At 38.0% G+C, this 65,574-nt stretch overlaps 1 protein-coding gene across 10 annotated transcripts; it reads right to left on the reverse strand.

Moving 5' to 3' along the window:
* Positions 1-11,669: 11,669 nt before the first annotated feature.
* On the reverse strand, positions 11,670-59,215 carry LOC109062036. Of its 10 annotated transcripts, none has more exons than XM_042721145.1 (15): positions 58,848-59,215; positions 57,348-57,699; positions 55,658-57,275; positions 54,923-55,300; positions 50,196-50,594; positions 48,874-49,299; positions 42,843-43,271; positions 40,045-40,488; positions 22,051-22,479; positions 17,248-17,676; positions 15,181-15,423; positions 14,825-15,082; positions 13,880-14,188; positions 13,541-13,789; positions 11,670-11,820 (listed from the first exon to the last, which is right to left on the reverse strand). In XM_042721145.1, the coding sequence occupies exons 2-15, from the start codon at positions 57,679-57,681 to the stop codon at positions 11,685-11,687; spliced, it is 6,081 nt and encodes a 2,026-aa protein (XP_042577079.1). In that variant the 5' UTR covers positions 57,682-57,699; positions 58,848-59,215; the 3' UTR covers positions 11,670-11,684. The 10 variants fall into 10 exon arrangements, with proteins under 10 accessions (XP_042577079.1, XP_042577078.1, XP_042577080.1 ...); XM_042721144.1 differs by having other exon boundaries at positions 58,823-59,215; XM_042721146.1 differs by lacking the exon at positions 50,196-50,594 and having other exon boundaries at positions 58,823-59,215.
* Positions 59,216-65,574: the final 6,359 nt, after the last annotated feature.

Genomic DNA, 65,574 nt, shown 5'->3' on the forward strand with positions numbered 1-65,574 from the left:
TTGCATTCCGGTAGGCCTATTTGTTTTAAAAAATCCTGCATTTACAGTGCATTAGATCGTGACAGTGGGTGGTGCGTGCAGACGAGGACGAGCGAGCGCGGGTTTGGCTAGATGTATTTGGAGGTTATTGCTCATGTCTCGTTCTGCACATATCCACATGTTTCCATATTCGCAATGTATCTGAATGTTAAACTACAAGGTTTTTTTTTATTTTTTTTTTATGTAAACTAGACGGAAAAGATCATCCTCTTCACATGAGCAAAAACATCCTTGGCATAACAGCAGAGTTGACCGGTATACTACGATCTATTTAAACTGACCAGTGTAACCTTTTATATGTTTGGTTGACTGTACTTAATCTTAATAATGAACAGACTGCGATGTGAGTTTGAAGTTAGAATGCACTTTAGATGTTCTGTGTCATTTATACCAAACACCAATGTTGCTGCTTCCTAGTGTGTTTGCAGCACTACTACTATTTATTATTTATATATTTTATTTTTTATATTTTTCAGTTTAATTGATTTTTATTTATAAAATTGTATTTATTTTAATGTATATTTAAGTTTACATTTATGTTCCAACAAACTTGAAAAATACTGCTTGATAAATGCTCTAAAACTTTTATGTAAATGATTGACTATATATATATTACCTGTTTTATATATTTAATACTTGGTCAGTTTATTGATTTGTTTGGTTAACTTTGGATATTTTTTTTTATTTTTAATACTGTGCAGTGCACAAAATTAAGATTCGAGAGATGGTTCAAGTCAGTGCTCAATAAATGATAAGTTTAGAAATGTTGTGCATCCACTTATTATTAGTGTGACATTTTAGCATGCAAATGAAGGGGAAAACTTCAAGATATCAGTCCCTAAAAATCGGCAGCACATATCGGCCATCGGCTGACCCTGACCTCTAAAAACATCGGCATCGGCTATAGAAAAACCCATATCGGTCGATCTCTACTTCTCATACTCGCTCCTCTTCTCCACGCGGCGAGAATCCTGCGCCACGCACGAGCCGTTCACACTTGCCGCACTCACGCAGCCGGTTTCATAATGCTCGGTTATATTCGTGCGCGACCCTGCACCGCAAATCTCCACGAGCGCATCTGGCAGTCTGGATGAGGCTCGACACACGCGCGCAACCTGCTTCAACTCGCGCCTGGCTCCGCTTTTTAAAACGAATGTAAATGTGCTAATTTCACTTGACTAAAGGAAACATCAAACTTCAGTCTAAAGTGCAAACATGCAGCACATTTTCCATAAAGTGAAACATTCAGCACATTTTCCACTTGTTCTTAAAACCCAAATACAGTGTAACATGTAATACTTTAATAATTGACTAAAGAAATAGTTCTTTATATAAAAAATTAATATTTCCAGTGAAATTCAGTAACTAAGTTAATTCTATCAAATTTGTTATACTATTATAGTCTTGTCTGTTATATATATATATATATAAAACCCCTCCCAAACACATTTGAAAATTGAAGGGCTTTCAGGGTTATAATGGGAATTGTATTGGACAGAACAACAGTAATTCCTATTGGAATAATGCAAAAAGCAAAAAGGAATTTTGTAATGGTTTCATGGAAACTGTAAGAATTTCTGTTTTTTTTTTTTCAGTCTTATTTTTTTTCAGCAGGGTAATGATACTCATACTGTGCTGCACATTACTGATAATATTGAGCTGAAGCTTGACTTTGAACATTTAAAAATCGCAAATCAAATCGCAATATCTGTCAAAAAAATAAATTCACAATTAGATATTTTCCCCATATCGCACAGCCCTAGTAGAGACACACAGGAGTAAAGTAAGTTCAAGTAAAGTGTCGGCCAGTTATTTTTTGCATTAACTGCAGGGAATATTTACTGAAGAGACCGGATCAACAGCAAGCTTTGGATCTACTGAATGTGTATTTTTCAAGCATTTTATTGCAGGGTTCACTGTTATTTATTGGCATAGCCAATGACTGGTGAAAAAGTGTTTATTAATTTACTTCGATGTATAGTAAACCAGATTTTTACCAAACCTCTGACTTTTGTTTTTCTGCAGAACTCAAAAGAAGATACTTTGAAGAATGCTGGTAATCAAAACCACAAGTATGTCAGGTATGGACACTATAAAGGGGACTAAATTATTTCCTATCACGATTTTTTGATCAATTTTGCGATTTCGGTTTTAATCACGATTTTGACACACACAGACATGCTTTACAGTCATAAATGCATTCAGTATAAATTTGAAACATATTTCCAAAAGAAAACCAATGAGAGCTTTATCAAAAAGTTGTACATGCCTCTAGAACAGACATAAGTCAAAATAATCACGAAGTAAAGATGTCAAACAAAATGTCTAGACATATGGCCAAAAAAAAATTAATAAAATACAAATAAAATAAAACCTGTGTCCAGGGCTTTTTTTTTTTTTTGCCATGCATTGTTCATAGAGCTCATTGTAGCGGTGCCTCAGGTGCTGAAATATATTTATTGCCCAAGGTTCACATGCACTCCGTTTGCAGTGCGTATACAGTATGTGTATGCTGTGCAGAAGCAGCAGCGAGAGCGCGTGATTGTAACGCGAAAGCACATTAAAATAATGCGCGAGCGCGAATCTATCCGCTCGCAAGCAGATTTCCTTTGCTCTGTCAGAAAATCAGACGCGCGTGCTCAGATACATGCTGCTCTCGTCCGGAGAGAGTGCGCACACTTAAAACGTGTCTCCTCTCACTCACTCACAACTCTCTCTCTATGCTCATGCTAGATATTCATTCTTTTCGCACCTTTCGATTTCTAAACTTTTCTGTTCACATATTTTACCGTGTGCAGTGTGAAGGTCTGATCCATTAACATGGGCTCGGAGAAAATATGCATCACAGACAGAGTTTGAACCTGGAGTTAGGCATATGCCCAGTCTGTTCTGTTCTCGCACTCCACTTAGGTGCGCTACATTCTGATTGGATCGGATAGCATACTGCAGAAGGTCGGGACCGCGGAAAATCGTGCTATAAAGCGATTTAGAAATCGTGCACGCTCAAATCGTGATTTTATTACGATTTCGATTAATCGCACAGCCCTACTACACTACAGGTCAAAAGTTTTTTTTTGTGGGTGGGGGGGGACTTAATAGCAAGGATGCATAAAATTGATTACCAGTGGTAGACAAGACTTGTAATTTTACAAAAAATTAACTTTATGTTTGCTTTTTTTGGGTGGGCCAAATAATACAGAAGAGATGCTAGAAATCTCCTTTACTCTTTATCATTTTTTTTTTTTTATCTTCTGAGAAGCTCAAGAATTATGGTTCTTTGGTAATTGCAATATTGTTTAGGTTTATCTTCTGATAGTGAAGCAGTATTAAATAGGCCTGTCACAATAACAAATTTTGCTGGACGATAAATTGTCGAAGACGTGCGCGTGCGTGTGTTAACTCACTGGGCGCGTACACACATGCAACCACACACCTACAGACATATTTAGCTGAGCAAGCCAAATGAAGTGTGCGAAAAGTAGGCCCATTTCAACAGACAACGAAGTTACTTGCAAAATATTCTACGCGGTATTAAAATAAAGCAGTAGTGCAAGTACAATGCTGTATCACTTGCGATGCAAACATCCACAAGCGAATGTAAGGTTCTTCCCAAAGCTGGCCGCTCTAGCGAGACGTTATCTCTTTATTCCCGGGTATTAAATACAGAGCCCCGCACATGACATGCAAGAAAAAAACTAATTATGTGCACGTTTTACTAATTTGTTCCCTCGATGTACTAAAACGTGCACACGATTACTATTACATTTCCTCCATTTGCTAGATCGTCCGCACAATTTACTAATTTGTTTTCTCGATTTATAAATTTAGCCTACTTTTTTCCTGCATGCCATGTAATTAAAGCACATCACCACCAGACATTTATACCAGGTGCCTCATATATGACGCAATCTCCTGAACTGTTTCATATCTTTTTATCATGACTTTATTTTTTGCACCAAATTATGTAGAGTTTTATCAATAAGTGTACTGATAATTATTTTCACTGATAACTTCATTAACTATCCCATCTTTAATAAGACAAACATATTTCTATTGTTTATATTGTGTAATCTATGAACTGATGTGTTCAGTTTTCTGTGCTCTTGACTTGGTAACACTCTGCATGGTTGAAGAACAGGTGCAATGTTCAAAATGTTTTGGCTAAGTATTTGTAGAATGTAGCGCTGAATAAATGTTGATTTGTGAATGAATGCAGTGTGTTTTTGTCTATTTTTTATTAGAATTTATTGTTTTTGTGTTGGTTCGCATTATGAATGTATTTACTATGAATCCCCCCTAATTCGATTACAATTAGAGTTCACAAGCTTTATTTTTTGCACCAGAGAAGGTTTGAGTTTATTAGTTATTTGTGTATTTCAAGGTAATGGTCGGAGCACATCAGGCCCGGACTAAAGGTGAGGCGTAAATATTGTGGTATTTTGGTCGTTAGGACGTACTTGGTACGTTCCAGCGACGTTCCACTATAATGCTGCCACGACGAATATGGGAATCACAAAGTCACGATGTAACTGTGTTAGCTGGGTTTGGATTTATAGAAATCTAATACATTTACATATTCAGAAAATGTAATGTTAAAATAAATATTAGAAATTAATATGGACATAGTCTGATATCTAAATGTATTTACATATAAGGTAAATATATGTAAATATTTCCGATAAAAATATATTTACATATATTTAATAAATGTGAAAAATATTAAAAAAGCAGCCAAAATCGAATATTTAAATATATATTTCAAAATATATTTACATATTTTGTATAAAATATATATGTTATTCTATTTGAATTTAAGATATTTAAATATCAAAATATATTTATTAATAATATATTTCAATCTGTTTGTGTCACATAGATTGAGGTTTGTTGTTAATTGATATTTTTTGGTATGACTTAATACAGGTGACATTTTGCCAATACTTCTTAAGAACACAGTTAAGTGCCACGCTCAACTATTTACCTCAATCACTGTCTTTAAACAATTTCACTAACTTTCCAATTGTTGCAGCTCAGTTTGCATTTACTTCAAAAAATAAAATAAAATAAAAAAAATATTATATATATATTTACTTTGTAAAATCATTCATGTCAAAGAACGGTTGGGCATTGTTTACGGTTTTTGTGCTGCAATTTGCAGACGGTCCCTTAAACAATGCGATTATCCATGGATATATAGAACTTAAAACTAACTTTACTGCGCAAACAGATTTGATCTGCCAAAGAAAAATCTCAAACAAGAATTATGATATTAATAAAGTCACAGCAGCAATAATTGATATTGGTTCGCATACACTCTCCTCACAGATCACGAGACTAACAGCATCAACATCACTGCAAACATCGAAACCATCATTTACACGAACATACAAAAACATAAAATCGCTCAGTTCTGAATGAACTCCGTGTGTTTTCCTCACATAGAGCCTGCTGCTGCTCTAAATGTCGAAGTCAGAAAACACACGAACAGCTTCCTCGATGAAAACAAGACAGAAACGAGCTCGTGTACTGTTCAAACATAATGTGTAAAGTGTGTTTTACAGTTGTTTAAAGATGAGAAACATCGTGAACTGCTCACCTCTCCTCAGAAGATCGCCGCAGCTGCGCCCGAAAGCTTTGATGACTCTTAGTTCACGGTTTCTGCTGAAAGTGATTTGTTCCTCAGCTCTCACTGAATCCAGGACTGCAGCCGTTCAGCTCAAGTAGAACAAAAAAAGAGAAGTTCGTCTTCTTCTTCTTCTTCTGATGTCTTTTATGGCGGTTGGCAAACCAACTTAACGGTGCATTACCGCCACCGACTGGGCTGGAGTGTGAATCAGGAGATATTGGATCTTTAAAAAAAAAAATAATAATTTTAATCCTACTGGCTAAGTCTGTGTCTCTAAGAAACTTAATAACAAATTGATGAATGTTACTGGATGCTTTCCCTAATAAACCTTGCATTGTAAAATTATTCTGATTGACACCTCTGAGAGACTGAAAAAGCTGGTTTCTTTCTTGGCTGTACTTTGTGCACTGAAATAAAATATGCTCTACAGTTTCTAAATGACTGCAATATTGGCAGTTCCCTGTTGGATGTTTCCCTATTATCTTCAATGAAGAATTGAGCCCAGTGTGTCCTATTCTTAACCGTGTAATTATAACTTTCTTCTTCTCTTCTACTCCTACACTCTGTCCTTCCTATAGCCACTTCTGGTTGTATATTATATAAATGCCTCCCTTTATCTTGATCCACCCAATACTCCTGCCATTTTGATCTTGCATATGCTTTAGAAGTGCTTCTTCTTCTTCTTCTTTGAATTTAATGGCGGGTTGCGAACTAACTTCCGATTAAGGTGCATACCGCCACCTACTGTGATGGAGTGTGAAAAGAATGAATAACCCTCCTATATCCTATTATATAGACCACTATTCTTAATGAATCTCATGACTGCATGCATTTGTTTTCTTGAATTTGGACCATCATTTAATAAGCTAGTTATATTAAATTCCTGGGATCCTACTGCTTGTAATTCTTCCTTAAGGATCCTCCTTTGTATTTCATATGTCTTGCATATCTGCATAACATGCTCTACAGTTTCCTCTACTAAACACACATCACATAGACCTGTGTCACGTTTCCCTATAATGTGTAAAGTGTGATTTAGATTCGAACGTCCTGTTCGTAAATGTGTGAAAATAACTTGTTCTTTTCTACTTAAGTTGTGAATTATTTTGCTCTTCTTTATGGTTTTCTGAACCTTGTAATAGTGTCGACCTGTATGACACGAGTCCCATACTGTCTGCCATTTCCTATTGCATGCTTCTGAAATTAAATGTTTTCCTTCTGATCTACTGAGTGCAATGTTTATGTTTGGTTCTTTCATTTTAATTGATTCTTTGGCAATCCTGTCTGCTTCCTCGTTACCTTGCATTCGCACGTGTGCTGGTCCCCACACAAATGTAATTATTATTCTCATCTGTCGTAAACTGTATAACCTAATCATGATTTCACTTAAAATGTCAGTTCTATTTGTTTCCAATGAGTGTAAGCTCAAAAGGACTGCCATTGAATCAGAACATATTACTACTTTATCAGGTCTAACTTCATCCACCCACTCTAGTGACGCTGAAATAGCTACGATCTCAGCTGTATATACTGATGCACCATCTGTTATCCTTCACCCTTCCTCACCTCAAACTCTGGAACACAGAATGCAGCCCCTGTCCTTACAGTCTCTGTTCTCTTTGACCCATCTGTATATATTTGAAGAAACAAGTAGTATGATTTTTTATATATATATATACTCATATACATATGTAATTAAACTAACTGCTTCATTCATTTCCCTTCTGTTTTTATGTAATTTTATGTCTATTTCCGGTTGATCTATTATCCAGGGTGGAATTGGGGATACTACCACTATTGGAGCAAATGATATTGACTCTAGACCAGCTTCATTAACCCACTCCTTTATTTTCCATGCAAAGCCTTTACCATTTGCATTTACAATTTCCCACCAATCATTCAGAACTTCCCTTACAGGATGATTATCTTTTTGTCCTTGTAGGTTTTACCCAGTATGCCATTGCTAGTTTCTGTCTTCTTATACTTAATGACATTTCTGATGTCTCTACTTGTAACGCTGCAATGGGTGTGGTTTTAACTGCTCCTAAAATTAATTTAATTATTATAACTATAATCCATATAACTTAATGCCTTAGCTTGCATGACATCTAATTTCTTTAACAACGTTGATGATGCCGACCCATAAACAATGCATCCATAGTCTGGGGTTGATCGCATAAGACCAACATAAATGCCCTTTAATGACTGTTTATCAGCACCCCAATCTTGACCTGCTACTGCTCTCATTACATTAAATTTTTTCCACATTTCTTTAATATAAAATCGACATGGTCCTTCCATGATAATTTGTCATCAAACCATACTCCTAGATACTTAAATTTTGACACTTTCTCTAAAGAAGACCCATATAATTTAAGTAGTTTATTCTCTTTAATTTTCTTCCTTGTAAATATCTGGTAACAAAAAGAGGAGTTTCCCAATCACTGGGCGTTTTCACACCGGGATACACGTTTAAACTGTCCAATCAGGAAACCCCTAAGAAGAAGACAAGCGTTATTATTCTCTTTTTACTTTCTGAAGTTACCAGCTATTTTGTTATGTCTAGATCACGAGAAAACAACTTATGTCAAGTTTATGATAAATGCCTTTAGGACATTCATAAACCAGGGAACAAATGCATTTCTCCTGTTACACAGCACACGTTTAACAAAGTCACCTTGAAGTTGTGGATCTTCAGAAGTGAGCCAATTAAAATTAGAAAACTGCTTAAAAACTGCAGCCTCCTCTCTCCAGACCTTAAAGTCTCAACTTAAACTCATCTTCACTTTGTTCTCTAAATAACTCATTTACCTTTCTGCTTCTCAATTTCCCAGTTTCTGTCTGTATGAGCATCTTCTTGACATAACTGATGTTCATCTTATGATTGCATGACCTCTTGTTGTTAATTATCTGTAGTTCTTTGTCAACACTTGTTTGTCTGATTGTCTGCTGTGTTTTTTTGCCAATTCCTATTATTTTGTAAAGCATCCTTGGGGTCTTGAAAGGCGCTATACAAAAAAAGGATTAAAATGAAAATGGATTAAACCTGGAATTCATTTTTATTTATCACTATTTGCTTAAAGCTGTTTTGTGTTTGATGAGAAATAAAAGCAAAAGCTCAAGATAGTTTTCTGGTCATTCATCAGTGTCTTTGCAAAGATACACAATCAAACTGACGTGAAGACAGTGATTAACCTCATTCTATTGTCTCTATACATACAGTCACATTTACATAGATGGCTGAACATAATCACCTGATTTTGTAAATGTGGACAATTACATTTACATTAAGCACCCAGTTTGCGCTTGACTATAGCTTACATACAAAATGAGTCTACAATAGCAGAAATATGTATTTTTAATGAAAGGGTCCATGCTTTACAGTTTCTGTGTATGTGCTCAATAGCAATGTGTTCATTCCTGTCTTGTGTTTTTTTCACTAACAGTGACACATTCAGCATTTAATGTTTGAGATCTCAGTGAAGAAGCAGAACTGGTGTTTGTGTTCACTGTTTGATCCTCATGATTCATTCAGAGCTAAACACTAGAAACCAGTTCAGAAAGCTCAGTGTGGACATCAGACAGACGTGCTCCTCGTGTCTTTGCTTCACTTTCTGAAGTCACATTCACTTTGAACTGAAATCAGATTTCTGCTGACTCTATATCAGGGGGTCACACTCATTTTCACTGAGGGACACTTCAACATTATGACTGCCCTCAAAGGACCGATTGTAACTGTAAGACTGTACAAAAGTCACCACTCCTTAACATATTGTTAAATTACTGTCTTTTATTACAAAGATAGAATATGCATTAGCATAGATGTAAAATATGTTATTGCTCTGTTTTATTTTGACATAAGTACTTATAATTCATCAGGATAAGAAATCCACTTTACTCCATAAATCAAAGTAAATAACAAATATCAACAAGTCATTACATTAACTTTGTTAAAAACGTTTTTTATTACTTTTGAGAGGGGCAGAACTATTGTGCAACAAATAATTGTGAGCAGCTAAGAATGTGAGACAAATTTGCCATTTAAGAAAAAGAATATGTTTATCAATAGCACAATTTTCTGTTTCTGTCTGATGTGATTTATACTCAGAAATTGATTTTGGTGTGAATATGATACGCAATCAGTGCTTAAAGTAGAAAAATGGTGTGGTGGTATTCAACTATAATAACTATAATTTCACATTTAATCTTCAAATTAATGTAGAAACAACATAAAGACAGTATATTTGTAATATTTGTTTAATGAGTGAAGGCCAGTATCACTGATAACAATACTGATGCCTTTATAAAATTGTTCTTTTTCCTTAAAATTTAATCCAGCATTAAATGTGAATTAAATGTGGTTTAATATGAACTGGCCATTTGGGCCGTCACTTTTCAGATACATAGAGAGTTATTTTGCATCTCAAGAAGCTACAATGATAATGTGTATAAAGAATGTATTTGAGAAGTTTCTGCCACACAGGAAAAAAGACACCATAAAAACAACTGAAACTGCAAATTTTCTTATCTTACAGATGTGTTCAGTTTAGTGGTAGACAGTAAAATGTGTCTAATGCAGAAAATGTTATGGCTTTTAAACAACAAATACTACTGAAGGTGTCTGTCTTGTGTTTTTTAAGGTTATTCTGCCACAACCCTTTCTGAAGTGATAAACACTGTGTCCCTTCTGCATCTGTTGTACTACGTGACAGAAACCTCTTCCAAATGTCTGGCTGAATGACAATCCAATACAGTGACAGTTTTACAGTTTGTGACCATATTCATACATTATTTATTTATTTATTTATTTTAAAGTTCTTAAAAAGGAATCTGAAAAACAGTCAAGTAATGGTATCAAAAAGATCAAAAGGTCCAGTAAACTTATTTCCTGCTTTAGTACCATAACATTTTATACTGTAAGAATAAAATCAAAAGTGGCTTTGACCCTCCTGCCTAAACATTTCAGTCACAGGAATGAGGCAAGTGTGATTTCCTGAGTATAATGTCTCTCTTGTGTTGTGTTTGAAGTAAACACCAGAGCTCAGACACTCAAACACTGCCTGCTTGCAAATGAGGATGAAGAGGAGAAGATCACCTATTCTTTTGGTTGTTTTCAAGTTTATCTCCTCCTTTCCATCTTTGCTGTGGATCCTCTGGGCTCTTGTTATTAATAAATCATCACTGTCCTCTACTGGAACGATGTTCATTTGGAAACAGCAAGTTGTCAACGCTGCAGTATTTTTCTTGAAATATATGCTATCAGAAGCTTTTTTTGGGGGGGATTTATAAGGATTAGTAGTAGTTGTACATGCAAATTGTTTAACAAAAAAAAAACTCTGCATGACACAAATAATATAACGGGTGGAGAAGTGGAAAGACAGTTAACAAAGGACACTGATTTTGTCATTTTCTAAAACACAGTTGATGCAGCAGAAACCCACTGTTTATTATGATTGAAAGTGATGATAAAAATGAATGTGATTTATAATCTGGTGGCTTGATTCATCTCTGGGACTCTGATGGGCAGATTCCTCAAAGCTTTTTACCAGTCACTTCATTATTTCCCACTAGTTATTACATCTGCTTGTTGATTCCAGAGAGAGTTTACTGAAATTACTAGATCTCAAATCGTGGGTCTGTCCTGAAGAGATTTGTTGTTTGTTTTATGTTTTTGTATGTGTTGGAGATATATATGGGTTCTGATATTAGCTACACAACACACTGCCTGTATTCCTCATCTGCATGTTGCTTTAGATAAAAATGTCTGCTAAATGAATACATGTACATGAGACAAACACACTTAACATCATTTCCTGATTTTTACTCTGTTAAACATGACAATATGAACTACCAGACAAAAGTTTGGAAACAAATGACTTAAAAACTTTTAATTAAAATGCTAGAAATCAGTTTTGTAGATAAATATAAAATTTCATCAAGGGATGATTATTATTTTTTTAATGGATGACAGTTTGATCAACAAAGTGCTCTTTCCTCAAACCTAAATCATTTTAACATTTCAATAACAGTTTAAATAACTTTGGGCATCACTGTGACACTCAGACACACACCTTACTGTCTTTATGTTCCTGTTGTGATTGACGATCATGTGGAGATTCTGAGCCCCAGCGTCAGTGATGCTATTGCCACTGAAACTGAGATCAAACAAACAAATCAGGAATGTAACAATTATTACATTATACAAACCCGATTCCAAAAAAGTTGGGACACTGTACAAATTGTGAATAAAAACAGAATGCAATGATGTGGAAGTTTCAAATTTTAACATTTTATTCAGAATACAACATAGATGACATATCAAATGTTTAAACTGAGAAAATGTATAATTTTAAGGGAAAAATAAGTTGATTTTAAATTTCATGACATCAACAAAAAAGTTGGGACAAGGCCATGTTTGTCATGGGAAAGTCGTGGCCTAACGGTCAGAGTGTTGGACTTGCAATCCAAGGGTTGCAAGTTCGAGTCCTGGGTCGGCGGGAATTGTAGGTGGGGGAAGTGAATGTACAGCGCTCGCTCCACCTTTAATACCACGACTGAGGTGCCCTTGAGCAACTGCTCCCTGAGGGCTGCAGCATAAATGGCTGCCCACTGCTTCGGGTGTGTGTGCACTTTGGATGGGTTAAATGCAGTTAGGTCTTTTTTGTCGCATCTTCCTCTTTATGATGCACCAAATGTTTTCTATGGGTGAAAGATCTGGACTGCAGGCTGGCCATTTCAGTACCCAGATCCTTCTTCTACGCAGTCATGATGTTGTAATTGATGCAGTATGTGGTCTGGCATTGTCATGTTGGAAAATGCAAGGTCTTCCCTGAAAGAGACGACGTCTGGATGGGAGCATATGTTGTTGTACTAGAACTTGGATATACCTTTCAGCATTGATGGTGCCTTTCCAGATGTGTAAGCTGCCCATGCCACACGCACTCATGCAACCCCATACCATCAGAGATGCAGGCTTCTGAACTGAGCGCTGATAACAACTTGGGTTGTCCTTGTCCTCTTTAGTCCGGATGACATGGTGTCCCAGTTTTCCAAAAAGAACTTCAAATTTTGATTCATCTGACCACAGAACAGTTTTCCACTTTGCCACAGTCCATTTTAAATGAGCCTTGGCCCAGAGAAAACGCTTGCGCTTCTGGATCATGTTTAGAGTTTTAGCCGGCAACGGCGGATGGCACGGTGGATTGTGTTCACCGACAATGTTTTCTGGAAGTATTCCTGAGCCCATGTTGTGATTTCCATTACAGTAGCATTCCTGTATGTGATGCAGTGCCGTCTAAGGGCCTGAAGATCACGGGCATCCAGTATGGTTTTCCGGCCTTGACCCTTACGCACATTGTTCCAGATTCTCTGAATCTTTGGATGATATTATGCACTGTAGATGATGATAACTTCAAACTCTTTGCAATTTTTCTCTGAGAAACTCCTTTCTGATATTGCTCCACTATTTTTTCACCGAGCATTGGGGGAATTGGTGATCCTCTGCCCATCTTGACTTCTGAGAGACACTGCCACTCTGAGAGGCCCTTTTTATACCTAATCATGTTGCCAATTGGTCCTCCAGCTGTTCCTTATTTGTACATTTAACTTTTCCGGCCTCTTATTGCTACCTGTCCCAACTTTTTTGGAATGTGTAGCTCTCATGAAATCCAAAATGACCCAATATTTGGCATGACATTTCAAAAAGTCTAACTTTCAACATTTGATATGTTATCTATATTCTATTGTGAATAAAATATACGTTTATGAGATTTGTAAATTATTCCATTCCTTTTTTACTCACAATTTGTACAGTGTCCCAACCTTTTTGGAATCGGGTTTGTACTTCAGAAATGTACACTTTCTTCAGTCACTCACTCAATGATTTGAGCTTTGTGGAGGTTTGGGAGCAGCAGATCCAGGCTGTGATCGGTGAGACCGCACTGACTCAGATCCAGTTCTGTCAGTCCTTCAGAATATTCCAGAATCAGCTCCAGACCTCTCCAGACCTGCGGATCCAGCTGAGTCTGACTGAGATCCAGCTCTTCACCCAGAGCTCCAGAGAGAGACTGGGCTTCCTCAGGCCTCACGTGAGCCAGAAACTGAAGAAGCAGAGGTTTATCACAACTGAAAGACAGACAGCAAGAGATGTGTTATGTATCCTGAATGCTTTTATATTGGATCTGTGTGTGAATGTGATCTGTTGGTGTTTCTCACCAGAGCTGAACAGAACGTAACACTGGGAACAGCTGATCCATTCCAGCTGTATGAATCTCACAGTCCTGCAGAATCAGCCGTGTCTTTGTGTCTGAGTGAGCTCTCTGAATAAATCTGGACGTCACACGGCAGTCGTCAGCGGTCAGATGTAGAGGCTCTGAGTCTGTGTTTGTTGTCAGATCCAAAGCAGACCGGCAGGAGAAGTCCAGCTTGTGCTGCAGGATCGAGAGCAGAACTGATGCTGCCTCCTGCTGGACATCAGAGACACTGCAGCAGTGAAGCATCTTCAGCAACAGCAGTCTGTCAACACTGGACACAGATGAACAATAGATCAGGACAGATTCTGTAACATCAGTAACAGCGGCCCGTCAACACCCGACACAGACGAACACTACATAGACATTTAAATGGGGGAAGTCGTGGCCTAGTGGTTAGAGAGTTTGACTCCTAGCCCTAAAGTTGTGGGTTTGAGTCTCGGGCCGGCAACACCACGACTGAGGTCCCCTTGAGCAAGGCACCGAAACCCTAACTGCTCCCCGGGCGCCGCAACATAAATGATACCCACTGCTCCGGGTGTGTGTTCATGGTGTGTGTGTGCACTTTGGATGGGTTAAACGCAGAGCACGAATTCTGAGTATGGGTCACAATACTTGGCTATTGTCACATCACTTCACTTAAATTATTATTATTTTTTTTAATAGAAGTGTTTTCAGAGCTACCATAAATGCAAACCAACAACTGACCTTACATACATATTAAATAACAATATTACAATTATTATTAAAATACTACTAACAAAACAATATTTATTTTACTAGTTAAAATATATTTCAATGCTACTTCAAGGCTTGTAGGAGACATCCACCAGAAAGCTACTGAATGTAACACACAGACAGCCCTGAGACAGAGAAACAGAAGAAGACATAGAGAGAAAAGCAGTGAGACCTGAGGTGGGAGAGATGCGTGAAGAGAGGCAGAATGCTCTGCAGCTCTTCCTCTGGTATGGAGGTCCAGAGCAGGTTGAGTGAAGCTGCAGTGCAGTGCTGCAGTGTGAAGCGCAGGGCTTCACAGTGAACAGAGTCCAGCTCTCTGCTCTGCAGGTTAATGTAGTTCTCCACTGAACTCAACAGACCGGACACAAACCCAGCAGAGCCGGACTCGTAGATCTCTCTGATTGCACACAGCATGAAACTAGAGCTCATCCTGTACAGACACACATCACACTTATCATTATTAAATCACTGTATATTTTCTATCATTTACCACTAGATACACATTTTGTAAAATAAATATTTGTTTACCGTTTAAACTGAATCCTGTTCAGGAATGGCAGAATTTCACTGATTCGGCATTGAATGTTGCTCTTTCTGAAGTCCACAGTGATTTGTTGAATTCTTTGCTGCAGGAAATAATGAAGCTGTTCCCAGCTCAAGGAACAGGAAGTCAGATCCCCGCTCACTTTCTGCAGGAAGCATCGAGTCAGTTCCTCTTCCTGAGCTTCACAGACACATTCAGCAAGTTTCTGGACAGTCTCTTTGGGCAGTCTACACACAGACACACAAAGTTTATAAGGCTTCGTGTAATGTTGTTTAACCCCCTTATCAGGGAGGGTTATATAAACATAAAACAGTTTGATGCAAAGTGTGCATGTATAATGTCCAATTTATAATAGCCATATAGGTTATTAGTGAAAGACGAGAGGAGAGACGATAATAGAGTAGGTGTGCAAAAAGGTGGGTTCTAATCGAATTCTTCCATTAATAACCCACAACTTGAGTTAAACCTTCATATTTTTCCAGAAGCATCTTTTGTTTAGTTAAGTTTCAGATTGGACACAGGAAATGTGCTTGCCAGTTTTATTTTGATTCGTTTACGGGTGAAAGACATTGAGGCCTGTGTGAGGATACAGCGATTCCAGTTAGAAAGATTGTAGATTTATGTTATACTATTCGTCGCGCTGTTTTCAAGTGAAACAGTTGGTCGATGTGGGAAGTGTAAGAGGAGATCAGATAGCCCTGTTGAGCCACCGGAAGCGCTCACAGGTTCTCTGACAACGAGGGACTGTACGAGCCGCACCCGGATAGCACGCCCAGCCACCGGGAGTGTTGGGTGTTCCACCGGCAGCGAGGGACTGACGGCTAAGTGTATTAAGTAATAAGTGCATTAAGTGGATTTATTAGTTCACTGATAATTCTCAGTTTGTGCTGCAGGGAGTGTACATATAGTGCTTAAAAAGGGAAACGCAAAGGTGTTGAAACTTGTAAACTTGGGTATTTTTCCCTAAGGGATTTTCTGAGTATTCTAATCAATGTATTACTGGTTTACCAGTAAGGGATATTAATACCTGTACTTATTCATATTGAAATTACCTATTGGTTATTACTAATATATATCAGCTGAATATTCATATTTGATATTTATACCATCCTATTAATATATATCTATATCTATCTATCTATCTATATATATATATATATATATATATATATATATATATATATATATATATATATATATATATATATATATATATAATTATATATTGTATTTTCCTTTTTTTATTATTAATATTTTTATCTGTTTGGTAAATAAATCACTTTGTTTGGATACGTGTTTCAGATTAGTTATTTAGGAAACTAATATCTCTCAAAAAAAGTGGTATCAGAGATGGGGGCTTAAATTATAGTCGAGAGACACCAGTTAAAGGAACCCGGTGCTCCACCCATTAGAACTTAGGTCAGGACATACCTAGGAGGGCAGGGGGCGCTACAGTTGTATAACAGGTCAAACACTTCTGAAATGTGTTCTACAGTTAGATGTGACAGTCAGCGGGCACTGATGACCAAGTAGGACAGACACAGAAACAGACTGAATCTTGTGTCCAATCAAGTTCAATCACTGGACATTCCAGAGTCTCAGAAGAATGGTCTAGTTGCTCAGGATCCTGGACAGATTCCTCTCTGACTGCTGTTCCTCATTCAGATCAAGAGTGAGTTCATTAACAGTGATGGGAGCTCGAAACCTCATAGACACAAATACCTGCACTATTATTGTCATGATATAACCACTGATCCACCAAAAAAACAACAACAAAGAATTGTAAATAAAAGCAAATCTCCATTTAGGAAAATTACATTATGAATGCTTGTGAAGTGTCTGAAGAGAAACCTTGTTCCTCTAACGGATAGATTTAGGTTTTAGAGTGAATTTAACCCTCTCCGATTAAAAATGAAGGAGTCTCCCACAGAGCTGGAGGTTTTGCTGGATAAATAAATATCTTTGCAGCTTGAGCGAGAAAACAAGAAACTTCAAACAAGTCACCAGCTCTGGATTCTCTGAACTGGAAAACTTTAACTAGACTACTTTACCTCAGCTGTGAGATGTGTGGCAGACACTGAAGGAAACTCATCACTTCACTCTCTTCCTCTGAACATCCTCTCAGCTCTACTGTTTTCTTCTCTGTCTGGAGCTTCAGCACTTCCAGGAGGACAGAGCTCTTTCTCTCTGAGAGATCTATGATCCATTCATCAGGTGACTGGAAAACTGACTGTAATGCTGGAAGATAACTCCTGCCTGTTTGAGTCTCATAGTTCTTCACATGAGAGTACAGGTCCAGCAGGAAATCAATCTGAACATCACCATCTTTATTAAAAGGGAAGGTTTTGTAGCTGCACACAGATGAGAGCAGAGTGGAGAATCTTGTTCCTGTATGTCTGTCAGTTTCTACTGCAGCAACACAGAGATCCAGCAGAAATCTTACTGCAGACATCCTTGATTCTTTATAAATGAACCAGAACCTGATAATATACAACCAAGAACCAAACACTTCATTAATTTGAGTCAACTTACATCACAAAATACACTTCTTCACATCAGACACAAATAAATAATTCAACAAAAAGACCCAGGGATCAGATTTGATCATGTTTAGCTGAAATGCAGAGCAATGGGATGCTATACATCTCTGATGAAATGGGACGTGTTTTCTCTGCATCTCGGATGTTTTAATCTGTGTGGGATTACAAATTTATAAAATGTTAAATCTAGGTTCCAATGTAATAGTATGTAAATTGTGTTTTTACATTTTGAGGTTAATATGATGACATTCTGAGATGATCAAGTCAAGCAGCCCAGGTTTCTGAGACATTGACCTTTTGTTTGCTCTTCCTGACCATCTGGCTTCTTAAGATCAAGGCACAGCTATGCCTTTGTTTCTATGATAATGTGACACTGTTATGCTGATGAGATCAAAGCTGGGAGTTTTCCAGTGTCGGGCTGATACCTGTATTGCATTTGCTTGCTTTGTTTAAATTGTCTTCACCTCTATGTATCCCTCCCCCTTGAAATGTATATAAACTCCAAAGTATCACTGCTTTGGGTTAGACTTTTGATGACTGTAGCGCTGAGCAGAGCGTTCTCAATAAAGAATGCTGCTGAAGATTACCCAAGAGTCTCCTGGTCTTCGCTTCTGAGTTTCCAACAGTTTTGGCGCCGTGACCCGGATAGAGCTTCTCACCTGAATCCAGATTGAAACTTCAAGCTCAACAAAGATCTGACTTCGTTCCAAACTGAATCTTTCTGTACAACCAAGGGTTGGTGAGTGTAACTCTATCCAAAAGAACCTTTAAGACCAGTATCCTCTGCGCCGCCAGAGAAGAGTTAACAGACAGCTGCAGGGTTTGGTTAACTAAGTTACCCTCTAAAAATTTATTTTAGAGATGAAAATATCCTCTGTTTAGGCAGGGAAGATTAGCATCATGTGCTAATATTGTGTTACCCTCTGTCTCAGCAGGGAAGTTTAGCGTAAAGTGCTAGACGTTTGTGTTAACAAGTGTATGTTTTTGTTTAGTTGTGATTTTTAGAAGTGTCCTGTTATGTCAGAAAGACTTTACAAAATGTTGAGAAGGAATGCTAATCTGATTCCAACAACTGAGAAAGGTGGACTAGCTACTCCTTCATGGACAGACAGTGAGTTCAAATCATTGTTAGGACAGCACATGGACTCAATAGTGACAGAGTCAATCAGATTGGATTTGACAAAGAAATTTGGTATTGATCCAGAAAAAGTATGGTCAATTGAAGAATGTAAAAAGGTACTAAGATCATGTATTCGCAAGAACAATATGAAAGGCATTATCTGCTGCCACAGAGAACTTGGTTTAGCTTTAGCTACAGAACATTCTCAGCGTAACTCAGAGCTAGAGGAACAGAACAAAGAGCTCAGAGCTAGAGTATCCTCTTTGACTAAGAAATTGAACCGCAACAAAGCTGCAGCAAAAACTGATGTGGAAGAAGTTAGTCAGCCTGATAACAATTATCCTGACTTACAAGCTTATTTTGAAACAGATGTAGCCATCCAGTCAGTAACTGATGTGCCTGGAGATTCAGTAAAGGTATGTGGAGCTAGGAGAAGATCTCAGAGAACTGAGGGAACTGAAAGTGTTCCTCCCAACTCTTCTGTTGTCCAAGTACAAACTTTTGCCAAAGTTCTAGGACCTAAAGATATAGAGAGACTATCCCAGAGCTTACCCTCAGCACGCACAAATTTTACTGAATTTAGAAGAGCACTGATCAGCAAAATGCGTCTCTATGACATGTCGTTAGCAGAAGTCACACAGCTGATGTCACAAATTCTAACTGAATCTGAATTCAACAGTTTTGAGTCTGCTGTTACTTCTGAAATACAACATGCCAGTAAAGATGAATTGAGAGAGGGAGTTCTGAGAGAGTTTAAGAACATTGTTGGACCAAAAGTGAATTGGTCAACGGTCACTAGTTGTGTACAGAAGAAGGATGAAAACTGTAAGTGAATACACTGAAAGGTTTTGTCAGTCAGCTGCAGCTTACAGTGGAATAGCTGACACTCCAGAGAAGGTAATGAATCATAAAGGACCACTAGTTCGAACATGGTTTGATGGCCTTTTAGCCGAGTACAGATCTGCTTTACCATTCTTAGATCCTATATGGTCCACTGGAAGCTTGCAAAACAACTTGGACAGGTTAGCTACTTGGGAAAGAGACTCTGATGTCAAAGCCAGAGTAAAGATTGCAGCAGCATCTTTTCAGGTCAACACAGAGAACCGGCAGAAATGTAAAAGTTCTAAGAAGGAGGGCAGTTGTCATTACTGTGGTAAATCCGGACACTGGATGAAAGAGTGTAGGAAAAGCAAGAAGACATTAAGAGAAATGAACAGCTTTACTCAGCTCCTACTCAGTCTGAAGCAGCCCCTCCCCACTTCACCGAACTGTTGGAGCAGCTTGCTCAGGTGTTAACTGTTAGGGCTGTGAGTGCTTAATTTAACGCTAGTTAAGTACACTCACAGCCTTCAAAGCTATATTACAGCACACTCTAGTCACTCCTATTCTCTTTGGGTTATGATGTTTTGTTATGATTGATGTTCCATTGGAAGATGGAGATGTCACACAGTAAAGTTCGCACACCAACTACAGGGACAGACTAGGACACACACAGACCAGTGGGGAGCCCAGGGAAGAACCGATGTGCAACAGGCCTCGGGTGCCAACCCTGTGGTGAAAACTTCCTCATAGGTTTCCCCTATCAGTAGTTTCATCCCCACCTCACTGGTCCATAGGTGTCAAATTACTTAAAACTAGGTTGAGAAAAACACTATACGATCACCAGACTTAAAAACCACTATACGATCAACAGAAGTCTAAAAATGTCTATGCATGAATTATGCTGGTCTGCTGTTTTCTTTGTTTTCTTATGTTGCAGGTTTGTGTGCATGAGATGTCATCTCCAAAAGCAGCACCCTGGTGTAAAGCATCACCTCAGACATCCATGAACAAGCTTCATGAGGACCAAGAATCATCTGTATGAATCTACATGGGAAATGGACTACAGAAAACAGACTTCACAGCTATTCGGGCACCATGGACTTCAAGACTTCCACTCTCATGCTACATGGTTTTCTGTGTCATCATGTAGTTTCCACGACATGTTAACATTCATGTCATATGTGTCCACAGTTATTGTTCTAAAAATAACTATTACACCTAAGTAAATCTAGGACAAGGCACAGAATAAGTTGTATGTGCCTGTAACCTTTTCAAGTTACATGACTGCAAGATGGGGCTTATGTTAAGAAACATAGGCCATAGAATGGACTTATGAAAGTTTAAATTTGTATTATGTGAGAGTTATTAGAACTCTCAACGGGAGGACTGTGGGATTACAAATTTATAAAATGTTAAATCTAGGTTCGAATGTAATAGTATGTAAATTGTGTTTTTACATTTTGAGGTTAATATGATGACATTCTGAGATGATCAAGTCAAGCAGCCCAGGTTTCTGACATTGACCTTTTGTTTGCTCTTCCCTGACCATCTGGCTTCTTAAGATCAAGGCACAGCTATGCCTTTGTTTCTATGATAATGTGACACTGTTATGCTGATGAGATCAAAGCTGGGAGTTTTCCAGTGTCGGGCTGATACCTGTATTGCATTTGCTTGCTTTGTTTAAATTGTCTCCACCTCTATGTATCCCTCCCCCTTGAAATGTATATAAACTCCAAAGTATCACTGCATTGGTTAGACTTTTTGATGACTGTAGCGCTGAGCAGAGCGTTCTCAATAAAGAATGCTGCTGAAGATTACCCAAGAGTCTCCTGGTCTTCGCTTCTGAGTTTCCAACATCTGTCTACGTGAATGCATTCGCTTACTGGATCCTTGACTATAAACTGAACAGGAGCTTATCTGTTTAAAATGATCTGATCACAGAAGAGCAGAAATTATGTTTTTCGCTGGAAAACCTGCTTATTTTTCTTTTATTTTCACGATAATACACTGAATGGAATAATTAATCATTAATTCATTTATTTTTACTCCTTTGTGTTCATCTGACATGCTCTGTCTCTGGGCAAGTGCATCACACACTTTCAAATCTCCTCAATTAAATGACAGAGAGTGTAAGTATAATTAATCACATTGATCTACTGACACACATCATCAGGACTAGTGTTAACAGTGAACTGTTATTGTCAGCTACATCATTTAGCACGTGTACTTTAGTATCATCTGATGCTTGAATCTACAAAGATGTTCATAAATACACCCTTCATTTGTGCTCAAACATCTACAGATATGATGAGTATTCAGACCCACAGCAGCTGCAGAAATCATATTTCACAATAACTGTAAGATTTTCTCACCTAAGCTGTGAGATGTGTGGCAGACACTGAAGGAAACTCATCACTTCACTCTCTTCCTCTGAACATCCTCTCAGCTCTACTGTTTTCTTCTCTGTCTGGAGCTTCAGCACTTCCAGGAGGACCGAGCTCCTTCTCTTTGAGAGATCTATGATCCATTCATCAGGTGACTGGAAAACTGACTGTAATACTGGAAGATAACTCCTGCCTGTTTGAGTCTCATAGTTCTTCACATGAGAGTACAGATCCAGCAGAAAATCACTCTGAACATCACCATCTTTATTAAAAGGGAAGGTTTTGTAGCTGCACACAGATGAGAGCAGAGTGGAGAATCTTGTTCCTGTATATCTGTCAGTTTCTACTGCAGCAACACAGAGATTCAGCAGAAATCTTACTGCAGACATCCTTTCTTCATCATCAATATCCCAGAACCTGATAATATACAATCAAGAACCAAACACTTCATTCATTTGAGACAACCGTAATATACAGCTTTACATTACACACAAATAATTCAACAACTGTTAATTTCGTCAACGAGACGTTGACGAGCTAAAACTAATATCTGATGATAAAAACTATGACGAAATTTATGCCGCGTCTTTGTTAACATGACAATACGGGACTATAATTGTAAGAGCCAATTTAACGTCAATAATTTTTATATTATAACAGTTTGCTTAGAGTGTTGATTTGCAAGTAATGACGTAAATTATAACTTCTGTAAGTTTCTTTGAGAGGCAATTTTGGTATTTTCTATGTATTTGTTTCAATATTATTTTCTTTTGTTTGGATGAGTAGTTTTGGTTCTGTTTCTTTAACGAGCACGCACTTGCTGTTAGATGAGGTGGAATGGGTGCGATCAGGGAAATAAGGGAGAAACAGTTTTCTTACCGTCTTGCTGTCATTTGTGGATAAAACTTGTGTTTAAACGTTTAAGGAAACACGAGTTAAAGGAATTTCAAAATGCAATATCATAGGATATGAGAGCCAACTGGATTTTGTGATTTTGTGTTTTGATTATTTGTTACGGACCTTTTTGACTGACATTTGTGACGAGTAAGAACCCATTTTTCCTGCCACATTAAATGAATCCAGGACTATGCACCTACAATAATGTTATTTGAGGACTATCAGACTTTCAAAATGTGGGTCCCTGTCATTGGGTTGCAATCGGATAAAGGACGTTCACATATCTAACCAAGGTATGGCAGCTGCAGCGGATGGATAGACTACCAAAACGCGAACAAACGATCTGAAACAATGGCCCCAGCACCCGAAGGGGTAGGAATAAAGTGACCAGACATCCCATATTTCCCGGGAGTCACAATTCGTTGTCAATTAGTTTAAAGTTAGTGAAGGTGGGATAGGCGAAATCACGCTGATAGAAGTGCTCACTCTCGCGCACTCTCCAATTCTTCAGTTCTCATACACAGCGCGCGATCAGTTCTCACTGCTCAAATACACACAAAGCAGTCCAGATGTTTGTCGTGTGTAGATTATCTCACATAAATACAGTCGGTTATGGATTAAATGAATGATTAAATGTTCACAGGTGGGTGAAAACCAGTGGTGGACAGTAACGGAGTAGCTTTACTCTAATGTCGAATTTTAGGATTAATTATTGTAACTGAAAATCATATTTATGTCAAAACTGTCATTTATTTGGGAAGTTAATCTGCTGCAAAGGGTGATCTATTTAAGACCACTGAAATGCTTGAATGCAAACACATCAGCATCAGTGCCTCTTACGTCAAAAAACAAAACATTAAAATAACACAGATTAAATAAAATAATTAATGCACGTTCAAATTCCCCGCTGCCATAACATTAACAGTTCTATTAAAATGCTAGGCATTTAGCCCTATGTGACGTCTGTTTTTATATTGTTTATCAACAGTATAAATGTTTATATTGTTTGAATTAACTAGCCGAGTAGAAAGATATGAATGTTTATTCATAACCATACTGAAAATAAGTATATATTGGTAGCTGATGCTAACTGTCTAGCTAACAAGCTTGGTGCTAAGTTGAGGTAATTTTTAAAAATAAAGTCCAAATATTTTTATTCAGTCACCTAGATAGATTACATCTGAGGGAAAAGAAAGGCTGTGATGTTCAGAACATGGTAACTGCAGTAATTATCAAAGTGGGAAGTGATGTCCTCTGGGGGCATTTGGCCAGGGTTTATATATATATATATACCACAGACAAGGTTTGAGAAGAAAAAAATCATTATTATTTTTTATTTTTTATCATCAAATATTATTTTTTCCTTAAAAAAAAAAAAAATCTGATTGTCAAATGTGACCCTGGAGCACAAAACGAGTCTTAAGTCGCTGGGGTATATTTGTAGCAAAAGCCAAAAATACATTGTATGGGTCAAAATGATAGATTTTTTTGTTTTATGGCAAAAATTATTAGGATATTAAGTAAAGATTATGTTCCATGAAGATATTTTGTACATTTTGTACCGTAAATATATCAAAACTTAATTTTTGATTAGTAATATGCATTGCTAAGAACTTCATTTAGACAAATTTAAAGGTGATTTTCTCAATGTTTGATTTTTTTGCACCCGCAGATTCCAGATTTTCAAATAGTTGTATCTCAGCCAAATATCATCCTTTCCTAACAGCTTATTTATTCAGCTTTTGGATGATGCATAAATCTCAATTCGAAAAACTGACCCTTATGACTGGTTTTGTGGTCCAGGGTCACAAATCTGTTTTCTCTCAGGTACATCGCAGTGTATCTTCACAGTGAACATTACTACATCACTCTCATCAGCGTAGTCCATATCAACAACAAAAATATATTTTGACTCCATATATTGGTTATTTTGAGAAAATTCCAGGTATTTTGAAAAGTAGGATTATAAAAAAAATATGTGCTAATATAAAATTAATTTAAGTAGCCTATATAAAATTGCTCAATAAATCTATCTATCACTACTTTTTTACTTAGGTATGTGGTTGATTAATTAATTTTGTAATTTTAATTTTTTTGTGTTGTATAAGTAGTACTTTTACTTTTACTGGAGTATTATTTTATTATACGTATCTGTACTTTTACTCAAGTACTTGATTTGTGTACTTCGTCCACCACTGCTGAAAACTGAAAGCGTATCAGTATTACATGCATGCCTTCCGTCTTAAAAGGACAGCATTCCTAATTAAGTACATATCCTTGTTATTAATGTTAACCAACAAAAGATGTTAAATAAATGTACAAATGTTGTACAAACGCTGTAATTTGTATCTCTTTCGTATTTGTCTTATTGCGCTTTTTCAAAATTTATAAATTATATATATTATCTATATTGTATATGAACAACTATACTTTTTATAAGTTGCTCGCTTTTCACTACTCTTAAAGGGATAGTTCACCTAAAAATGAAAATTGTCAATGTGGCAGTATGCATTGACTACATAAGGGGTTAAACACTAATTAATTAGTAAATCGGAGAAAGCCCTGTTAAGTACGGTGTAAAAGGGGTGAACATGTGCCACCTGGATGTGCATCATCTAAGCATTACCGTTTCTGTTTGCCTGTGTATTGTGGCCCGAGAGTGGACTGAGGAAATGCAGGGCATGTAATAAACAGGTGCCTTGTTCCTTAACTGTGTAAATCTGTGCGGCGGTTGTCATTCACGGAGGTATGCCCTTTTAATTGTGACACATTGCGTACGGGTTAAGTGCTGTTTTGTTAGTTTGTTATTTCGTTTCTTGTATGTATTTGCAGGTTTTTTCTTTCGATGCCTAGAGCGCGTTGTGGTGGGCTGACGGACCGCTGTAATTTCAATTCACTGCTTGCATTGCTGCGGGTTGCGCGGAGTTGCCCCCCCCCCAACTCTCTGTGTGTGTGTGTTGCAAACTTTGTGCTGCTGTCCGCTTGGACTTTAAGAAAATCGTGCTGTGATTGCGCCCTGTTTGTTTCTTCAACTGCCCGTGGTTATGGACTGATCGTTTAACCCGTTGCTTCTGGACTGAAGCGATACTGTCTGACTGTCTGTGTTAAGCATTGTGTAACTTGACTACTGCTCCACACCGGATCGAGCCGTGTATTTCTCCTCAACTATGATCAATGTCCAGACATCTACATTTCAGTGACCACTATGTTGGGGTTTTCTGAACTTTTTAAATGTTGAATTGTGCGATTTTAAAGTTAGTTTTTTTTTCTTTAATTTGTTTTGGGTTTGTTTAAATGTGTATGTATTTAATGAAGGGATTATAATTTGTTTGCAATGTTGCTTACATACACATTGTTTGTTCAAATGTGTATGTAATACTTGAGTACAGGCACACTTTTGTGTGAGTATCATTTGGTATATTACCCGGCTTGTAAGCGGTACAGGTTTTGCCTTTTTAGCCTTGACTGTTTCTACAGCTTTACAGTCTGACAAGGTGTTTAAGTGTATGGAATGCATGTATGTCTATTAGTGATTGATCTTGTGTTTGTGTATTCTTATAGAATTGGGGCGGCAGAAGGACTAGGAGCTGTTTCCTATTACACTGGTGGTGGTATTCTTCTCTGATTGCCGTGCTCCATAGTGAGGTGCCGTGTGTCTGTGCTTGTGTGCACGTGTGGATTTTGTTCTGCCCTTTTTCTCTTTATTCTAGATAGGAGAGTTTTTGGGACTTATTCCTGAGAGGAGCTGGATGCCGACCCCCAATCTGTGTATTGTTTGTAATGTGTATTGTTGTTTGTGAATTACACATTCTTTTGTTAGTGTTTTTGTGATGTACTGTGTAGTGCATCTTTGTGTTTTTTATTATTGTTAAACAAATCTTTTGCATAATTTTTGTGTCTCATACCTGACCCCACCGAACTGAACCTGTGAGCTATATTCTCGTTTAGAGTAGTTCCCCTGTAATCAAACTTGGGGTGGCGTAGTCGGTCTTATTTGGGCTTTTGATTCAGTTGCCCTTCTTTAATTCATATCTGCCACATCATCATTTATTCCAGTTTTTCCAAATTCAATCCTTGATTCAAATTTCTCATAAGCTTAATTGATTTGGTCTAAAGAGAGAATAATTACCATATTTTTCGGACTATAAGTCGCACCTAAGTATAAGTCGCATCAGTCCAAAAATACGTCATGACGAGGAAAAAAATTATATTAGTCGCACTGGACTATAAGTCACCAAGAGAAAGAACCAAGAACGAAGAGAAAACATTACCGTCTACAGCCGCGAGAGGGCGCTATATGCTGCTCAGTGCTCCTGTAGCATACCCCTGAAAACATTAACTGAAAATAACTGAAAACTGTTAACTGAAATATTAACTTAATTTATTTAACAAAATCCAAGACTAAGAACAGATATTGGTAATCTGGAAAGGCAAGTTATTCAGCTAACGGTACACAATAGTACACAGAACAACAGGCTGAATAGGTGCCCGGTATGTTAACATAACACATTAACAGTTCGCTACACAATAGCATAAAGAACATACCCGGGAGGCTGAATAGGCTAAAATTAACATAGCAAGCCAGCAAGTCCAACAGTTACCGGTAACGTTAAGAAAGTTCACCAAGCTCCCGCGATCTTATTCCACTTCACTGAATCCGTGGAATTCTTCATCCTCTGTGTCGCTTCTGAACAACTCCGCCAACTCCGGAGGAAGATGAAGCGCCGTCTCCTCTTCTGTCAGCTGTCGTCAGACTCCGCATCAGTTCCAGTTATTCCGGCCTTTCTGAATCCCGACAGGATGGTTTCGGTTGTCACTGAAGTCCATGCTGTGTCGATCCATCCAAGGACTTCCTGGAAAGTTGCATGGCGCATTCTCCCGGTTGCCGTGAAGCTGTGCTCTCCATCCACCATCCACTCCTCCCACAGGCGACGCAAGACTGCCTTAAAGCTCCAGTTCACAGACATGTCGAGTGGCTGGAGTACTTTGGTTAAGCCTCCAGGGATGATGACAGGTATGGAGTTGCAAGCTTTTATTTTATCTTTGAATTGTGGCGTTATGTGAGCTCGCAAACTGTCCATCACAAGCAGGGCTTTGCGTGTTTTAAAGAAGCCATCAGGACACTTAGTGTAGCACTTTGTAAGCCAAATGTTAATCATTTCTTGATCCATCCACCCTTTCTCATTCACGGCCACGACAACTGTGGGGGGAGATTCGTCTTTGGGCATGGTTTTCCGTTTGAAAATGACCATCGATGGCAATTTCAATCCATCTCCACAACATGCCAGCACCACTGTGAAGTGTGATTTCTCATGACCAGTTGTCACTATATTCACACTTTTCTGCCCTTTCTCTGCAACACTTCGGCCCATGGGGATGTCAAACATGAGGGGGACCTCGTCCATGTTGATAATATGATCCGGTGACACGTTGTATCCAGTAACCTGCTTTTCAACGAACTCAAGGAAACTGTCGACCTTAGCTTGGAAGTCTGCTGGCAGTTTCTGACTCAATGTGGTCCATGCTCTGATAGAGAAGCGGTTGCGTTGCATGAAGCGGTAACACCAAGAAGGCCCGCCAGCAAAATCATTTATATTCATCTCCTTGGCAACTACCAGCGCGTGGAGACATAATGCACCGTGGACAAGCCTCTCCCGGCAGCGCGTTGTTCAAGCACCCATCTGTGGACTCGTTCCTCTAGCTCTGGCCATCTTGCTTTCAGCCCACGATTAGCTTTTTTTGTTTTCTTCATTAGAGTTAGAGAAACCTCTGTTTTACGCCAGTCCCTCACAAGCTTCTCACTCACTCCAAGCTTTCTTTCTGCTGCTCGATTACCGTTTTCGGCTGCATATTTTACTACCTGCAGTTTGTAATCTGCAGAATAGGATTTTCTTTTTGGGGGCAATTTGTTTGCATTCAGTCTTTCTCAGTTGTCTTTAAGTTAATATTTCAGTTAAAAGTTTTCAGTTGTTTTCAGGGGTATGTTACAGGAGCACTGAGCAGCATAGAGCGCCCTCTCGCGGCTGTAGACAGTAATGTTTTCTCTTGGTTCATTTCTCTTGGTTCATGTCAAATTAATTTTGATAAATAAGTCGCACCTGACTATAAATCGCAGGACCAGCCAAACTATGAAAAAAAGTGTGACTTATAGTCCGGAAAATACGGTAATGACTATTTTTGTTTGAAAATAAACCAAAATAAATGTTGCTAATTGCAGTTTGACTGAGAGTAATGACTAAAAGATGACAAAAATGCATTGACTTTTCGTGGACTAAAACTAGACTAAAACTATGAAAGACTCAAATGACTAAAATGTGACTAAGACTATTAAGCATTTTCGTCTCAAGATAAAGACTAATGCTAAATCAAAAATGCCTGTCAAAATTAACACTGTTCATCAAGAAGACCCAGGGATCTGATTTGATAATGTTTCTGCGGGAATGCACTGCAATGACAGGGGTGCAATCTTGCATTGCTGTTTTCACCTAGTGTTATGGTGTAAGGGTGTGTGGGTTTTTTGCTTTTTCTTGTTTTCTCTTGTGATTTCTTCTAGGTGATGGCGTAATGAACAACACCTGTTATAGATTGGGACGTACGAATAAAAGTGCTTCTGAGACGTGGGTCGAGGCACGTGGGAGGTGACATCATTCCATGCTGCCACTTGATCGCGCGTTGTTTGTGGATCTGTCGTCAGTAATTAAATTGATGTGTTAATTTTAAATGTAAACCCCTAGAATTATGTAATAAAAAATATTCTTCATTATACGTTTTTGGTTTGGTCTTCGTCGTTTTTGTTGCAGTTTTGAGTTGACCGTAACAAAATGGGGGCTCGTCCGTTTCTGTTTTTTTAAGAGGAAAATATTATTATATTATTTCTCCCAGTTTTGTTTTCCTCTCATAGTTATGTTTTTCCCGGTTTTTTTTTTTCATTCGCATAGACGAGTTAAATCACTGTGCGTTTGTTTGGATTTGTATGGTAAAGCACGTTAGTAATTGGAAACACCTGTTTTGCGTTATCAGCAGTTAAGCTGTTTGCACGCGAAGCTGCCGACAGATCTTTGTGTAGTTTGATGCTTTTGCCAGTTTGTGAAGTTTTTTCGTCTTTTCTTCCACTTTTAATGGAAAAGGATATGGTGATGGGTGAGTAAACACTTTAACATTTATTTGGAAACTGATTCATGCGGTTGAAGTGTTTTGCTCAAGAGTTTTTGTGTAGTCTGGTATCAGCAGTTGATAATTGTAAGTTCCACGAGGACTTTGTGAAAAGTGCAAGGTTAAGTGTTAGTTTACTTCTCACATTTGTGACTTTTCCTGGTTAGGCTGAAGCAACGCTTGCGTTGACCCTTTATTATTTTAGTTTGTTATTTTTGTGCCGACGCTGGGCTGAGGGCACTGCCGCAGATGTTGTCTCTCTTTGGTTTGTCCGAGAGAGGTCGGCGCTGACGGTATTAGAGTGCTTAAAGTCACTTAGCTCTTGGCTGAAGTACGAAGTCTAGGGTTGAGGTAGTATTGTTAGGTAGGTGGGAAACGTCACTAAATGTGAGAAGTTTGGGTTTGTAAATATTGTGAGTTTTTTTTCTGTCTCACAATGAGTGTAGAATTGACGGATTTTTTTGAACATCCTTCTGAGGAGGGCTTAAGTCAGCTTTCTAAAAAACAGCTATTAGAGGTCGCAGACAAATTTAAAATTCCCCTTACCACTAAAGATAAAAGTCTAAAGGAAGGACTGGGGCTGGTCATTAAGGCTGCTCTGGTAAAATTAGGCATTTTGACATGTGAATTAGGAAGCCCTTTACCTCTTATAGGTGATCAGGAACAGACTAAAAAGAAATTTCCTGAAGGGACCGTTACATCACTTACATTTGAACAACAGAAACAGTTGCTGCTCTTGGAGATGGAAAAGAATAAAATGAGTCAGGAAGTTGAATTGCGTAGGTTGGATGTGGAGGCTCAGAGGTTTGCTCTGATTAGAGAGGGTAGATTGGGAAACTACGATTCAACTCCAAAAGCTTTTGATGTGGCACGTGCTCTTAAATTGATGCCAAAATTCGATGATAATGATTTGGATACTTTTTTTAATTTATTTGAGCGGTTGGCAGGTCTTATGAGGTGGGAAGATTCTGAGCAGACGCTTCTGTTACAATGTGTGTTTTATGGTAAAGCTCAAAGAGCGTATTCCACTCTTACTGTTAGGGACAGTCAGATTTATAGTAAAGTGAAAGAAACCGTGCTAAAAGCCTATGAGTTGGTTCCAGAGGCCTATAGGCAACGATTTCGAGCTTTAAGAAAAGGGGCACAACAAACATTTACTGAGTTTGCAAGGGAGCTAAGGATTCAATTTGATCGTTGGCGCCTCAGTCTCACAGGTAGAGGATTTTGATTCTCTTTGTGAGTTGTTGTTGTTGGAACAGTTTTAGAAATACTTTGCCAGAAAATTTGTCTGTTTATTTAACAGAGCGAAACGTTCAGAGTGCAGAGGCTGCTGCTGTTTTAGCCGCCGATGAATATGTGTTGACCCATAAAGATGTAAAAAGAACTAATTGGCGTCGTCCAAATAGCTCTGTGGACAATGTTTCAGTGGAGGTTCCATCTTTGCCTGCTAATGTAAAAGCTGAGAAAAAGTTAAGAGCTTTTGGTGACAAGAGTGATCAGTGTGCTTATTGCTTAAATAAGGGACATTGGAAAAAAGATTGTCCAGCCCTTAAGGCAAAAATGAACCGTACTAAATCTGATCTAAAACCTGCTCTTGCTGCTTCCTCGGTTACTAAAGTAGTTGAGGGGCTTGATGTAAATACTGCTCAAGGTAATTTGGTGTTGTGTAGTGATGAAAAGTTGAGTTATGCTCCTTTTATTACTGATGGTTCTGTGTCTCTGGTTGGGAGTGATGAGAAAATTCCAGTTAAAATCCTTAGGGATACTGGTGCTTCAGAGACATTTATTTTGGAGTCCGTATTACCATTTTCAGAGAGTTCCAGTACTGGGAGTGAGGTATTGATAAAAGGAATTGGTTTACAAGTTTTGTCTGTACCTTTGCACACTATGGTACTTGAATCTGAATTGATTACTGGTCAAGTTGTAGTAGGTGTGCGACCCTCTTTACCAGTGGAGGGCATTGCTGTAATCTTGGGAAATAATTTGGCTGGAGGTCGTGTATGGAGGGATGTACCACCCCCACCTATTGTAACAGATTCTCCTTCTTCTTTACTTGAACAGGTGGATGTTGGTAAACAGTTTCCTGATGTGTTCGTAACGTGTGCTGTTACTCGGGCAATGAGTAAAAATGTTGTCGAAAATCAGGATAAGGAACCTAGACAGATTAGGGATAGAAGGAAAGTGTTTCCTAATCTTTCTCTTCTTTTCCCTACAGTCTCTCGTCAGGAGTTGGTGGTGGCACAAAGGGAGGACCCCAGTCTGAAAGAAATGTTTTCTGAAGTGCTAGCTCCGGAAGAGGTAGCGAGTGCAATGAGTGGTTGTTTTGTTGAGGATGGCCTCCTGTTAAGAAAATGGCTATCTGGTAGGGAAGTACCCATAGGTGAGCCTTATGAACAGGTTGTTGTGCCAATGTCTCTTCGAGATACTGTGTTGCGTTGGGCACATGGAGATGTTGTGGGGCATCTTGGGGTTAATAAAACGTACAATCATTTGTTGCGTTATTTTTATTGGCCACAGTTAAAGAAAGATGTAAGGAGGTTTATTAAAACCTGTTCAACCTGTCAGCTTACGGGGAAGCCAAATCAGTGCCTTAAACCGGCACCGTTATATCCCATACCTGTAATTGATACACCGTTTCAACATCTGATTATAGACTGTGTGGGTCCAGTACCTCCATCTAAGTCAGGAAGTGCATATCTTCTTACTGTAATGTGCCAGAACACTAGATATCCAACTGCCTATCCGCTTCGTTCAATCACTACCCGTGCTATTGTTAAAGCTATGACAGTTTATTTCTGTGTTTGGGATTCCAAGAGTTATTCAAAGTGACCAGGGATCCAATTTTACTTCGCATATGTTTAAGGAAGTGTTGCAGCAACTTGGTGTGAAGCAAAATCAGTCTAGTGCTTACCATCCACAAAGTCAAGGGGCTTTGGAATGCTTCCACCAAACTTTGAAGTCGTTGCTGCGGGCTTATTGTGTGGAGTTAAAGGGTGATTGGGAGGAGGGTTTGCCCTGGTTAATGTTGGCAGCTCGTGAGGTGGTTCAGGATAGTCTGGGTTTTAGTCCCAACCAGTTAGTCTTTGGTCATAAAGTGCGTGGACCATTGGCTTTACTTCATGATGGATTAAAGGAAGTATCTGACCCACCTCAGGGTTTGCTACAATATGTAGAGGGTTTCAGGCGTCGGTTATTTTTGGCTGGTCAAATGGCTAAAGAAAATTTGCTGAATAAGCAAAAGATGAAGCGGTTGTTTGATAGGAACACAGAGTCTCGTGTGTTTTGTCCAGGTGACCAGGTGTTAGTTCTGTTGCCTCTTCCTACCTCTCCATTTTGTGCAAAGTTTTTGGGTCCCTATACAGTTGTACATCAAGTTTCAGAGCAGAATTATTTGATTTCAACTCCTGAGCGGAAGCGACATTCACAGCTGTGCCATGTAAATTTATTAAAACCTTTTTACTCTCGTTTCAGTGAGTCCGAGAAAGGCTCCAGCTGCTGTTTCCATAGCATCTTCTGTGATTGAAATGGCTGAGGATGTTAAGGTACCCGAGGATGGTATTTTACAGCCTCGGCTTAACAATTCTGAAACCTTAAAGAAACTGGATGAGTTTGTTAAACACTTGCCTTTTAAGCAGAGAGATGAATTGTCTTTAATTTCAGATTTTCCTATGTTGTTTTCAGATTCTCCTTCTCGTACTAATGTGATAGAACATGATATAGATGTTGGTGACGCCAAGCCAATACGCCAGCATTTTTATCGGGTTTCTTTGGAAAAACAACGTCATCTTGAGTCTGAAATAAAATACATGATTGAGAATAACATCGCTAAACCTTCTTTTTCAAGTTGGGCATCACCTTGTTTATTGGTGGGAAAGCCAGATGGTACGTACCGATTCTGTACTGACTATCGGAAGCTTAACAATATTACAAAACCAGATTCGTTCCCTTTGCCCAGGATGGAAGATTGTGTAGATGCGGTTGGCTCTGCTCTGTATGTTAGTAAATTTGATTTACTCAAAGGATATTGGCAAGTGCCTTTAACCACTCGTGCACAGGAGACTGCTTCATTTATTACTCCTTCTGGACTATATTCTTATTCAGTAATGAGTTTTGGCCTTAGAAATGCACCAGCTACTTTCCAACGCTTAATGAACCGTGTAACTTCTGGTTTGGATGGATGTGCTGTTTACTTAGATGATGTGGTTGTGTATAGTGATTCATGGGAACAACACATTGTACGTATTTGAGCACTTTTGAGCGATTAGCTGAAGCTAAGCTCACAGTCAACTTGGCCAAGTGTGAGTTGGCCAAGGCGACTGTGACTTATTTGGGGAAAGTAGTTGGGCAGGGAAATGTACGTTCTGTGCGAGCTAAGGTACTGGCAATAGATAATTTTCCGCCACCAAATACAAAACGAGAGCTTATGCGGTTTTTGGGAATGGTGGGCTATTACAGGAGTTTTTGTTCAAATTTGTCTTCAGTGGTAGCCCCCCTGACCGATTTATTGAAGAAGAGTGTGAAATTTGAGTGGTCCTTGCAATGTAAACAAGCATTTGACAATGTCAAACTGTTGCTTAGTACGGCACCTGTTTTGGCTGCGCCTCGGATTGGATACCCGTTCCAGATTCAGGTTGATGCCAGTCAAGTTGGGGCCGGAGCTGTCTTATTACAAACTGATGAACATGGAATAGAAAGACCAGTTTGTTATTTCTCCAGGAAGTTTAGGGCTCACCAGTTGCATTATTCTACTATTGAAAAGGAGGCATTGGCATTGATCTGGGCTTTGCAGTTTTTTGAAGTTTATTTGACAAGTGGCACTTTTCCGATTGTGGTGTTTTCAGACCACAATCCACTTACCTTTTTACATTCTTTGCAGAGCCCAAATCAGCGCCTTATACGCTGGTCTCTTTTTCTGCAGCCTTATCCATTAGAGATTCGACACATAAGGGGTGTCGAGAATGTGTTGGCCGATGCCTTGTCTCGGGCTCCATGTGAGAATCTGGATACCTGATTTAAAAACTTGTATGACTGTGACTGACTTGTTTTCGTAGGTGCCGAGAGTTGCCGTGGTTCCAGTTACAAGTGAGGCCTTTTTGAGAACATCTGGTACATTGTAACCCTTATTTTTTCTGATTAATATAGGTCCTTTACAAGGATCCTCTATCTTAAAGGGGGAGGTGTTATGGTGTAAGGGTGTGTGGGTTTTTTGCTTTTTCTTGTTTTCTCTTGTGATTTCTTCTAGGTGATGGCGTAATGAACAACACCTGTTATAGATCGGGACGTACGAATAAAAGTGCTTCTGAGACGTGGGTCGAGGCACGTGGGAAGTGACATCATCCCATGCTGCTACTTGATCGCGCGTTGTTTGTGGATCTGTCGTCAGTAGTTAAATTGATGTGTTAATGTTAAATGTAAACCTCTAGAATTATGTAATAAAAAATATTCTTCATTATACGTTTTTGGTTTGGTCTTCGTCGTTTTTGTTGCAGTTTTGAGCTGACCGTAACACCTAGAAATAGGTCATTCACGTGAATAGTGTAGATCTGTTGTATCTGCAAGTCATCTGTGTCACGTCATCTGTAGCATTTTTTTTCCCCTGTTGGCAAAGGAATGGACTCGCCATACTCTGCCTCTGATTGGCCTACCTTAATGTTCTTTCCCTCATCTAACCAATACGTAAAAGGTGAAGGAAGAAGCTAACGGTAAGCAACTTAATTTAGCTAGCTACAAACAGGCTAATCTAAGTTCTCTCTAGAGCAGGCAGAATGCATTTGTATCTGCTGTAAATTATGGTGTTCCAGTTTAAATGGTGATTACCCCGTGAGGCTGTTGTTTTATGTGTGTGTGTGTGTGTGTGAGAGAGAGGCTACTGTTGCGTTTTACTTAAAATGCTTTTAACATTGTGATTCTTTTTTTTTTTTTTTTTACACAGTACAGTAATACAATCTTTCATCAATTATTCAATGCTCGTTACTTCTGCATTTACATTTAAATTTATATATTAAGTTGCTAAAGCAAAACATTTAAACTACTTTTCTTATGTTATCACATTCTAAATTAAAACTCACCATCGACAGAAACAGTCAGCTCTACTGCCTTTTCTTTTTTGCATTTAAATCTTTATTACAAGCAATCCTTCATAAAGAACTTTAATTAAGAACATTAAGAACTTTAAAATTATTGCCTTGTTTATCTAAAAGTGCTCTTTTCCTTTAAACTTAGCCAAAAAAAAAAAAAAAGAAAAATCATAGCCTATGTGTTGGCTGTGAAACACAGTAGACATTAATTATATGCATTTATGGTGTAATTACTACATTTTTGTGTCTAAGCATGTTCATATTTACCACAAATAGTGCGCTGTTATTTTAATTCAGCGTGTGCAGTGCAGCAAAATATAGACTCAGTGTGGAAACGATCTCTGCACTGCTGCAGACGCACTGCTCCTGAACGAACTGCCACACCGCAACCGTGTGTTCAGTGTAAACGCTTTAATCAGTTAACATGAGCGCGGAACAAATATTCACTTCAAACGGAGTAATGTGAACCTGGCGTTAAAAGGTAACTAAACCCCTGGTCAGAGCCTGACTCCACCCACTGGCAATATTTGAAAAATGCTGAAAGTGGGCAGAACACAGCGGAGATAGAGGAGACGAACCGAGGGCGGGGCTGAGCGGGTGGGGCGTGAACCTGAGACCCGCAGTAACGGATTAATTGACAGCTGCTGTCAGAGTCGCTAAAATAGAGAGTGACTGTAGTGACGCAAGTAGCTTTGCAACAGAGCGTTCATTTGAAGTAGAGGACTTTTCTTCCCCATCTTCACCTGAAGTGGAGGATGTCGAGGTGTCTGTGGACACAGGGCCAGGGCCTCAGCCATATCAATTCGAGCTGCTAGCTCAAACTGCGGTCTTAACTCCCGCATCGCGATCGACATCTGACTCGCTACAGTGATTTGACAGAACAAGATGGTTTTATACTGCCAAGGGCATGGTAGCTCTTACCAAGGGCGTGGTGAGATGGAAACTGCTTATGTCACATGCCACCGCTTACGTCACGTACTTCCCCAAACATCCAATAGGAAAAATCAACTGCAGTAGCTACTGTTCAACCTGAAGAGGGCAGCACTCAGACGTTTTTACACCATATATTGTAGAATTAAAACACTTTATACTCAAATGTCAAAAAAATACTCTAATCAAAGAACAGCACTAATAAAGCCCCATTCTTACAGATCATTAACTAAAAAAAGTTGGTTTAGGGTTTAGTTACTCTTTAATATATGTGTGTGCCACAAGTGTGCATGAGTGCATGGTCTTCAGGAAAGTGCGCGAGCGTTGAATGGTTTAAACACTGGCAAGAATTAAAAAGAAAAAATGCAATTTATAAACTTTAGTGACGATGCGATACTGCCTTGTTAGTGCAAGCAATAATTCCTGTGTCAACTGTGCAGCTCACTTTTATTCCAGACGCATGGCCGTAGCCTGCTATGAGGTCACCGAGTCCGAACCTCTGCAAATTTTTCATGTTCAAAAATAAAATTTGTTCTCTGATTAACTAATTTGCTGCTAAATTCCTCATATAAATGTCTGCAAGTATAATTAAGAATGTTTAGCGTCCGTGGTATGAAAATGATCGCTGCGAGACGCTTCCGAAGTGAACGAGTCTTCAGAGAGTTGTGAGCGAGAGCGAAAGACGCAGCCTCCGTGTTGCCAGATCCAGCTATTATAAGCATTTTTGACTTGTTTTTCCACTTAATTTGACAGTTTAGAAAGTTAATAAAATAGGAAATTGCTGTTTAGGGTCAGCGATAACTTTATCTTATCTAAATTTCAAAATATCTGAAATAATTTCGGTTTATTTTATTTATTTATAGGTTTTTGTTTATTTTAATAGCAATATCTGGCAACATTGCATCATCGGCATTAGTCTGGCAGTAATCAAAAAAGGCAGCGGCTATTTACACTAAGTGCGAATAGCTATAGATGTTCAAAAATATCAGGATTTTCTGCTATGTATACTACTTGTTGCAAATAGTGGCTATTATCTGCACCTCAGTATTGTAGTACATTATAAAACAGTATGCAATAATTAATGAGTGTAAATTTTAATTTTAATTCAAATTATTAAATGGATGCCACCTTATTGGGACAATAAAGCCCTCCCTGCACCTACCCTAACCCTACCCAACACTTTATTTTCAACTTTTTTGATTATTTACTTCATTTTCATTGAAAATAAATGCTTTTCTGATGTGATTTGAAAAGGGAGAAAAAAGTTGGCCAAAAGGCAGAATCGAACCCAGGTCGATCACGTCAAAATATGTAGGACACACGGTTTATCTTCTGCACCACTAGAGGCAACGATTAGCGATGGTCTAAAAAAGTCCAGGGACAGGGTATTGCTGACATTCGGTAAGGGGAAAAAAAATGTTATTACTTGTCAGAAACGTTATCAACGCTATCAAAATGCAGTCTAACACTAATGCAGAGATCTGTACAACAATTAACTTAGGGTACAGAATGAAATGAAATACGCAAACACTGGCCATTAAGAAGTCAATGCTACGTTATTCAGTATAGTAGTTAAACTTTCACAAATCATGCTCAACGAACTCAATCGTCATGCTCAATCATAAACATTCATAAGCATACTAGACAAAGTTATCAGCTATTTAATAGTTATAAATAAAAACAATAACAGCAATATGTATGGTTGCATGAATAATAAACAACTGATAAAATTATCCACCCCATAAATATGGTAAAGTATTAACAAATTTTGATGCAATAAATAGGGTATGATTTAAAAATGTGCATCCCTTCAAAAATGTCTAATTAGTTGTATTTATAGGGGTTATTATAGCACAATTCTATAATAAGGGGGTTATTATAGAAACCCCCTGGACCTCACTGATTTTCAAAGCCTGGCTACGGCCATGTCCAGACGTGATGTGATTTGAAGCCAATTGCATTTTGAGAGAAAGAGTGCGTGCGCAGTGATTCCCTCTGCTGTTTGCGAAATGATGTCTCATAGAAACTTTTTCAAATTACTTTATCAGTTATTTAATGAAGAAAAATGAATTGTACCTCACCTTTAGCATTATAATTATTTCTCCCACACCGGACAGAGAGTGAGACGGTGATGCTGCATGTAGAGCCAAACCTCTCACTGCAGGCGCGTCATCAGCTTGAGTCGGTTTTATGAGATCTGCCTTTTTAAAGACCGTCGATCAATCAACCCAAAGCAATTATTGGCCGATGGTGATCGGTAGCCGATCACTCGGAGCATCCCTAATAATAAATGATCTGTGGAGTATTTTGAGCTGAATCTTCAGACACATTCTGAGGACACCAGAGACTAAACCATTACATATTAAACCTTTACACAGCCAACGGCTCACTGTCACAAGAGAATTTTGGCTCACGTCGGTGACATCACAGCAAAGAGGACCACCCTCGGACACATTTCTAATCAACATGCATCTTGCAGTGATCACTGGTGATTGGTTCTGCACAGAATTTGCTCATCTCACCCGAGCCTATTCTGTGCTCTCAAATGCTGGAGGGTCCACTATCTGTGCAGAAGCCACGCCCCCTCGCGGGAAAGTTGCTGTCAAAGACGGTTCACTCCTATTACTAATGGGGCCTGTTCATACCTGGTCACTTCATGTGTTTTCACAGATTGTATAGCTATCTGGTCGTGAAAAGTCCAGGTGTAAATGACCTCTGAAAACGCTCTTGAGACAGATGTAAATCAGATCACTCAAACCACTTCAGGAGGTGGTCTGGGACGAAACTGTACAAGTGTAAATGCATCTGGTTGTTGAAACCACATATGTAAATTTTACTCCTCCCAAAATGTCAAAATATTGTGTGTGTTATAGGCTATATTATGATCATTTCAATTAACTGAAGTGCTGTTTACAGAGCACTTTACCTCAGCTGAGAGATGTGTGGCAGACACTGAAGGAAACTCATCACGTCACTCTCTTCCTCTGAACATCTTCTCAGCTTCACTGTTTTCTTCTCTGTCTGGAGCTTCAGCACTTCCAGGAGGACCGAGCTCTTTCTCTCTGAAAGATCTATGATCCATTCATCAGGTGACTGGAAAACTGACTGTAATGCTGGAAGATAACTCCTGCCTGTTTGAGTCTCATAGTTCTTCACATGAGAGTACAGATCCAGCAGGAAATCACTCTGAACATTAGCAACATAATGTTCATACTCTTCATCAAAAGGGAAGGTTTTGTAGCTGCACACAGATGAGAGCAGAGTGGAGAATCTTGTTCCTGTATATCTGTCAGTTTCTACTGCAGCAACACAGAGATTCAGCAGAAATCTTACTGCAGACATCCTTTCTTCATTATAAATGAACCAGAACCTGATAATATACAATCAAGAACCAAACACTTCATTAATTTGAGTCAAATTACATCACATAATACACTTCTTCACATCAGACACAAATAAATAATTCAACAAAAAGACCCAGGGATCAGATTTGATCATGTTTAGCTGAAATGCAGAGCAATGGGATGCTATACATCTCTGATGAAATGGGACGTGTTTTCTCTGCATCTCGGATGTTTTAATCTGTCTACGTGAATGCATTCGCTTACTGGATCCTTGACTATAAACTGAACAGGAGCTTATCTGTTTAAAATGATCTGATCACAGAAGAGCAGAAATTACGTTTCTCGCTGGAAAACCTGCTTATTTTTCTTTTATTTTCACGATAATACACTGAATGGAATAATTAATCATTAATTCATTTATTTTTACTAGAGCCCGACCGATATGGATTTTTGGGGGCCGATGCCGATGCCGATATTAACTCGAAAAGAGCCGATTTATAAGCCGATATTTTGATTTTGAAAATAAACTGGATATTAGACCCCATTTCCTATAAACTACACTTACACAACATTCAATAGTAAAATATCTGCCTGTTCTATGTATGTGGGCTGTATAAACCATTTTTCCAGAAGGGATTATGTTAAAAAAAGTCTTAGATTACAGTCTCAATGACTAAACAATTGCACATCAAAAGTATATATTTTTTTAATGATCAAAAGAACACTGCATTAGAGGAATCTTTGCAGAAGTAGTCCCACACTTTGCTGCTACAGCTTTCACCTTTTTCAGCCATCTGTAGGGCAGAAAGAGAGACAGAGAAAGAGAAAGCAGCATGTGTATTAATAAATATCACCATGTATCATTACTCATGTCATCATTAGAATTATAATAATAATAAACAGGGATCTCCTACATAGGCAGCAATTGAGAAATATAGAGAAATATATATATATATTTTTTATTTGTCAAGCAATAGGTATTACCTATTACCTACTTATATTTAACTATATTATTACAACATATTCCTGTTATGTCTGTAAAGCTGCTTTGAAACAATCTGTAAAAAAAGAAGAAAAAAAAGCGCTTGTTCAGCTCACATTTATTTACATGTCCCCTCTGGTTTAATCATTTCTGACGCACCTACTGTAGTTACTGTAACTACACTATATTTGCTCTCACAGACACATTCACAACGGACCCGTATATCTTCTCCTCTTCTCTTTGTGCAGTCTGAATCAAAACATCGTCATGCGCTGGCGAACGTAAAGTTAGCCTACTGTTACCCGAAGATTACGGAATCAATTTGAAGTTGAATGGTTAACGTTAGTGTCATGAACACACTGCTGTCAATTTTGAGAAGAACCACCTTCAAACAAGTTAATAGCAAGCATTTAAGGGGCCTGCTAAAAAGGAAGCTATGGTTTGCGTTTGAATAACGTAACAGTTGTTGTTGTTTTTTCGAGGCACGCTGTACATAACTTCTAGTCATTGACTACACGCGCCCCCCTGCCACAGTTACGCGGTCATTATGTGGGAAACACTGCAGATATATTTAGAATAGGTTTAAACGCTAACGTTATAGTTTGACCTCTTATTAACGTTCGCGCTCTTCCACTGATAAACATGGTATTAGCTTTGTGGCTAATCTAATATAGCAATGCATTAGCGGCTGTAAGTGATGTTACAGAATATTTAGAAGTGATAATGTTAGGACCGTTAGCTATAACTACCACACTGTTTTTTATATACAGTGTATGAACTAAATCTACAATCATTTCACATGACGAACAACAGACTCACCGTCAAAAGAGTACATCTCAGTGGCTCGGCTGATAGCTTTCTTCTGTAGTGGATTTCTGGCGCTGTTGTCAACTGGGGAGCTGCAGAGCTCCCTCTGGTGGGCAAACTATGCAACACTCATAACATGAGTGAAGCATGAGACTCTGTTTTTTTTATGTTTCATCAGCCGTTATAAACGCCGATGCCGATTTAAATGCAATTAGCTCATATCGGCCGATAATATCGGCCGGCCGATATATCGGTCGGGCTCTACTCCTTTGTGTTCATCTGACATGCTCTGTCTCTGGGCAAGTGCATCACACACTTTCAAATCTCCTCAATTAAATGATAGAGAGTGTAAGTATAATTAATCACATTGATCTACTGACACACATCGTCAGGACTAGTGTTAACAGTGAACTGTTATTGTCAGCTACATCATTTAGCACATGTACTTTAGTATCATCTGATGCTTGAATCTACAAAGATGTTCATAAATACACCCTTCATTTGTGCTCAAACATCTACAGATATGATGAGTATTCAGACCCACAGCAGCTGCAGAAATCATATTTCACAATAACTGTAAGATTTTCTCACCTCAGCTGTGAGATGTGTGGCAGACACTGCAGGAAACTCATCACTTCACTCTCTTCCTCTGAACATCCTCTCAGCTCTACTGTTTTCTTCTCTGTCTGGAGCTTCAGCACTTCCAGGAGGACGGAGATCTTTCTCTCTGAGAGATCTATGATCCATTCATCAGGTAACTGGAAAACTGACTGTAATACTGGAAGATAACTCCTGCCTGTTTGAGTCTCATAGTTCTTCACATGAGAGTACAGATCCAGCAGAAAATCACTCTGATCATCACCATCATAATTAAAAGGGAAGGTTTTGTAGCTGCACACAGATGAGAGCAGAGTGGAGAATCTTGTTCTTGTATATCTGTCAGTTTCTACTGCAGCAACACAGAGATCCAGCAGAAATCTTACTGCAGACATCCTTTCTTCATAATCAATATCCCAGAACCTGATAATATACAACCAAGAACCAAACACTTCATTAATTTGAGTCAAATTACATCACATAATACACTTCTTCACATCAGACACAAATAAATAATTCAACAAGAAGACCCAGGGATCAGATTTGATCATGTTTTAGCTGAAATGCAGAGCAATGGGATGTTATTTGTGCAAAGTCTGTGGGTATGGAGGAGGAAGATGGGGATTTTCTTGGATGTTTCCAGTAAGTCTTCAGACCCGTTCACACCAGGGATAATAACAATGTTTTAATAATCATTTTCATTCTATGAGAACAGGTCCATACCATAGCTATAACAACAGCAACACAGAGGAACAATATCATCACAATTACTTTCAGAATGATTTTTCCAGCTGATGAACAATAAAAGCAACGACAGCCAATCAGAATCAATCTAACTTTTAAGAGCTTGAGCATTTAAAGTGGCAGACGACAAAACTGCGGTGCACTTAAAATAAACGCAACATTAGTGTCTGTTGCTAGTGTAATTATTGTTAATATTCTTGGTGTGAACAGACCTTTGTGTAAGTGAGGACCACTTCAAGGCAACAATGTGCAAGATTTGTATAAGCAACATCATTTACTAATATTGTATTGTACTGCAGTGTGTTATACTTACTGTATAATAATTGTATAGCTGTTGTGCTGTCATGATTGGCGTCTGCCGTTGCTAAGCAACCATGACCTGCTCTCCATGAAGACGCAGAAGTTTCAGCAAAGAAAATATGGATTTGCAGCACTAAAAACCCCTTGCAGTAGCTCTGCTAATAAATTCATTTTTAAAATGGCTATCCTTGTACAGCTATGATCAGCTGTTTCTCCATCTTGGCTTAGCTTTCAGTTTTGTTACAGGAAAGGATGTGCATGACCAGCGGTGTACTTGCTGCGTTCTGAAAAGTTTAGATGTTTCTAATTTAATTTTCTACCTGTTAGATTGTGTTTTATTTACATCTACACCTAGTTAGCCTTAAACGTACCCTTTACAATAATGAAATACTAATTAATGTTGTACAGTATAGGGGTTGCAAGACTACTGATTTCTACTAGTCGAATTTTTATTAAAAAAATACTTGAGTTACTCGACTACTCGTGGTTCATGCTGTTGTAAATGAAAACACATTAAATAGTTTTTTTTTTTTTTATCAATAAACGCTTATTCATTTATAGCCTTATGCAACAATTACATATGTAAATTTTCATGTAACCGCCACTATCTGTAACAATCACAACATTTTTCGTATCTGCATTCGGATACAACGTCGTACAGTTACTTGATAAGACCGTAAGGACTTTTTATCTTTTTTTTTCCCGTAGTTATCACTGAACAAGTATGTCGTGTTAAACTAAAATAATTACTAATTTCTAAAATAATATATATATATCATGCAAGCAGAGAGATGTCATGACAAACGTTTAGTGATCATTTGAACACGACTGAATCCATTCAATGCGCACATTTTCATTACGCAGAACTCTTTAAGCGAGTCTTAAAGGAGCCATGTGTAATGTCTGGCAAAAAAATCAAGTCATACTCCACATTCCATACCAGATGGGGGCAGTATGCCTCAATAAAGTGAATTGGTCTACTCTAGAGTAACAAACGAGAAACGGCATAGTCTCTATGCTCCGCCCCTACCTTCACAAAAACCCTAGAGCCATAGCTGAAGCCTAAGAGGTCAATAAAGTGAATTGGTGTAACGTTGGGTGATGTCAAGTGATTTTGAAACATGACATCTTCAAGCTACTCCCCTTCACCTTTACCAGTGAATAGTTCATATTCGTTTTGTTCATATTACATTTTTAATTGTATATACACATTATTTGAATTAAATTAATTTGACAGACAGCATTCTGTCAACATCATTGGTCAACATCAGACAGCTGATGTTGACCAAGCTAGCGCCAACCAAGCGTAACCAGAGCTGCCAACTCTCAAGCATTCACCGTGAGACACACGCAATTGACTCTTTTCACACGCTTTCAAAAACTTGACTGCTCTGAATATAGTGAGTGGGTGCGCGCACGGCCGGGGCGCTCTCTCTCGGGTTCATTATCATCGAAGACATTTCAAGCTTCTAAGGTAATGTTACATTTTAGCATCAGCTTGGTAGAGGACGGGCTTTGGTAGATAAACAGGTGAAAAACCGGATCGGATCTGTGGGTAAGTTATAGCTAGCTAACTATCAAACGCAGCTACGGTTAGCCATCGCTAACATTAGCACGTTTATCGAACAGCCTTCGATACATTTCTATGTAATAACTTCCCGAAAAAAATACGCAAACATATAAAAACAAACTTCTAGCGAAATACTAACAGCATCTTACTTACCAATCCAAAAGAAAATGGTGCAAGTTCGGAGTCGAAGCTCATTTCTTTAAAGTCCATCAGTTGTCTCCAGCGATGGAAAGCAGTGCCGATGTTTACTCTGTTTCAACTCCTTTTCTTATCGGATTTGATTTTGTGATTCCGAGCGCGGTTGCTTGACATCAGCTTCAAGTACGCCCACAAGCCGTGCGAGTTATTTGTGTATTGCAGGTTGGCTGGTGGTTATGTTGCCCGCATACCGCCTCCCATGGCCGAAAAACTGGTATTACGACACCTGTCGGGCCGTGGCTAGTAATGCTAATGCTAATTAAGGTTGATATCTCTGCAGCACTATAACTTGACATTTTTTTAATGACATCATCGCCCTTATTTCTTCTCATTCTTTTGAGGCGTGTAGGTAATTTTTTGGATATTTTTACCTCAATTTTTACACATGGCACCTTTAATGTTTAGTGAACTTCACTTAACAAATGTGCGTGTGCCGCGCAAACCAGCAAAAGATAAAGATGCAAACATGTAGAACAAGTAGAAAATGTATCCGTATCTACGCTGATTATAAGCCTACTTTTGAGAGAGAACTGGTTTGGTTTTTGAGAGACTGAGAAGCGCAACGCAGCTGTTTGATTGGTGAGCGCGCTGTGCTTGTTCCATTCATTCGTATCATATCGTAGCCTAAGGTTTAAATCATTGCCATTTAAATATATACATATAATAGAACATGTATGATGTATTATTATTATAGGTGAAATTACTCTTGCAAAGCTTTGATTTCTGAGAGATGCACGGAGAGGAAACACTAATGCGGTGTATGATTTGCGCTTTTTTCACTCATAAAGTTTACATTCATTCACTTAACACTCGTGACTTTAGAGGTCTGTGTATAATATTGCGCTGATCCCCTGGCTTAACTGTTATCTAGCAAACACCGGACTGTGCCAGCTTCAGCCGAGTATTCAGGCAGAATCATTCCTTGTCCGTTATTCGTTTTTTAAGTCATTATTCGTGCCATTCCGAATAAAGTATTCGGCTTCAGGCACACCCCTAATTATTACATTACATATTTTATTTTTACATGCAACATAGATAAGGTCATAGAAAGTCATAGAAAAAACAGCTCCACGCAATATTGTAATCCTAAAATTCAGGTACTTTGTATGCATTATGGTTAATACATGCTCGAGTAGTCGATTGTTTCCGACAAGCCCTAGTACAGTATGACAAAAATGTCGCTGTATTTATGTGCGCATGCCCAGTAGAGACAAACGTATCCCTTCTAGCCTTAACTGCGCGCATTTGTCATATCCCGAGCTTTGCGTGTGTGTGCTGTGCCAAGGCATCAGTCATTTTAATTTTTGACCACAGACATAATGTCGGCAAAACAGCAGCATTATAAAGTAAATAAAATGTAAATAAAGTACATAAAAATAATTTGACCCTACAGCTCCAAACTCTGGTCCTAGAGGGCCGGTGTCCTTTAGAGTTTAGCTCCAACCCTAATTAAACACACTTGAACCAGCTAATCAAGCTCTTACTAGACACACTAGAAACATCCAGATAGTGTAAAGTCCAGTCAGAGATAAACTCTGCAGGGCACTGGCCCTCCAGGATCTAGTTTGGAGACCCCTGTCCTACAGAGTTGTTACTTTGCACATGCTTTTTTAACATTACAGATAATAATGTAAAATTATTTTCTTAGAATAGGAGATATGCTGTCTCTTGCATCACATACATTAGTTAAGTATGTGGTCTTGAAGAGGATCCTTTTTTCTCTCTCATTTGGACTCGGTCTTTACTCTGTCTACATCATTTAGCACATGTACTTTAGTATCATCTGATGCTTGAATCTACAAAGATGTTCATAAATACACCCTTCATTTGTGCTCAAACATCTACAGATCTGATGAGTATTCAGACCCACAGCAGCTGCAGAAACATATTTCACAATAACTGTAAGATTTTCTCACCTAAGCTGTGAGATGTGTTGCAGACACTGAAGGAGTTTCTCATCACTTCACTCTCTTCCTCTGAACAGCTTCTCAGCTTCACTGATTTCTTCTCTGTCTGGAGCTTCAGCACTTCCAGGAGGACAGAGCTCTTTCTCTCTGAGAGATCTATGATCCATTCATCAGGTGACTGTTAAAAAACTGACTGTAATGCTGGAAGATAACTCCTGCCTGTTTGAGTCTCATAGTTCTTCACATGAGAGTACAGATCCAGCAGAAAATCACTCTGAACATCATCTTCATCAAAAGGGAAGGTTTTGTAGCTGCACACAGATGAGAGCAGAGTGGAGAATCTTGTTCCTGTATATCTGTCAGCTTCTACTGCAGCAACACAGAGATTCAGCAGAAATCTTACTGCAGACATACTTTCTTTATTATAAATATCCCAGAACCTGATAATATACAATCAAGAACCAAACACTTCATTAATTTGAGTAAATTTTTCATTAATATTCTACTGTACATAATGCAACAAAAGGGGGATCGAATTTGATAATGTTTAGCTGAAATGCAGTGCAATATTGGGCATCATTTGTGCAAAGTCTGCAGGTAATCAGGAGGAGGATGGGGATTTTCTCAGAGGTATCCAGTGGAGCTGTGTTTGATATGACGAGGTACTGCCACATGAATTTGACGATACAGGTATCAAGCTGTTTGTGTATTAATATCACAGCACACAGCAGTGGACCGCACTTAATTTAAATTCAAGAACATTGTTTAAAACGGAGTGGAAAAAGTGCAAGGTTCTTAAAAAAATAGTGCATATAGGTATAATATATAGGCTACAACTAGATTTAATCTGGCCGCAGAGGAACACAGCCGTGGTGCATGATATAAAGAGACGTAATCCCCGAAACAGAGCTTCACACTTGTGCAATACAGAATAATCTGATAAATGTGTTACTAATTTTAAACACGAGTTCTCTCTCCAGCGAGGATAATAGCACTGGCTTCCTGAAAACAAGCTTGCAGTTTAGCGATCTCCACTTTGATATTCTATTCTCAGAGAAAGAGGAGTTCATCAAGTGTTTATCTTTGAGAGAGAGAGAAATACAGATATGATGAGTATTCAGACCCACAGCAGCTGTATCTCCCCCCCTGCACAAGAACTGAGCTTAGATTTAGTCACTGACACAGAAATGCGATTCAGGATCAGATGTATTGAATGATCAGTATGCATCACTCTGTAGCTAACACTGAAAACAAAACAGAGCCTCTAATCTAAACATATTTCACAATAACTGTAAGATTTTCTCACCTAAGCTGTGAGATGTGTTGCAGACACTGAAGGAAACTCATCACTTCACTCTCTTCCTCTGAACAGCTTCTCAGCTTCACTGATTTCTTCTCTGTCTGGAGCTTCAGCACTTCCAGGAGGACAGAGCTCTTTCTCTCTGAGAGATCTATGATCCATTCATCAGGTGACTGGAAAACTGACTGTAATGCTGGAAGATAACTCCTGCCTGTTTGAGTCTCATAGTTCTTCACATGAGAGTACAGATCCAGCAGAAAATCACTCTGAACATCATCTTCATCAAAAGGGAAGGTTTTGTAGCTGCACACAGATGAGAGCAGAGTGGAGAATCTTGTTCCTGTATATCTGTCAGCTTCTACTGCAGCAACACAGAGATTCAGCAGAAATCTTACTGCAGACATACTTTCTTTATTATAAATATCCCAGAACCTGATAATATACAATCAAGAACCAAACACTTCATTAATTTGAGTAAATTTTCATTAATATTCTACTGTACATAATGCAACAAAAGGGGATCGAATTTGATAATGTTTTAGCTGAAATGCAGTGCAATATTGGGCATCATTTGTGCAAAGTCTGCAGGTAATCAGGAGGAGGATGGGGATTTTCTCAGAGGTATCCAGTGGAGCTGTGTTTGATATGACGAGGTACTGCCACATGAATTTGACGATACAGGTATCAAGCTGTTTGTGTATTAATATCACAGCACACAGCAGTGGACCGCACTTAATTTAAATTCAAGAACATTGTTTAAAACGGAGTGGAAAAGTGCAAGGTTCTTAAAAAATAGTGCATATAGTATAATATATAGGCTACAACTAGATTTAATCTGGCCGCAGAGGAACACAGCCGTGGTGCATGATATAAAGAGACGTAATCCCCGAAACAGAGCTTCACACTTGTGCAATACAGAATAATCTGATAAATGTGTTACTAATTTTAAACACGAGTTCTCTCTCCAGCGAGGATAATAGCACTGGCTTCCTGAAAACAAGCTTGCAGTTTAGCGATCTCCACTTTGATATTCTATTCTCAGAAAAGAGGAGTTCATCAAGTGTTTATCTTTGAGAGAGAGAGAAATACAGATATGATGAGTATTCAGACCCACAGCAGCTGTATCTCACCCTGCACAAGAACTGAGCTTAGATTTAGTCACTGACACAGAAATGAGATCAGATGTAGTGAATGATCAGTATGCATCACTCTGTAGCTAACACTGAAACAAAACAGAGCCTCTAATCTAAACACACTCATTAAGACCAGAAAACATGTCCCAGCTTATGCAGAAATCATATTTCACAATAACTGTAAGATGTTCTCACCTCAGCTGAGAGATGTGTGGCAGACACTGAAGGAAACTCATCACTTCACTCTCTTCCTCTGAACATCTCAGCTTCACTGTTTTCTTCTCTGTCTGGAGCTTCAGCACTTCCAGGAGGACCGAGCTCTTTCTCTCTGAGAGATCTATGATCCATTCATCAGGTGACTGGAAAACTGACTGTAATGCTGGAAGATAACTCCTGCCTGTTTGAGTCTCATAGTTCTTCACATGAGAGCACAGATCCAGCAGGAAATCACAATCATAAAATATGCCAGTCCATTCAAAATGAGATGATAACAGTTCCAGCATCTGCTCTCCTGTCTGTGTCTCAATCTCTGCTGCTTTAATGAAGAGACTCAGAAGAAATCTGCTTAGATCACTTTCACTCTGATCAGAGAATCTGTAACAAAATGGAAATGAGAAATGTGAATAAACAGATGTTACAGAACTTATTACAGCTACGATGTGATTAAATAATGCTAAATAACAACAGTGTTTTGCTTCTGGTTTTCAGCTCACATTTAACACTTTTTAAATTACATATTAAATGTCAATAATGAATTTAGTTTTGATAACTGAACAAATCTTAAATAATGGCATCAGATACAACACAGATTTACACTGAACACAAGTCTTCTTATTGAAGGGACAGTAAAAGATGAAGTTTCATGAGACGCAGCAAAGCAGAAGTGCCACATTTGAAAGAAGTAATTAAATAATGCTTTGTTTGAATCTAAAGTGGAATAAACTGTATTCAATATAACCTTATTCAATAGATCCACGCAAATAGTTTAAATTGTACTCTTTTAATTAGTCACATTTCTTTTCATAAATTTATCCTTATCACTTGTAATATAGCATTTTTCATATACATGCATGCAGTGTTGCGAATTAAAAAAAAAAAAAAAAATTATATATATTATTCACTGCAAAGACAAAAAAACATCTACATGACACATAATGGACATTAATAACAAATTCATCACAAAAGTAAATATTAGCATAAATCTATAAAAATCCAGTATGTACAGTGCACAGCATAAATGAGTACACCCCTCTGAATAAATATAAAATATGTATTTTCTTAATCAACACTAATATAATTCATGGAAAGATGGCAAAATTGAAACATATTAAACATATACTTAATAAACACAAATAAATATATGCCATTTTTTCCCTGTAAAATAAAGTAAATTAGGCAATTTTGTTTAAATTAAGGATTGTAGAAATTAGGACACCCAAGATTTAATTCGGAAAATGTATAATATACTAGTACTTAGTATGTCCTCCAGAGCTTAAAGTATACTGCTCTGACACGTCTTGGCACTGAGTGTTTAACTCCTGGACGACCTCCTTAAAGGCTCTGGGCTGTGTTTCTCGATAACGATTGATCTTAGCGCTTAAGAGCATTCTCTACGAGTCATTTTACGATCGTGTGTTATTGTGTCATGTGCGTTTCCCAAAAATGCACTCAACACAATCGCACATAGCTGTGCTTTAAGAGCTACTTAGGAGTCACTATCCCTTTGTCAAGTGCTGAAATGTCACCTAATAGAATGGTTTGTAATTGTAGTACACACTTGTTTATTGAAATGTTAACCTAATGCTGCGGCCTGGAGTCAATTATTCCGCTTATACTACGGTTACCACACCTCAAGACATCGATCCGATTATTTATTTAAAGGGATTCGTCCAGTTTTTGTACATAAATCACTATTGTGAGTAGGATTATTTCTTCCGCGTCTCATCCAACGCCTCTTTTGCTAGTACCAAAACATAATTTTAAAGCTGGTAATGGAGACTTGAGCCGTTGATAGCATTCTAATGCAGTTATTAATGAAGTTATTAGAAAGAGAGCGAGAGCGACAGAGACACACAGAGAAAGAAAGAGAGAGAGAGAGAGAGATTGTGTGAATTAGGCTGAAGCGGCGTCTCTAAACAGCGTTGTTATTACTTCGCTAGTGAGAAATGTCATGTGTATTTACTTTCAAAAAATCGTCTGTCATGTTGTTGTTTTTGGTAGTCCTGTAATTTCCGTTATTGCAGTTTTACTATGTGAAATGATATGGAACTGTAATGTGGTCAAGAGAGCTGCCTGGAACTATGTTCACCGTGCGTTTCCCAGAAAATAATTGCACATATATATACGTATACGGGCTGGTAAGCGATTGTTTGATAAAATTTATTACATATACTATTTTGGTCCATGTGAGTAAATGATGACATAATTGTGATTTTTGGTTGGGTGAACTATAACTTCAATAATTGATTTTCTTAATTGTATTATTGTTACTATGAAAATATTAAATTATTTCTTTAATGAAATGATACTCCAAATAATAAACTAAAACTGCCAGTAGGTGATGGTAAATGTCTTAATGATTGAGACATCAAGTCATTTATTCATTCGATTCGTTCAAATGGCTGATTCATTGAAGTAAAGGGTTCTTTATGAATGGTTCACTGAATCATAAGGCTTGTTCAACTTGAAGCGGATCATCACCATCAGATCGACCGGTGTGTGACATCAAAGTACAGCGAGAGCTGAGGTCTGTGCAGCGCCACTTCAAAGCCAACATATGCCAATGGTTCAACGCGCCAAATGGTTCACCCAAATCATTCAAAACGTGGATTAAGAAATGAAATGCCGCTGTTGGTTGCTCGGGGATGAACAGTTATGATTTGTCTTTATATTTTGGTTGGCAAAACTGAGCAAAACAGAAAACTTTGTGTCTAAAATAACACAATATTAACTTCTTAATGAACTGTTGTATAAGATGAGTATCACACTCGTGTGACATTGCACTTAGCCAACAGCTTGTGCGATATTTCTTTACTATATAATGCAAATATGAGACAAAATTTCAAACAGGTGCGTTTTGCACCATATCTTGAATTTTAGAGATATTCTCTAGGCTCCATCACGCAGTAAGTTGTTGCTCTGCCTCATATTAGTCATCAGTCGACTGTATGAAATGGCAGATGATCCACATAGGTTTTGGTCATCATTAGATTTAATGTGGTGATATTATGATTTTTATCTTTTTTTTGTTTTGTAAGTTTTTATTGTTGCTGTTTGAGCATAAAAAAGATCTGCAGGGTTACAAAGCTCAAAGTCCAATTCAAAAGTAGATATTTTATTTAACAGAAATCACTTTTCAAAAACTACAATGAACGACTCGTTTGGACTACAACGCATATTTTCCCGGGATTTGTGATATCACTAATACTGATGAAAGGGACGAGTCCTGGTTGAGTTGCACTAGAGAAGGCAGCGAGTGTTATATCACTATGTCGGAGACATGCTAGCTTTCCCAAATCAGAAGAGCTTAGAGTGGTTACAATCATCCGGGTTAAAATGTGCGATATGGGGAAAATATCTAATCATGATTTTTTGACAGATATTGCGACTGCGATTTGATTTGTGATTTTAAATTTGCAAAGTCAAGCTTGCACTCAATATTGTCAATAATGTGCAGCAAAGTATGAGTATCATTACAAACAACAAAAAAACAGAAATTCTTACAGTTTACATTAAACCATTACAAAATTCCTTTTTGTTTTTGGCATTATTCCAGTAGGAATTACTGTTGGTAATATTGGTTTCCATCTGCCATATTACATCCCACCAATAGAATCCATCAAACAGACACCATTACAGTTTACATTAAAACCAATTCAATTCCCATTATAACCCTGAAATCCATTCAGTTTTCAATTGTGTTTTGGGAGGGGTTCTATTATTATTATTATTATTATTATTATTATTATTATTATTTTCAGCAGACAAGATTATAATGGTATAAATACTTTTAAAGAATTAACTTAATTACTGAATTTCACTGGAAAGATTTGTTTATTTTTTATAATAAAGAACTGTATTTCTTTAGTCAATTATTGAAGTATTACATATGTTACATTGTATTTGGTTTTTTAAGAACATGTTGAAAATTTGCTGAATGTTTCATTTAATCCAAGTGAAATTAGAAAGTTGGCTTCAAAAATGCTCTTCGGAAACCTATGGGTGATGTCACGGACACTACGTCCATGTTTTTATACAGTCTATGGTAATATCGCATCGCTTCTTGTTATACTTCAGGTCCTTTCAGCAAGCAGTACTTCAAGATGTCTCTCTGTATTTCTTTATACTTGAGTCCAAGTTCAAAATAAAACTCTATGAACTGCTACATTGTGAACGTACAGAGCTGCATGTACCACTGTGAACTGTAAAGTAAACAGGAATGTTTGTCCGAACTCAACTAGTTTTGCGAGCGAACGTAAATATATTTACGAGAGAATGCAAAAGTTATATGAGTGAATATAAAGTTACTCTGGAGAATGTAAAATTGGTAACACTTTTTTTTTGTGCAGTAACTGCATCCCCAAATAACAGACATCTCTCTAATACAAACTCCTTAAACACTGAAAAATGTAGTGCTCGTCAGGACTAACTGGATGTTGGCTCAATTAAATGATAGCGAGTGTAAGTATAATTAATCACATTGATCTACTGACACACATCATCAGGACTAGTGTTAACAGTGAACTGTTATTGTCAGCTACATCATTTAGCACATGTACTTTAGTATCATCTGATGCTTGAATCTACAAAGATGTTCATAAATACACCCTTCATTTGTGCTCAAACATCTACAGATATGATGAGTATTCAGACCCACAGCAGCTGCAGAAACATATTTCACAATAACTGTAAGATGTTCTCACCTCAGCTGTGAGATGTGTGGCAGACACTGAAGGAAACTCATCACTTCACTCTCTTCCTCTGAACATCCTCTCAGCTTCACTGTTTTCTTCTCTGTCTGGAGCTTCAGCACTTCCAGGAGGACCGAGCTCTTTCTCTCTGAGAGATCTATGATCCATTCATCAGGTGACTGGAAAACTGACTGTAATGCTGGAAGATAACTCCTGCCTGTTTGAGTCTCATAGTTCTTCACATGAGAGTACAGATCCAGCAGAGCATTGAATGTTTCTGGCTTGTATCGTCCTCTCACCTCAAAAAGTTTGCAGTCACACTGAGATGATTTATGGAAGAATTCTACAAAGAACGTGGTTTGCTTCAGTGGTTCTTTACAAGTCTTTAACCTGTAACAAAGAATTAAACATAAGAGCATGTACTTATTGACACTGAACTGTTTTTTTGTTTTGTTTTGTTTTTTAGGATTATGTCCACCAGACAAGGCTAAGATGTTTCTAGGGGTTATGGATGATGTAACTTTAACTCATTGACCTGTCTATATACACACAAGATGAGAGAGATAGACTGACCACTGAACACACACACGGGAGAAGATACAGGCTTGTTTGAGATGAGCAAAATGTGCAGAACCAATTACAGACAGATGCATGCACTACACAGACACAGTTCTGGGGCGCTTTAGATTTACATTACGTATGTAAAACACTACAGCTAGATTAGTTAACCAGACCGATTTCTAGTACCTGATGTTTGGTGAGCAGCTAAGCATCATGTCCATTCCTACATCAGCTACGGTACAGTTGTCCAGATTCAGATAAACCTCTTTATCTCTGGACTGACCGATCACGTAAGACAGAGCACAACACTGATGAGGATCAAGATCCACTTCTAGATCAAGCTGATGGTTCATCTTCTCCAGGAAAATTAAACAGGCTTTAGGAGACTGGAGCTCATACAAGCACTGACACACATAGAGAAGATCAAACTCTTCACTCTCACTCTGAGCTTGAAAAAACGTGTCCAAAAGCTTCTCAATGAACCAGTCAGATGTTTTCTTTATCTGATCCTCTGGGAAGAGACACTTGAGGAGTCTGGTGTTGTGTTCACTCAGAAGTCCACATAAGAACGGAAGAACATGTCTCATGTGTTTATGCTCCTCGGTCTGACAGAGCTGTAGGACTTTCTCAATTTCATCTGGATGTCCAAGAAGCCACAAAGCCGAGAAGAATTCCTGCATTGTGTTGTGGAGAAACGCACAGTATGTTGTTGCAGATGTTGGCGAGTCTGTTGTTGTGATCATTTTCAGAAAAGCATGACAAATGTCTGTCTCATCACTGCTAATATGTGGAAGGTTCAGGCACTTCTGCTTAGTTGCACTGAAAGCATTTTCCATCAAGGGATCAATCTGATCTTTCTTCTCTTTTAGATACATATCCATTTGCTTATTTTGTTTATTCCCATGTTTCTTTACAGCAAGACGGAAAATGTGGATGTACATTTCAGTGACTGTGTGTGGATGGTTGCATACAGTGTCATTTTTAAACTTAATCAAGTCTACAATCATGAATGCATACAATGGGACATGACTAAGACTGAACAGCTCTTGATTCTTCAAGATGACATCTAGAAGAACATGATTATTACCCAACATCTCCTGATAGTAAGTTTTAATAGACTCTTCACTGAATCCTTGTACATACACTGTCCGTGTCGGCCAGTCAGAGAAAAGTGGATCATCTTCCTCCTCCGATCTGCATGTGATCACAACCTTGGCATCCGGTAGGAGCTTGTGCTTCATTATCTTCCATAAGATTACATTTTCTTCCAAACCCATCACACAATCAAACACAATGACAACATTCTCAGAGTTTTCCTCGATATCTTGAAACACTTCTTTTCTGTCTTTTTCCATTGGTTTTGAATACACATCAAACAAAAGAGCTTCCAAGCTGGCAACACTACTGTGGGCCAAAACACTTTGATCAAAGTAAAACATGTAGTCTATCTCTCTTCCATCCTTCTCTCCCCAAAGACGCAGCATTTCCTGGACAACTGTAGTCTTTCCTACTCCAGGTTTGCCGATGATGAGGATGTTCTTGTCCTGCCATCTCAGGAGGTCCTCGGGTGATATCGCTTGTCCCTCGTTAGGAATGTAAGCTCTCAGCTTCTTGGGCCGAAGCTTTTTGCATTTTTTACTTTTCAAATTTATTTTGCATTGAGGTGATTTTACCTCAGAGTCGGTCTCTAAAACAAGAGGTATGAAACTGAAGTTTCCTTGTGTCTTCAACAGATATTTAAAGAAACATTTCTCCTTTGCTTTGTCTTTGAGCTGTTTCTGGTAGTTTTTACAAGGCTTTGTACCTAAAATAGCAAGAAAAGCATTACAAATTGTAAAACGTGAATATTTTACCAAAATGTTATTTTTCTACCAACCAAATGAATAGCTGGGCTCTGTGTCTTCATCTCTGAAGGGAGAACAGCTGATCCAGTAGTGTAAACCAGGATCTAATGTCCTCTTCTTAGTGACATCCAGAATCTTGAGTAATTCATAACTGGCCTTTTCACCTTGTTTAATGACCCGATCCAATATACATCTGGCTTTGCCAAACTTTTTCTTCTTGTCTTTGAGAGCATCAACATCATAGTCATTGAAAACCTTCTCCTGATAAAGATTCTCAATGATCAGACGAAGGTTTTTCATGCCAGTCACCAGGTCTTTCCTGTTGTTTCTGAGGTACTCTTTAGCAGATCGCTGTGCACACGCCATGCTGCACACATTTCAAACCTGAGGTAAAAGACATGTGTTTAAGCACATTCACATGATGCATTTTTATGATATTTAACCTTTTATTGGTGGCTTGTTAAAACCACTTTAATTATGGAGGACCATACCTACAGAAATGTAAAAAATATATAAATAAATAAATGATAAAAACAAATATAGTTCATTTGAAATAAAACTTAATCCTGAATTCATTGTATTACTTTTTTCATTTATGTAGTATTTTCTGTCTTTATTTGTAATTTATTATCTACTTATTACGTTTAAGTTTATATTTATTTTATTTAGGCTGTGTATTTATTAATTCATTTATTTTTAAATTTATTTATTCATGCATTTATTGATTTATATATATATATATATATATATATATATATATATATATATATATATATATATATTCCTACATGTATTTATTTCCAGATTTATTTATACTCTATTTGTTTTTTTTTATTTGTCATTTATTTCTATCTTTATTTTCGTGTTTTTATTTATTTATATATTTATAATTTCTGCAGGTTTGGTCTTCCATACTTAATAGAATATGTCCCAGAACACAGAGGTTGATGGTTTGATAATGTTTGTAATCGTATTAGTAGTGGAAACCATTAGAATTCGTGTCATGGTTTCTATTGTTTCTTTCACCAGGGCGAATTTGTTTTTGTTTTTGTTTTTTAATTGTACAAACTCAGATTTCACACTCACATTCACAACGACTTTGAACCCGGAAACTCAGTTTCCATCCGGGTTTCCCGTGGACCACTGAATGCAACCGAAACTAAAGCTGAATCGAAACATGTCTCAAGCTGTTCATAACTGCATTCAAAGTTTGTGAAAGCTAGAGTAATTCGTGTTTCAAGTTGAAAAAAAAATCGCGAAATTAATTCGTTTCACATCATTCCCAAAATAATGTCTTAATACACATACAATGTGGAAATACATTTTAGGACACGTGCAAATAAATGTAACTAACAGGCATGAATAAAACACACAGTGAACGATACACGCCGCGGCTATTAACCCTCACACACTGTTACATTTGACTGGCTTCACCGCTGATACAAAAATAACAGATTTAGTTACATTTCAGAGAAATACGTTCCGATTAAAATGCCAGGTATGTTACCAGTTTGTATTGGACAGAAATGTACCTCCTCTTGTCTTCGACGGTAATTTACAGGAATGTTATTAACACAATAAATCCACAGCGAAATCCACGAACAGCTTTTCAAATCCAGCCGCTGCTTTTAAACCAGAGCCATAACGCGCTTTCCCTCCTTCTGTTCAGTCGACTTGTCCTGTGGTCTCCAGTTTGAGAAATAAAAAACAACGCAAGCAACATAAAATGTGTCGGTGCGTCCGAAATCGCATACTGCGTACTGGGTACTACATTTGAATTTGAACGTACTTCTCGACCGTTAGAAAAGTACGTTCCACCAGAGCCCGTCTACGGAGAGCCTTCCCACTCCCTATTAAGTCCTATTGTACCGAATTTTGGTTGCAGTTCCACCAGAGTTCCACTGGGGGCGATCGCCATGAGTGCAAAATGAATGGGAGTCTATAGGGCTAGACGGCTAAATTTGTCCCTTTCACCCGATTGCCGTTGAGAAATCTCAGATCTGATTGTAGGTTTTGCAAGTTCAACATGGGTTATAGGTCGAAAGTTGAATGAACGAGTACTTATGTCCTTTCGATTTCTTACAGGTTGAGTTGTTGTTGCCCATAACACGCTAGCATTCTGCTAATGAACGCGTGACGTATGACGTCATTGACATTTTAAAAGACTTTTTAAAGCAAATAAGTGACTCTAAAAAATCTAACACCCAGCAATGTGTAATTTATTTGCATCTGCTTTCGAATACAAAATTCAAATTACTAGACAAAAAATTTTTTCCTGAGAAAAGTGGATTTTGAGGGGTATAACGCCATTGACCTCCATTCATTCTGCACTCGTCATGTGAGCGCCCTCATATGGAATCAGAGTGGAACTGCAACCAGTTCAGAAGCCGGAAGTGTAGTGAGAGTGAAACTTCTCGCCATATTAGACATTCTCTGGTTCTATATAGTATGAATCATATAGATATAGATAATAAAGGCTAGATGTGACGCTGCACCTGGTGACCATCTTGTCACAGTCAGCTCGCTCTCTCGTAACATTGTGTTTTAATGGTGCATGTACTTTTTAAATAACCATAACTTGCTCAATTTTCTACCGATTTTCAAACAGTTTGATTTGTTATAAACGTCAGAGATGTACTTATGACACTGCATACTTATAATTATAACCATGGACTTCCATATGAAAATAACATTGAACAGAACAGATAGGTGCTGACGCACAAGGTACTTTTATTAAATCAATATATAGGCTATTAAAACTCAGTGTACAGAATGGCAACATGAGATATATATATACACACACTTTTATAATATTAATATTATAATAAAATAATTTAAATTATTACATTTATTTTAACTTCTTCAGGGTTGGGCCATTTACTAGGCTTTTCCCCTCGACATTGCACTGTGCCTGCTTCAGATATTTTTTCCTACCATCAAACGCCTGACCTCTTTAGAAAGCTGAGACCCTTTAGTTTCTTGTTTGTTGTGTTGAGTAATGGTTATGGGTTATAGAGTATTGTTTTTTTTTTGTTTGAAGTCATTTCAGCTTCTAGGTCTCTTGATATGACTTTAGATTGGATTGTGGGAAATAGTGCTTCAGCGAGTGTACATCGGTTGTACACTCAAAATCAGAATGAATTGTGGGTAAAAAGTAGTGAACGAATGTAGGGAATGAAGTTGTTCACTCAGAATTCGGACAGCACTACATAATGGCTGACACCCGATATAGTGCACTATATAGTGGATAGGGAGCGGTTTCGGACACAGCATGTCTGTGACGAGAGCTGTGTCCCAAAGTTGAGTGTGCACACTTCGAAGACCACGAACTTCGAAGACCAGACCTCCGAAGTGCACGAAGGGTTCTCCGAAGTGGGTGAGATGCTCCGCCTTCACAGGATTTCCTAATTCCGTCACCAGGTGTTTCCGATTAGCGCTCTGTCGCATAGCAACGGTGCGAGAAGAGCGCTGACGAGAGGACAGTCCTGCCAGGACAGGTGGAGCCAGAACTGCTCGTTTTTGTTTTTATGATTTACTCATAATGGAGGAGACTGTGATGAACCTCAGGCTTAGCCAAGACCGAGGCCAGGTAAACTACACTGGTTTGCTGCGATCATTGTCGGATTACAACTTTAAAGCAGGTACTGGTTTGGAGCTTCCTTGAATAATGTAACGATACGTACGAAAAACTACAAAATACACACATAACAGTTCAAATGCTGACTGATATCTTACAAAGGTGTGATTTTATGTAGTTTATTGTCTTGACCATATGTAGACATGTTTGCAACCCCGTATTTTTTTAGGCAGTTAACCATAAAAATAAAACTGGTATTTAAAAAAATAGAGCATAGTACAGCTTAATGTCCAGCAGCTTTAAATTTAATAACCTTGAACATATTTAGAAGTAAACTGCAACATACACAGAAGTGTAGCAGTATTATTAATGTAAAACCAGCCTGACAAATTCTTTTATTCAAGACAATACTGCACATACCTTTACTTTTACTCTCAATACCTTAAGTATATTAGAGTATGCAAGATAATACTTTTACTTAAAGGATAGTTCAGCCAAAAATGAAAATTGTGTAATCATTTTACTCACCCTTCAGTTGCTCCAGGTTTGTAATTTATATTTTTTGGGTGAACTATCCCTTCAACTAAAGTTGTAAATATGAGTAGTGGTTTGTAGCCCCAATATGGTATTGGTAGTTACTAAAAGTAGTTTACTAAAGTATGTCAATATTTCTTGTACTAATTATGTTGTCATAGCTCTTAACAATTTCTCTTTTCCTTCTTTCCCTAAATCAGAGCAGACCCCTGTGCAGGATAAAGCTGAATATGCCTGCGCTGGACAGGTGTTTAATGGTTTGTTCTGAGCAGGGAGACCCTGACTTTGCTGCTGCATCTACTGGGAAGTGAACGGCAACAGTGATGGTGTGCCATGATCCAGATCCCTGGTGTTTCTCTTCTGTCTGCCAGTGGTACATCATACAGATGGTCTCCAGAGTGTTTGACATGTGCCTCGTTCCACTGTCACCGCATTATCCTCCGAGTCTCTGATGAGGTGCTGGCCATTCACCAAGAGATTGACCCCCTGAAGACCCCAGAACACATGGAGGCAGGGCTGGGCTCAAACTGATGCTGTTTTCTGATCTTAAACCTAAGCTGTTGTAAATGGTTGTAAAAAGTACTTTCTATTATGTATAGAACAATTTGTTTTAATGTGTAAAAAAGTATTTACAGGACAAACAAATAAACATATAAAAGAATGTTTTGTGAAAAAAAATATATGCTACATTAAAAAAAAAATTAACAATGTACATAAGCACTTTTCTTTTATTTACACATGTGAATATGCAAAACAAAAATACAGAATGTACAGAAAGTACTCAGGCTTATTTACAAATAAATTACACACTAAAAATGAATAATGTATACAATTTATGCATTTCATTTTTAACTTGCATCACAAAAATAAACTACAGAAATTAGGTTGTTTCATTGACAATATGACATTTAAAAAATATATTGGAAAAACTGTAATGTAACAGTTTCCCCACTGTTTTCTCTTGGCTAATGAAGAATGTATTTGTTTGAGTTTGATGTCCTCTGTCCACTCGCTCCCTCACCTGTATCAGGACACTTCACAAATAAACCATGCCTGTTAACAACAAAAACACATGCTCCCTCACCTGTATCAGGACACTAAAACAAAAGAAAATGGAAACACTTATGAAAAAGACAGGTTTGCGATCTTAACATTAGAAAATATGACACAGCAGGACATGCATACAAAATACTGAAGTGCTAAAGTTTGGTTAAAACATTTGTAGACATCTCTTGCATGACTGCACTACAGAAACACAACAAAGGGAAAGACCATTGCCTTATATAGTGGCTGTCTTATTGTTTGTGGGCTTTATGTTAAAAAAAACCCTGGCTTTAAACACTTTCGCTAGGTATTTGAGTAAATGAAAACACAATACTTACATTTCAATGTGAATTCCCCACAGAACTGTCACCTGCCTCTGAATATAAACACCTTCGTCATATGCACGCAAGTGATTCTGGGATATGGAAGAGTGCGAAGTGTCCATAAGATGTACACTTCATTTTCCTGGGAAATGAAGGGCGCATTTGAAGTCGCTTTCGAAACTCGTCAGCCTTCGTTGCGCCGCGGTGACGCATTCGCACTTCAAATGCGGTCTTCGAAGTGCGCATTCTGACTTTTGGACAGCTTACGTCGTGACGCTGTGATGCAATCGCACTTCACATCCGCACTTCGGAGTCCACACACTTCAGTTTGGGACACCCTTCGTCGCGCCACTGTGACGCATTCGCACTTCAAATGCGCACTTCGGAGTCCATGCACTTAAGTTTGGGACACAGCTGAGATGACGTTAGAGACTCGCGCAGATCTTCTTCTTCTTCTTCTTTTGGTGTTCTTCTTCTCTCGAGTTTTCTGGCGGATTGGAAAACCAACGTTAAAGGTGCATGTCCGCCACCTACTGGTCTGGAGTGTGAACTGTACACGGTTCAGCTGAATTATTTCAACTATTATAAAAGAAGAAAAAATATTATAAAGTAAACCCGAAATTTTATACATAAATAAATACAAAATTCAAAGCTTCAAACTCTTTCTATTAATATTGTCTGTTTTAAATACTTAAACAATTCTCCATATACTCTTGATTGCATTACCCCATAACCTAAAAGTGTCTTCAGAGATAAACTATTAACTCCCATCAGTTCCAGTTCTTGGAGCATTTGAAATCTTTCACTTTCATACGCTATACATATTACATGCTCAACCGTTTCTGGTAGTCCACATTTACCACAATTGCCCGTTTCATGTTATCCCTATTATGTGCAAACTGTTATTTAATGCCAAATGTCCTGTTCTTAATCTAGATAAGATAACATCCTTCCTTCTATTTCCATAACTTACTCTCTCTTTACCAACACGCTCCTGGATCTTAAATAAATGCCTCCCTTTTCTTTAATTTTCCCAACTTTTTTGCCATTTCTTTTCAACTTCTTTATATACCAATCTCTTTAGTTCAGCTTTACTTATTGTAATTTGGAATTCAGCTTGTGGTTGTTCCAGGGTCTTCTTTGCAAGCTGATCAACTCTCTCGTTCCCCTCTACTCCAACATGAGCCGGCACCCAAAGAAAATAAACCAATAACCTTAACTTCCTTATCCTATAAATACTCTGTAGAATTTCACATAATATGTCCCGTCGTGCATCTGATTTTCCACTCTGTAAACTTGTCAGAGCCACCGATGAATCTGTACAAACCACAACTGTGTTAGGCTGGACATCTTCAACCCACTGCAGTGCAAGACATATAGCTAATAATTCAGAAGTATGATCAGAAACTCTTCTAGCAACTTTGATATTGAATTAAGGTGTATATATATATATATATATTGCAGCTGCTGTTCTTCCAGTCGCTGGGTCTTTAGATCCATCTGTGTATATCTGCAGTACTGAATAATATGTTTGATTTATATAATGTTGCACAACTGAATTTATTGGGATGTTCATGTCAATGCTTTTTATCTTTTATGAATGTTTAAATCAACAAATGGCATTGGAAACAACCAGGGAGGTACCACAGGAGATGACCTGAACAAATTCGCATCGCCTGCGTTTGGATCTTCTCAATCTTCTTAATCAAAGTTTTATTTGCAGAAGTATACACCATACAACCATAATCAATGTTGGCTCTTATCACTGCTTTATACATTCTTTCCATTGACTGACACCTTACCCGGCATTCAACTCCAGATAAACAGCTTAATAGGTTTATCCCTTTCTTACATTTTTCTATCAGCTTCTGAATATGTTTTCTGAAGTTCAATTCTGAGTCTATCCATATTCCTAGAGTTCTTCTTCTTCTTCTTTTTGCTTAATGGTGATTAATTATCTTCACCAACTGTACGGAATGTCAAGTAAACTTACATAGGTGATGAGTCTGAAATTTAAGAAGGGGAAGGATTGAGGAAAAAAAATATATATATAACCTGAGTCATATATATATATATATATTTATATAATTAGTGCTCTGTACACTTGTCTATTTTCATGTAAACCCATAAGTGCTAGTGTTGATTTCAACCCTGTATGTCCCAGTCTTAATCTAGACAGCCAAACCTCTTCTTTCCTATTTCTTCCCTGACAATTTATCCTCCCTACTGTCTGTGTAATATTGTAATGGCATCTCCCTGTGCTGCTATTATCCCATTTCATTTGTCATTTATTCATTAACTTTTCCTTTTAAATCGACTTTGCCTCCTTTTTCCCACTTTAACATCCACCTTATCCACCATCAAAGCTAGGTTTTTTTTTTTTTTTTTTGCTAGTTTATCAGCAACTTCATTACCAGATACCCCAACATGTGCTGGCACCCAACAAAAATATACCATTATTCCAGCCTCTTTCAATCTGTATAAAGATAGATCCACTTCCATTAATAAATCCTCTCTGTCTGATCTCGCATGTGCTATACTGATTAAAGCTGAGGAAGAATCTGAACATATTACCACTTTATTTGGTCTGACTTATTCAACCCACTGTAGTCCTATTATTATAGCTGTTAATTCTGCAGTGTATACATTTACATTTATGCATTTAGCAGACACTTTTATCCAAAGCGACTTACAGTGCATTAAGGATATATATATATATATATATTTATGCATTTAGCAGACAATATATATATATATATATATATATATATATATGTATAT

This window comes from Cyprinus carpio, chromosome B3, assembly GCF_018340385.1.
Source record: "Cyprinus carpio isolate SPL01 chromosome B3, ASM1834038v1, whole genome shotgun sequence".
In the NCBI taxonomy this organism is placed as follows: Eukaryota; Metazoa; Chordata; class Actinopteri; order Cypriniformes; family Cyprinidae; genus Cyprinus; species Cyprinus carpio.

What these genes read in the sequence shown, in the direction of transcription:
- LOC109062036 (XM_042721145.1), bottom strand. Translation starts at nt 57,681, where the DNA reads ATGGCGTGTGCACAGCGATCTGCTAAAGAGTACCTCAGAAACAACAGG. An exon ending in AACAGGATTCAGTTTAAACG is followed by an intron (nt 15,083 to 15,180) that starts GTAAACAAATAT and finishes GTGTCTGTACAG; the next exon opens with GATGAGCTCTAGTTTCATGC. An exon ending in CACAAAGCTCAAATCATTGA is followed by an intron (nt 11,821 to 13,540) that starts GTGAGTGACTGA and finishes GTTTGATCTCAG; the next exon opens with TTTCAGTGGCAATAGCATCA.